At 47.5% G+C, this 71,262-nt stretch overlaps 1 protein-coding gene and 1 pseudogene across 3 annotated transcripts; one reads left to right on the forward strand and one right to left on the reverse strand.

Annotated features, from left to right (window-relative positions):
* Positions 1-8,449: 8,449 nt before the first annotated feature.
* Positions 8,450-36,380, reverse strand: CD276 (CD276 molecule). 3 transcript variants are annotated; one of them, XM_053223747.1, is made up of 10 exons: positions 36,163-36,380; positions 22,660-22,798; positions 19,610-19,948; positions 19,089-19,403; positions 18,136-18,474; positions 17,633-17,929; positions 14,514-14,648; positions 13,568-13,606; positions 12,080-12,115; positions 8,450-9,973 (listed from the first exon to the last, which is right to left on the reverse strand). In XM_053223747.1, exons 2-10 carry the CDS (start codon positions 22,742-22,744, stop codon positions 9,951-9,953), a joined length of 1,608 nt encoding a protein of 535 aa, XP_053079722.1. In that variant the 5' UTR covers positions 22,745-22,798; positions 36,163-36,380; the 3' UTR covers positions 8,450-9,950. The 3 variants fall into 3 exon arrangements, with proteins under 3 accessions (XP_053079722.1, XP_053079721.1, XP_053079720.1); XM_053223746.1 differs by lacking the exon at positions 36,163-36,380 and adding an exon at positions 35,900-36,156; XM_053223745.1 differs by lacking the exon at positions 36,163-36,380 and adding an exon at positions 23,807-24,119.
* A 17,926-nt stretch (positions 36,381-54,306) lies between these two features.
* On the forward strand, positions 54,307-54,935 carry LOC106979403 (zinc finger matrin-type protein 5-like; annotated as a pseudogene).
* The last annotated feature ends 16,327 nt before the right edge of the window (positions 54,936-71,262 follow it).

Here is a 71,262-nt window from a genome sequence, read left to right on the forward strand (position 1 = left end):
AGTTCTTGTTAGAAAGAGACTTTTCCGGGCATGAACAGGATAAGGATAGAACCCTTCTCTTCAAATTTCTCCATCAGGGCCTCCCCTCCATTCCAGACAGATATGGACAGAGGCTTTCCTTTTAGCTTGAGGACAGGTGGGGGCGTGGGGAGGGGCAATCCGTGTCTCCATCTATACTGGAGGAGGTAGGACAAGGTGCCATCCTAGCTGACATGAGGGTGCGGCACAGGGATTTGTGCAAGAAGGTGAGCAGGTGGGGGCTCCTTGGGGTTTCAAAGGCCGGTCAGACAAATCTGGAGGCCAGCTGCCGAATCCCATCCCCAACATGAACACACAAAGTGTTGATATCATATCTTTTCCCCATAGGGCTGCTGGGAAGTCGCTGAGCTCAGCTACTTACTATTCAGGGGCCAAGGCGCCCCTGGCCCCACCCCACCAGCCCATGGCATCCATCATTTCCTTCTAGAGCACAGCCTTCCCCCACTCCTATCAACAAAGTGGGGCATAGAACCAAGAGTGCTAGCTTGTGGGCCAGCAAAGTGGGGCATAGAATCAAGAGTGCTAGCTTGTGGGCTTCTCAGACCCCCACGAGCAGAGGTCAGAGGTGCTGTCCGTGGTTCCAGAGAAACTCAGTTTTCAGGCTCCTCTTGTCAGTTCTCCCAAGAGCCTCTGTCAGTCTCCTCCCTCCCTTGAACCATGCCCCCAGATGCCAGATGCCAGTCCCTGTGCCCTGTGAAACTGTCACAGCTCCACACCTGCCACCAAGTCAGGCCCCCCAAGAGAGGGAAGGGATCCCACTGCTTAGCTCATTGAAGGAGAACCCTTTACCTTGATGGGCCTGCCCTCGGGAGTTTGGGACTTGGAGCTCATGCCAAAGCTACCTATGAGCAAAAGAAAATCATTTTAAAGCAATGTTGTGCTACTTCATTGACGTTGCCTTCATAAATATTTCAAAGGTGTTTATTAGGAAAACTACAGGAGTGGAGAGGAGGCTGCTGAGGCCCGGCTGCTGAGAGATGCCCCGAAAGGTCTCAGCTACCACTGCCACCACCACCAGTGAAACATGTACTCCTTCTGAGGGGCTGGCCTGTGGGGGCTGCAAAGAGAAGGCCACTCTGTTGGGCAGCCGACCCCTTGCAGCAGGCAGCTGCTCAGAAACCATGCTCCTATCCTCAGATTGAACCCCATAGGGCTATATAACAGAGTCCTACGGACACAGCACTGAGCTGGGGGCAGGGGCCTCCTGGGTTTTCCTCTGAGCTTTGCTGCTAGTTGCTGGGCAATTGCTCCCCTCCTCTGAGCTCAACAGTACAATGGACAAAGGCTGAGGGTCCCTTCCTGGGCAGGCTGACATACCCAGATTGTGGATGTTGTCCTTTGCTCTCCTCCCCCAACACCCCCACCCCGCCCTCGCCAGCCAAGGCCGAGTCGGACCAGGAGCGGCGGGGCCAGAGCAGGTGCACAGGGCCAGACTACCCCCCTTCGCCGGAGCAGGTCTCGGCTTGCCTCACCCCCCTCCAGGGGGCAGGGTCTGGGGAGGGGGTAAGAATGGTATCTACCTGCTGCCCCACCATCCCTCTCGTGGGGGTGGACAGGAATGGAGGCACCATGGCTGCCTCCGATGCAACTCTCTCCTCAGAAAGAGCTTCTTTCTCTTCCCCAGGCCAAAGCCAACAAGCCAATTAAACCCCGAGAAAGCAGGATCGATCGGCAGGCCAAAGGATTACATTGATCCACAATACTGGTACCCAGGGGGCCGTGGCTGCTTCTCCCTTGCACCTGAGCAATGAGCAATCCTCCCCGCCCCTGTCTCCATCCTCCCCCACCCCACCCCCACCCTGTCTGACTGTCTGTCCCTTCTCTGGTCTCAAGTCATAACTGTCTCCTTTATCTGCACTGAGCCTAATGCCATCGGCGCCGACTTCTCCTTTCACACTGTGTAAGTGAAGGTGAGGTGGCCCCGTGACGCCCCTGTCCTTTGGGTGATCTGTCCCCATCTCAGTCAACCAGGGAAGGAGGGTGTTCCTCTCCACCCCATTTTACAGATATAGCCTACAAGGACACAGAGCATTTAGTACCCAGCTCCCCAAGGGTTAGCGGGTAGTGTTTTCTACACAGAACATGGGAGTGGGCGAAGGGAGCTTAGGGAACCTTCTCTGGTAAATAAAAAAAAAAAAAAAAGAAGAAGAAAATGACTTGCAATTACCATATCAATTGTTTCTGGGTAAATAGGTACTTCTAAGAGATTTTTAAAATAGATTATTCCCTTGAATAGGTTAAACACCCTTTGGCAGCCTCATTTACATTACTCATTTGCTGGGAAATTCTTTTTTCAGGGACAGTGCAGAAGTAAACTTCAGCCTCAGTCCTTTCCCTTCGGAAACCGGATTAAGGTGGTCTGGGCGCTTCTGGCCTGCAAAGCACAGGGTCTGCTCTGTGCCCAGGGCTGGGTGGGGGAATCCAGACCTGCTCTGGGGAGGAGGTAAACTCCCAGAGAATGGTGAAGGAGCCAGTGAAACACTGAGGTGCCGTCAGAGATGGGGAGGTGGGGGAGATCTGCATAGGAGGGAGGGGAGAGAGGGCAGATCCCCTGGGAATGGGGGCAGGGAGTGGGGATCTTGAGCAAACGCTCGTAAATAGGATTGAATGTGGTGCATGCAACTTCTGGCACTCTATCAATCATCTCTGTCCCCTTCTCCCTCATCACCCATCACCCATTCTGTCTTCCACACAGAGCAGAACGCACTCACTCCTCTCTCAGCACTGCAGAGGCCATTCCACAAATGCCCTGGGTCTGGAATCCCTGGCTGCCAGCATTCTCTTGTGCTGACCCAGATCCTCCCAGCTGCAGCGGGCCGGCGGACACCCAGAAGGGCAGCATGGATAGAGACGCCAAGGAAATCAGCACCCCAGCCATGTCACCCAGGCCCTTAGCATGGTCACCCAAGGAGGCTGAGCCCCATCTTGCAACCGGGGCCCCTTCGGGTTCCTGGAAGGTTCTCTGAAGGTGCCATCAGTGAGCACATGGACTTCAAAGCAATTACGCAAACTATAGGGGAAAAAAAAATCGTGCATTCATTCATTAGCAGCAAATTACACTTGATTATCTTAGCGAATAAGGCAAAATGTCAGGTCAGCGACTGGCAGAGACGCATGTTGGTCCTTCCTCCAGCACCCTAAGAATGGGGGTCACATTCTGCAGGAACCATTTTGGAGAGAATACCTAAAAATGAGAGCAGGAAAGGAGCAGAGTAGGGTGCAGACCAGGCCCCCCGGAGAGCCCAATGGCCCAGGGAATTAGAGGACCAGGTAGGCAAACTCGGGAAGGACTGGAGGCCAGACACCCCACAAGAGGGTGGTGGGGGGCAGTGGTAGAGGAAGGATGTTAGATCTGGCTGGTCTGCAGTATAGCGGAGGCTTGGGATATCCTGGTGCAGAAGCAAGTCTGAGACACGAAGGGAAGGAAGCTGGAAGAGTACAAGGCTGCTTCCTTGAGCCTGGCACAGGCGCGCAGGGAGCGGGACAGATGGTCCTTCCCTCTGTGGAGAACGCGGTGCTCAAGGGAGGGAGGGAGCCAGAACCAGCCACGTGGCTGTGCACATCTGGAGGCCTGGGGGCGACCAGAGATGGGGGGTGGGGGGGAGAAAGGGAGGCAGTGGGAGGAGGAGAGGGGAGGGGCCCTGTTTCCTACACTGAAGGGTCTGAGCCATCATCCATGGTACCCCATCCTCCCTCATCCCCCCTCTCCCCCCAGAGCCTGGGTGCCTGGTCTGAGAGCAAGAACTCAGGATTCCTCCTCTCCCCTGGGCCCCACAACACAGGGCCCCCTTTCTTCATGCACATAGGATCACAGATTCCCTCAACCTTCTTTGCACCTGTATTTTCTGCACTTCCTGTAGTGAGAAAAAATGCCCCATGGTCTGATACAGTGATCACTGAGAACAGTTGGCTTGTGTCAGGTGCCTTGTCTCAAAGGTCTCTGCCCTGGATTGTCCCTCTGAGCCCTGTTTTGCATTAACTTGTACGCTAGGCTAGAGCTTCTGGGTCACACATATCAAATATTTAGCAATGATCTCAACCAGTGGCATCAGAACTTCTAGGAATGGAGCCAAGGCAGCAGTCTCTTAAGTGATTCTAATGGGCAGCCAGGGTGCAGAACTACTGGACTAATGCAATCTGGAGTTGTATCACCAGGAGCATAGTGCTCAGGATCAAGGAGGTGAGAGAACGATCTATATGAGCTGAAACATTATCAGGCCAGGGCCTCACTCTGAAAGGACAATGATGAAACATGGCCAGGGAAGGGCAGTGGGGGTGGAGAAATCATACCCGCCAAGGAAAGTTGAGGAGAAGAGGACGTTTTGCTGCTCAGACACTGGGGAAAGGCTGGGAACAAAGGTCGGAGACCCTCTGTCTCTGAGGGCTGGGATGTATCTACCCCATGAGATCCTGTGTTTTTTGTGTTCTGATGAGCACCATCTCATTAGTGGTGAAATAGTCACCATAACTACCTGGAGGTAAGGGAGCCAAACAGCAGGTTATGAACATCCTCAGACACAAAGTGCAAAAGACTTAACTTGCCCTGAGGCATCCGCATCCGGTGAGGTGTTGATAAATATCCCCCTATCCATTACCCAGGTGTTCTGGGTACAGGATGTAGGAGGCAGCCTAGCCCGAGCACACACTCAGACCTCCACGCTGCTCCCACCCCATTCAGCAAGAGGCAGACACACTCACTTCCAGAACTGGAGTCCCAGAACCATGAAGACAGAGGCAGCGGGCTGCCACAAGGCAGATGCTGAAGGGGAAGGCGGTTGGTCCAAAGTGGGTTGGGGAGGAAGAGATGACCACAGACCTCCCACCTATTCCTGGGCGGGGCTCCATCCCTGAGGTTCCTTTAAGCCCATCTGGGAATTCCCAGCACCCTTCCTGCCCTATCTAGAATCCATTCTGCTAGTGGCCCTGAGTGCTCTTTGCCTGCTCATTCTTGCTTCCACAGGGACTGGTGAAACAGGCTGTCAAAACAATCAGCAACTATACCAACATTTAAAAGGCACAGGCCTGTGTCCCTGAGATCTCACTCCCCAGAAGTGCTCCCATACTACAGAAACCCAAGCACAAGTTTGTAGTATTTGTATCCGAACTACAGGAACGGGCAAAATATATTCTAGAACAGCAGTACTATGAGATACTTACGTACCCATTCAAAAAGAATGAGGGATGTCTTTGCAAGAAGCTAGACACAAAATAGTACGTACTGTAGGATTCTATTCACATGAGGTTCAAGGACAAGCAAAATCAACCCATGGTGAAAGCAGCCCGCATAGCTGCAGTTGGGGCCATTGAGTGGGAAGGGGCACAAGGTAACTTTCTAGATTCTGAAAGTGTTTTATATCTGGATCTGGGTACCTTACCTGGGTAAATGTGGAAAAATCCATGGGGCCATACATTGAGGACCAGCATCTTTTAAACACTAGACGCACGTAACACCTCAATATAGAAAGTAAAGAAAAAGAAGAACTGTGTGGGAAAATGGGAATGAAAACAGAAAACACATAGCAGGACAATCCAGACGCTTTCGGTTGTAGAGAAGTGTTAGCCTAGGGAAAAGTCTAGAAGGATAGCAAGCCCTTAATAATGCTTCCTTCTGAGTGGGGGGACTTGAGGTGAAGACAACTCTACATTTCGTTGTTAAATAAGGAAATTTAACCAAGTAAATCTGAAGATCTCATTGGCTTTCTTAAATGATTTGGGCCCTCTAACCAGTAGAGGGAAGCTCCCCGGAGTTGTACAAAATGGGGGGGGGTTTACAGGAGGGTGGGGCAAGGAAGTTTTTGGGAAAAGGATGTTCCAGGCAAGGCTGCTTTCTCTGGGCGGGGTAGAGCAACGGGAAAAGCAAGGGGTCTTACCATGCAGATGACCTCATCTTCCTTTGGGGGGACGGAGAGGGCCCACGTGGGCAGATTCATTGACGACCATCAAGAAATCCCCACTAAGACTATATTTCTGGGGGAGGTCGAAAGTGCAGTTAGATTGTGTATTCAGTCCTGGTTTAGGGACTTGGCCTAAGTGATGCCATGTCAGGCCTGTGACATTTTGTTTTTGTTTGTTTGCTTATTTGTTTAACACAACATTGTTCGCATTTAAACTGTTTAATCGGCTGCTCCCCCCCTGTCCCCCCGCCCCAGTGCAGCACATTACTTCACGGCTCCTTTGGTTCCTGCTTCCCTGGGAAACCCCTGCCCTTGGAGGCCTGGGATTCTGCTACTTGGGGCAGACTTTGGCTTCATGTCTCAGTTTAAGACTTGGGCTTGGGGCGCCTGGGTGGCGCAGTCGGTTAAGCGTCCGACTTCAGCCAGGTCACGATCTCGCGGTCCGTGAGTTCGAGCCCCGCGTCAGGCTCTGGGCTGATGGCTCGGAGCCTGGAGGCTGTTTCCGATTCTGTGTCTCCCTCTCTCTCTGCCCCTCCCCCGTCCATGCTCTGTCTCTCTCTGTCCCAAAAATAAAAATAAAAACGTTGAAAAAAAAAAATTAAAAAAAAAAAAAAGACTTGGGCTTTGCAGGAGGACCTCTGGACACTGCCCAGTTCGGAAGCTGCCAGGGTCTCTGCTCATTGGCCTGCATACTCAACGACGGCCTCCTGGGACAAGCCACGTCAGGTCCTCCCCGTGAACAGACCCCTGGAAGGCATGGCTCCTGCCTGTGAGCAGAAGCAGAATGCTCTGAAAGGGGAGACAATCAGGTAGAGAAAGGCAGCATGACTCAGGGCCCCCTCAGCCATGCTATTTTCACCGCCTACCCGGTCTCCTCTGAGTGATCAGATCCACTAAGTGGTCTTCACAGCCATGGTTACAAATGCTCCTGGAGGTGAATTCCGGTCACACCTCGAGCCAGGCAAATGAACCCTTGCTCTGTCCCCTCTTTAATATGGATGTGACACCTGCAGGCTACAGCTTGTCGCACTGTGAAAATTATTTCTCCATTAAAACGCAGAAGTTGGAGCTCTGCCCAGGAAGGCAGCTAAAAATACTGCTCTCTGGGGGCGCTTGTCACACGGGACTTGGTGGCCACCTTCCTCACCCCTCAGCCCCCAGGAACGCCCCACCCCTGTTGGCTCCCTCCTGCAAGCACTTGATCCAGTGTCTGAGGCTTATCCTGCCCCTGTCAGAAAGGAAAAGCACTGGTTACCATGCCTATTTCACAGATGGGCAAACTGAGGTCACTGTGCCCCGTCTGCAAAATCGCCTAGGGAGTGAGAGCCTGCAGCCCCAGCCGCGGGGGAAGGAAAATAACCCCTCACATGCACCCAGCGCTTTATAGTGTGCCGTGTCTTCTCACCCGCTGTCTTGTCCAACTCTCAGAGAGATCCCGTGAAACAACTACCATCGTCCCCGCCTTGCAGGTAGCATTTAGCCTAGTGAGGTGAGCAACACGTTTGAGGATGCAGGGGGTAATAAGGGGCAAAGGCAGAGCCCCGGTATGAGTCTTTTGATTCTAAAACATACCCGAGAACCAGCAGTGGGAGGTGCTCACCTCAAACGAGGTGACCGGTCTCAATGCTGGGGCCTCGGACTTTATAATAGGTGCCCTGGTTGGTGAAGAATGCCACATGCATTTCAGGGGAGGGCTCAGCACCCTACTTCATAGATAAGGAAATTGAGGTTCAGAGGTATGAAGGTCTTTGTCACAAGTCAGTAGTAGAGCTGGGAACAGAAGTCAAGTCCTGACCTCCAGCCCAGGTTCCTCCGGCTGCCCCAGGGGCTGTGGAGCTCTAAGAATGACTGGCTGGCCAGGTGCTCAGATCCTGTCACCCAGTGGCAGATGGGCACAGTACACCCTGCAGGGTCCCACATCCCAAAGGAACCCGGTCCTCTGGAAACCTGTTTGCTGCCTCTCTTCTCAGTCTTTGGAGGTGGAAGATGGTGAAATCCTCAGGTCTATTTTTCATACAAGAAAAGTAAGGTCCAGAGAAGGTAAATTTCCTGCTCAGAGTCACAGGGCAGAAGGAGGTCCCGGACCTGGATCTCTGATTCAAGTCTGGTGCCCATTCCACGGGGTCAGCCAACAACAGCAGGCAGAGCTCCTTCCCTGGCATCAGCTTCTTACCACATTTCAGCTTCCACATCTGTAAAATGGGGGCACTAGAAGTGGCCCTTAAGAAGCCCAAGAGCTGAGTCTTTGGAGACAAAGAAATTAGGTGATGCTTCCAGAAGTGGGAGGCGTCCCATACACTGACCGAAAGCTTGGTTTTCTGGACAGCAAATTTCACTTTACCAAGAAGGAAACTGAGGCCAGGGAGGGGCTGCATGGCCACAGAGATCCAGCGGTTTAAGGACGGCGAGAGGGAGGAGATACAGGCATCCCACTCTGGCCTCAAATGTCCGGGAGGGAATCCTTCCTGCCAAGTACTGTGCCCAACCTGCTTCCACACACTTCTCGGAGAAAAAGCTTTCTACAAAGCCATTTATTTTTCCCAAAATACACCCCCAGTTAACAAAATTCCTCAGAGTCCCACATTTAAATTAGACATGCCACCTCTTCCGTTCCTGGGGAAGGAAGAAATGTCAGCGGGAGGACATCAGAAGTTTTCCGGAGGCTGGAGGCCAGCAAAGGACAAGCCAGGAGATGTCTTCCCAGCCCCAGAATAGCACCGTGGTTGGGGCGGGGGGGTGGGGGGGGGAGAGGGGAAGAGCTGTGTCCCTGCGGCTCTCCTGCCCCATCCCCAGGCTTCACTTAGGCTTCTGCTCTTCGGGGTCCAGAGTGCCATGGCCACCTGCCCACCTGCTCACGCCTGGAAAGATTTTGGAAACCATCAGATTCTCAGGTCTAGCAAGAGGCTCTGCCCCTCTCTCCAGGTTTCTGCCCGCAGCCCCTGCTCTGGGTAAGGATTAGGGAGGGGGTGGGAGTGAGGTATCCAGGAAGCTGTGGGCACAGAAAAGGGGCACAGTAGAGAGCAGGGCAGGAGCCCCCGCACGAGCCGCAGGCTGTAGCAGGCGGTTGCAGGTTCCTGACAGTTCCCAGCTGAAGGGCAAGCTCCTTAGAGAAGGGGCCTGTCCTCTCACGCTGGGTCCCAGGTACCTAACACAGTGCTGACACCCCACGGATGCTCAGTGACTGTTACTAGAATGGATGAACAAAAGGAAAGGAGGGGAAAACAGCGGGATAGAAGCTGACCCCCAGGGGGCCCACGCGGACACCCGGAGACCCAGTGTGACCAGCACATGCTTCCCGTGGAGGGGGAGCTCACGGGGCACAGCCCACGGCACCACGGAAGAGACTGGGCTAAGGGAGGTCCGAATGTGTCCCAGCACGTGACCCAGCACATGCGCCTGTGTGCCTCCACAGGCCCGGGGGAAGGGCGCTGTCTTCAGTCAGCGAGGGAGGGAAAGGCCGACGCTGGGGCCAGAGGAGGGGCGGGCAGGAGGGGAGCCGCCTCTGGACTCGAGGAGATGCTGAAGGCTCAGGGTCCCTGTCCGAGCAGACGGGCTTACAGGAGGGTGGAAGAAAAGGCTGAGAAATGATAACTAGTATATCAGGGCCCCTGGAGAACCAAGGCCGGGGGTGACTGTGTATCCTGTCTTTGGAGAAAGAAGGCAGAGCATCAGTCTGAATACTGAGTCCTTTGGAGACATAAAGGCAGCCAGATGGTCCGCGCAGCATATCCGTTGGAGAAATAAGGTGGCGGGGTGGTCTCTGTGTCCTGTCCATAAGAAATAGGACAGTAGGATGATTTACGTATCATGTCACTGGAGAAATAAGGCAGCAGGATGACTTGGGAGTCACGTCCATCGGAGAAATAAGGCTGCAGGGTGGTCTCTCTGTCCTTTGGAGAGTGAGCAGGACCTGCCAGAGTGGGAGGCATCTGTCGGAGGCAGGGCTCACCCCGAGGCCCCAGTGCAGCCAGAGGTGGGAGCCCCCAGGCAGGGGCTGCAGCCCCCTGGTGCTCGCCGTCAGGCTATTTCTTGTCCATCATCTACATTTCACGATGGAAAGAAAAAGCAGGGGAAAAGGCATTAAATGCAGGAGTTCTGCTCTCGGGCCAGGCACATGGTCACACACTTTTGGGTGCGGAATGTGTCTGGCGGTGGCCGCCGCGGTCTGACTAGCAGCTCCCTGTGCTACGCACTGCCCTGGAGGCCCAGACCGACCCCAACACGGGAGCTGAGCACCAGACGGACCATGAAGTGCCTGAAGGAGGCTGCCTAATCTTCCCCAGTCCACCCGCCCCACACCCTTCCCATCCACTGTCCCCTCCCCCTGGCACACGTGTCCCCTCCCACCACCACCTCCCTTTCTCTCCCCCTCCGTCATACCCTCCCCTCCACTAGCAAGAAATCCTTCCCAGCTCCCCCTCCCACACGGAGCTGCCCAAGAGCAGTGCTGTGGGGAACCTCCCTCCCTCTGGCTCTTGTCTCTACATGGGGGGCACCCAGTGGACTCACACCCTTGGCCTCGCCCCACTCCCCGACCTGAATGGGGAGCTTAGAAGGAGGACCAGGGCATGTGTGACCCTTCTGCTCCCACCCTTTGGGCTCCGTGTGTCCCAGGGAAGTAGTCTTCCCTTCCGGATACTGCCTCTGGGTTCACCCAGCGTGATCAGAGACTGGGGGGCCAGGCTGCCACACTCAGAGCAGGACCGGGCCATTCTGCAGCTCTCTTCCGGAACAAGGCTGAGATTTTCATCTCCAACTGCTCGATCCTTCTATGCCTCATTTGGTTCAGAACAACAGAGAGGCAGATCACTTATCTCCATCCTTCTGTACCTCAGCACAGGCCTCCAATACTGCCATGGAACATTCTACAGCATTTAAAAGACTTGCTTGACAGAGCACTTCTGCATTTGTCACCCTGTCTAATCCTATCACAACCATCTGTAAGTGAGGGGCTCATTCTGCAGATGAGGAAACTTCCTGGAAGGTCAGAGGCGGAGACTAGACCCAAGGCCTCCCCTCCCAACCCAGGGGCATCTACCTTCTGCACAAGGCTGCCTTCCTAAACACCTCTTACTGCCTTTCGTGCAAGTCTGAGTCTATGGCCCTCGTGTACATGTATTTTGTGCAGGTTTCGGAGGGCCCCATTGCCCCCTGCCTCTGGAAGTTTCCAGGGCCTATGTCCTTCCCCTCTCCCCTAAATGCAGGGGTGAGCCTCCAGGAGCTCAGTGGAAGTTTATTTCCTGACAGGGACACCAAGGAACCCTTAAGAAGATTTAAGTTTCCTTTAACTGTTAGCAGCCAACTTGGACTTTTAGGCGGAAGCCATTCAGATCTACAGTGATACTGCACCAAGGAACGTTCTGTTGACAAGACACACACACAGATACACGGGTATCTCCACACAAACACACGTACTCAGATGTCGCTGTTGGTTACTTTCAGTAAGGATGAATCTCAAACTTACTTCTAACCAACCCCTTCTCGATGTAACCGCTGATGCCGTATAATATGAATAACGATGATTGTTAACATTGATTAACCACCTACCATGTAACAGGAACATGGCTGCCTGGCTGAAAACCGTATTTCCCAGCCTCTCTTGCGCTAGGTAGGCGTCGTGTGACTAGGCTCTGATCGATGGATGTGAACCGGAGTAACAGGAGCTATTTCTAGTCAAGCCCTAGGGAAAAAACCTTCCTCCCTTTCCTCTTTCCCCTTCCGGAGGGGAGGGGCGTGGGGCCACAGGAGCTGGAGCAGCCTCGGAACCGGGGTGGAAACTCCGCACGGAAGGAGGCAGACACCAATAAATGGAACCTGGCTCCAGGACATCAGTGGCCTTACGGTCACCTAATGCTTAGACTGTTACAGGAGAGAGAAATAAATTCGTGTCGTTGTGATGCCTCTGTCATATCTGCAACCTATTAGAGCAGCCAGGACCTCGGTTACTCTGCCTGCTGCCGTTGCACCAGCGGGGAGTCAAGGCTGCTCCCCCAGGGAGGGAGCCTCAGGTCACCAGGTGGTGAAAAGGTGATCACCACCCCCACCACCAACCCTCCCTCCTGGGGGAGGGAGGACCCTCCCCCAGCCTCCTACACACAGATGTGCAAACACACAGACGCATGTTCTCAAGCACCACGTGTCTTTACCTTCTTTGCTTTCCGAGTGTTTCAGAGGCCGCAGGGCTGCAAAAAAGGAAGGGGCACATGGTGAGGGGGAACCACAGGAAGGGGAGGGGTCCGGGGTCCCGCAGAGGGAAGAGAGCCGGGGAAGAAGGCGGGCCTGGATGACTGGGAGAAGCTGGGAGGATGAGGGCCACATCCCAGCACCAGGGGAGGGTCTTAGGCCACTGTCCCGAGCCCTGGCTCTGCTCTGTAGCCTGTCACTCCTGTCTGGGCCTCCGTTTTCTCCATCTATACAATGGGAACAGCTACCCTGCCCTCCAGTGAGCTGGAGACGTGGAAGGACACCGAGTTTGCCCTGCAAATAAGGGCCAAGTAAGAAGCTACAGGAGGCTGCAGACGATCCCAGGTGGGCCTGGGGTCATGCAGACCTGACACTGAACAAATCTCTAGGCCACCCTCTTCTCCCCACCCTTCCCTCTCTCAATTACATCTGCCTCTGAGCAAGAAAAATGAGGCCTGATCCCAGGGCTGTCTCCGCACCAAAGGCAGAAAATTAATTGGCATAATTTGCGGCAGTCCCCAGGTGTCCGTCTCCTGCTCTTCCTTCCTCGGGAGTGGGGAGGGGACCGGTGTCAACTGGCACCAGCCCAAATGATTCAGCGGGAACCTGCCTCTCCCAGCCAGGAGCCCCAGAAGGGAGGGCGGTGAGGCCTGCGGGGGCCACGAAACACCAGTGCCTGGGCACCGGCCCCAAGCTGGGCTCCAGGTCTGTGTCCCCAAAGCCCCATCCCCTTTGCAGACCACCTATGTATCTGGTCACTTGAAAGAGCTTCAGAACAGCCCTCTGGTGCCATCAAGGCAGCGTCGGGATAACACTTTACAGATGGGAAACTGAAGCCCAGAGCAGCAAAGCACCTTGCCCGAAGTCGCACAGCCTCTAACCAGAATGGGACTGTCTTAAACTGTTTGCCAACTAACATGACTCCAAGATATCAAGAGCACTTACCAGGCAGCAGGTATGGCACTAGGCCCTTTACATACGTTATCTCATTTAATTAACCCACACAACCTATGAAGGGAGGCAGTCATTAGGAGGAAACCAAGACTCAGAGATGGAGAAACGGAGGCCCGGAGAAGCAAAGTGACTCGCTCAAGGCCACTCAGCCTACAGGCTGGAGCTGGAACTTCAACCCAGGATGCCCTTCTCTTGAGTCCTCACTCTGCTGCTAGGAAGCCACCAGACCCCACGGCGCAGGGTCACTCAGAGGGGACCTGGCCCTGGTAGAAAGGCAAGGCAGGCAGGAAAGATGCAGCAGCCCCTGGGAGGGAGTCTAGGGAAATCCAGATCCAGGCCTGACGCTAAGCAAAGACCAGACTCACCTGGGTAGGAGGCCACAGTCCACGAGACACTTCATCAAACCTCAAGTGAATGTGGCTCCTGCAGGTCCTAGAGTCCTCATCCTGTCCCTGTGTCCTCTCAGCCAATAAGGCCAGCTCTAAGCTCAGACTCACCTGTTTTGGATCCTTCATCCCCGTCCTGGTCCTCGGCACCTGGAAGACAAGGACTCAGCGAACAAGAGACCTTCGCCACCCACTGGCACTACTGCACTTCCCCATCTGAGAGCGCGCACCACTCACCCAGCCAAGCACCTTCCTCTCACCCCTCCACCCACCCAGCCACCCACCCCATCACTCTCCCATCTGCTCACTCGCCAAGCCCGTCCACCACCAGCCTCCAACATAAGCACCACCCACCTGTCTGTCCCTCCTCCTCCACATCTGCACCCTCCCTCCCAATGCCCAGCCAGCTCCCACCTCTCGCCGTCTATGTTCACGGTCGCCCCTGGAAGCCTGTGAATACCCACGGGCCACCAGCCGGCACGAAAACCCCACTCACCGGTGTGTGCTCACCTCCCACCATGCACCCGAGTGGTCATACTTACCGGCCAAGCTCAAACCACCTATCTACCAATGCCAACTCACCACCTGCCGGTCACCAAAGTCAACCCACACTGACCCCAGCCTAGCTAACGGCAGCTGCTTCAGACTCTGCCTGCCAGGAGGCGGACACACCCTCGCACAGTGAGACCCGAAGCCATGCAGCATTCACGCACGTGTCACTAAACTTTCACGCTCTACACCCACACCGCCACTCGCAGACACGCTCCTATGACCTCCACCCTCACCATCGCACTTGAGCCCCACAAGTCCCCACCACTCTCTTCCAGTCCCACTCACACCCACGCTCAGCCTGCCGTATTCCCACCCTGAGAGGCAGGCTTGCACCTGTTCACACACACAAGCCATATTCAGCCTCAAGGTCGCACGCGTGCAGTCCAACCCCATGGGCACACTCATGCTCATTCTGCCACTAGGAAGCAACCCGCTTGTTGATGTCACAGACACACCCACATGCCCAAAGACATGTGTGTGCATGCACACACTCTCTCTCGCTCACCTGCATTCTCCTCCTCACAGCTCTGCTTGATCTTTCTCCAGCACACGAAGGCCAGGGCCACCAGCAGGGCAACAAGGCAGACAGAGAGCCCCACGGTCACCCACAGGGCCTCGGGAGGGAATGTCATGGGCTGCCCTGGGAGGGGAAGTGGGGAGAATGGGAAGAGACGGTCATGCCCAGCACCCATGGCCCTGAGCACAGCACACCCGGGGCCACAAGGTATGAAGGGAGCTCCCACCCTTGCTGGGCTCCAGCACTATGAAGAGACCTCATTTCAGTCCCCACGCCCCTTCCCCACACACTGAGACACATCCAAACCCTGACACAGCCATGGCTGGTGTGCAAATGCTTCAACCCCGGCAGGGTTGAAGAGTCTGAAGTTGATGATGCTCTAGAACCTTCTACGGCTCCCCACTGACACTTGAATAATGCTTCAACCTTCTGGAGGACCTCTATCACGTGGCTACCGCTTACCCTCCCCCAGCCTTCCTTTCCCATTCCACTCCAGGAACTCTGCTTCCACTCTGCTCCAGCCGAGCTGGTGTCCTGACCATTCTCTGCACAGACAACTGGTTCCTTCCAGCCTCCACACCACTGCTGTCAGGTTCCCCTACCTTAAAAAGTGCTGCCAAACTCTCACCTAGTTTAAGATTCCCCTCCTCAGGAGGCCCTCCCTGACTGTTCCAACCCCACCTGGTGATACGCCCCATCCTACAGATCAGGAGTCGGCAAATCATGGTCTGCCAGCCAGATCTGGCCTGTGGTCTGTGTTTGTACAGGCTGTGGGCTAATAATAGTTTTTATATTTGCAAAGGGTTACCAAAAAAGAAACAGGAGGCGCAGAAGGGGAAGGAAAAGCAGCAGCAGCAGCAGCAACAGAGATTGTACGTGGCCCACAAAGCCTAAAATATTTACTATCCAGCCCTTTACAGAAAGTGTTGGGGGAGCCCTGCACATAGATGGGGGTGGGAACTGAGGGTGCCCAGTGAGGGTTCTGGGTTTACCCAAGAGGAGGAGACTTTCCAGGGGAATGTTTCTGGGAAGTGTGGGGGCCCTCCTGTGAGCTATCTCGCAGCAGAGGGAAGGGCTTGAGGCGCCCGCACCTGGGTCAGCCCCAGCAGCTGTTCTGAGCATGCCAGCCATCCGCCCAGGCCCTGGGCCCGTGCTGGGTCCTGGGCAGAAGCCTTGGGGACATCAAATCTAACAAAAGACAGAGCTTTTGTTAGAGGCCCAGCGAGCAGAGGCCCTGGCAGGGACACAGGCATGTGCAGATGTTCCCTTCGGCCAGCTTGGCTGGCAGAGCTGACACTCAGGACATTGCAAGCAAAGGGACGCATCACCCAGGAGAGCAGGAGAGGGCAGCAGCTGACATGCAGGGCCAGGAAGGCTACTCCACGAAGCCTGGGAAGGAAACCCCTGGGGATCCTCAGCGGGGCTCCTGTAGCAAAGGAGGGCACAGAGCCACAGAAATACCAAGGAGAGGGGAGGACCCCTTTCTACGTTCACCCCCTGACTGGTGTCAGTGCCTAGAACACAGGTCAGACATGCCCTCACTCAAACCGTAAAGAGCAGGGCTCAGACCTGGGTGTTGAGGTTCCATTTCCAGTGCTTGCTCCATAAAGCCCCCTCTATGCACAGCACATTCGACTTCACTAACCTCCAGCAGGTGTGGGAGAGACCAGGCTGGAGGACTGACAGCCTGAATCCCAGAATGTTTTACAAGGCACAAAGCTGCCTGAAGTGAAATACAGGCCAAGGGCTCCAAAGTAGGCCAGACCTGCTCTTATAAAACCAGGAGGCTGGGTGGTGGGGAGAAGAGAAAATTAGGCTGAGAGGCTAAAGGTTGGATTCTGGTCCTGGCTCATCCAGCACCGAAGGATGCTGGAGTCAAGGGCCACAGACCCCATGGATGAGTTTAGAGGGGCCATGCACCCTCTAAACGTCAATGCAAACTATTGTGTTTATCATGTATCCAATTTTCAAAGAGGTGCCTGACCCCCCCCAAATAGAGCCACTTTGCCGGTTTGTAGACTTGGGAAAGTTCTCTCTCCTCGCTGGGCTTTGGTTTCCTCATCTCTGAAATAAAAGCACTCTCAATGTTACCTACTAAAGTTTAAAATAAAGGTTTTTTCCCCCTCCTAGGTGGGCTAAGCATTCTCCCTACAGTTCCACTTACACCCATAGACTCTTTCTGCACAGCGTGGCAAATATCCAGTTCAACCCAGTGTGCCAATTATCACAAAGCCCACCAATCCTTCAAGACCCTCTCAACTCCTGCCTGTCCCTGGAGACCTCTCCTGACTGCTCCAGCCCGTTCTGACTCCTGACTCCTTTCTCAGAAAGCTTCATTTTCTCCGTTGACCTCACTCTACCCGGTATTTCTTATCCTCTCTGGAAACACACCAGGCAAGGGAAAGTCATGGGAAGGGAAAAGAGGACAACTAGACAGACAGAACCTGCTATCCTGACACCAGAGTATGTGGGGAGGCCCCCCCTTCACACCCCGAGACACAAGGAGCACCCACTGATGTGGACACTACAGGAAGGGAGGGTGTTTGGGCTCGGACCCCAAACAAAACCCCAACCAGATAGAGGGAATCCCCAAGAGGGCGGCATCAATCTGGTGTTTGACCACATGGGGGCAGCAGAGATTTCCGCCCCACCCACAACTGCTGCCTGGGTTGAGAGCTCCCGTGTGCAAGAGCTGCCACGGATGGGGTGTGGGGGACTGACCACCTGGACAGGCCCAGCTGTCCCTCAGGGCCTCAGATCACAGCAACAGCTTCCCATCGCCCTGCCTCACTATGCCTTGTGTCTGCTCTGGGGCTCCCACTCACACCTCCAGATTCCAGGCAGCTACGCCCTCCCCCGTGTAAGAAGCACAAGTACCACCTAAGGCGTTCTTAGAAGGGCGAATATTACAAATGGCTTTTATCAGCTCGTTAAAGAAAGTCCCCTAAGGACTTCTTGGTGAAGAATTTGAGACAGCTGAAATGTACGAGAATGTTTTTAAAAAGGCTTCTGACCACCCAAACCTACCTAAATTGCAGCTCTCAATCTAGAAAACAAGGCAGCGCCTTCCTCCGTCCTCCCCATCTGTTCATCTGCCCACTACCTACCTGTGATGGTGACGGAGCCATGAGCGTCCTGCTGCAGCACAGGGTTGCGCACCAGGCAGCTGTAGGTGCCATTGGCGCCCAGCACCACCCTCAGGACACTCCGCACGTCGAATAAGCCCTGCTCATTGGCCATCTGCGACGTGGTCACGTTGCCGGTCAGGGGCGCACCCTGCCCGTCCTGCCAGAACACCTCGGCCTCCGGATAGCCCCGGTAGCTGGAGCACGTGATGGTCACCATGTCCCCGGGCCGCAGGTCCTTGTTGGGCTCCAGGGTCATGCTGGGCTTCGAGTAAGGAGCTGGAGTGGGGCAGAGGGTAGAGCGCAGAGGTCGAGGTAAGGCAAGGATGGGGGTGGGGGTCCGCGGTGCAGGATAGGGCACCTGGAGGAACAGGGGTCATTAATGGGGCTTGAGTTATGTATGGGGTTCGTGATGGCACAAGAAGTAAGGGGCGGCGGGAAGTGAGGCGTGCATCCAGGGGAGGGCGCCCCCTCCCGGCGCTCACCCGCCACCTGCAGGCTGACTGCAGCGCTGCCGAAGTCCCGGATGCTCACAAAGCAGGTGAAGCTGCCCTCATCAGCTACCCGCACTCGCTGCAGCCTCAGGGACGCGTTGCCCTGCGCCAGCAGGTCGGGGAAGAGCGCGGTGCGGTTGGCATAGGCGCTGCCCTGGTCCCGGCCCTCGGAGAAGCTGTGCACCAGCTGTTTGGTGTCTGTCAGCTGCCAGATGAGGTTGAGCTGCGCCAGGCTGAAGCCGGGCTCGGGTGAGAAGGAGCAGCGCAGGGTAGCATCGGTGCCCACCAGGGCCACCACGGGGTCCTCGGGGACCTGGACCTCCACGGCGCCTGGGGGCGAGGTTGGGTAGGCGGTAAGGAGGGGCGGGGACAAGCCGGGGTACCAGCCCACAGCCTCACAGATCTCCTCCTCTATTAACTCCCAGTTCCTGGTCCATCTTCCCAGTTTCTTTCCAGACCCAAAAGCAGATTGAGTTTCCAGATTCCCAGACGTGGAGTCACCCTAATCTTATGACAAGAATCACAGCAGCTTGGCCTTGGCCTGATAATGCCTGTCCCCGGGGGCCAGTCCTAGGGCAGCATCCAACCCTAGCACAACCCCCCTCCCCTGAGATGGATCCGTTTCCCTCTCCTATCCGTACGCTCTCTGCTGAGATCTGAATGCTTCTCCATCCTTTCCAGAGGTTTCCTGAGCCTTGGAGTCAGGAAACCCGGAGAGCGGTAGAAGGCCTGTGGTCGTTGTCCTCACCCCCCACCACCAACGTGAGTTTCCCCGCCTCCCCATCCTGTTTATCTTTCCTGTTATCATTACAAGAATGCCGCTGTTCTGGGAGACTGAAGACAGGGAGCGAGATTCAAATCCTGCAGCCCCTGCTGATAGGACCCAAACATCCCGCCCTCACTGGAGATTTAAGCAAACGAAACCCAAAACCAAAACCAAAAACCTGTGGGGCTTCTCTGGGGCGTGATGGTGACGAAGCCATGAGCGTCCTGCTGCAGCACAGGGTTGCGCACCAGGCAGCTGTAGGTGCCATTGGCGCCCAGCACCACCCTCAGGACACTCTGCACGTCGAATAAGCCCTGCTCATTGGCCATCTGCGACGTGGTCACGTTGCCGGTCAGGGGCGCACCCTGCCCGTCCTGCCAGAACACCTCGGCCTCCGGATAGCCCCGGTAGCTGGAGCACGTGATGGTCACCATGTCCCCGGGCCGCAGGTCCTTGTTGGGCTCCAGGGTCATGCTGGGCTTCGAGTAAGGAGCTGGAGTGGGGCAGAGGGTAGAGCGCAGAGGTCGAGGTAAGGCAAGGATGGGGGTGGGGGTCCGCGGTGCAGGATAGGGCACCTGGAGGAACAGGGGTCATTAATGGGGCTTGAGTTATGTATGGGGTTCGTGATGGCACAAGAGGTAAGGGGCGGCGGGAAGTGAGGCGTGCATCCAGGGGAGGGCGCCCCCTCCCGGCGCTCACCCGCCACCTGCAGGCTGACTGCAGCGCTGCCGAAGTCCCGGATGCTCACAAAGCAGGTGAAGCTGCCCTCATCAGCTACCCGCACTCGCTGCAGCCTCAGGGACGCGTTGCCCTGCGCCAGCAGGTCGGGGAAGAGCGCGGTGCGGTTGGCATAGGCGCTGCCCTGGTCCCGGCCCTCGGAGAAGCTGTGCACCAGCTGTTTGGTGTCCGTCAGCTGCCAGATGAGGTTGAGCTGCGCCAGGCTGAAGCCGGGCTCGGGTGAGAAGGAGCAGCGCAGGGTGGCATCGGTGCCCACCAGGGCCACCACGGGGTCTTCGGGGACCTGGACCTCCAGTGCGCCTGGGGGCAGTGGGGTGGGGCAGTGAGGAAGGGTGTGGACACTGGGAGCCTCCCTAGCTCTCCTCCAGCTTCCATGTTAACCCCAGGCCGGTCCAACCCTCCTTTAAGGCCTGAGACCCAAAGTAACTTTATTATCTGTGGTCCCCATTCAGTCAGCAAGACTATATAGTAAGCACCTACTATTTGTCAAACATAAGGGTTAGAAATGCAACAGAGAAGAAGACCAAGGTCACACCCTTACAGAGCTTACCTTTTAATGGGAGAGAGGGTCAAACTAAGACAAGTTCTCATTAGCCTGGGATTAGGAGTAGGAAAGCCGCAGGTCCTTGTTGCGCTCCTTGTTGGCTCATCCATACCCCGAAGGATTAGAGGTGGTAGCTTTTCAAAAATTTGACAGGTACTTTATACCTGTCTGAGCTAGCCGCATTTTCTCATAAGTATATATTATCTTTATTAATCAGAAAGGAGAGTGTATATCAAATGTTAATAGTGGTTTTCTCTCGGGCACCTGGGTGGCTCAGTCGGTTGAGTGTCTGACTTCAGCTCAGGTCATGATCTCGCGGTTTGTGGGTTCGAGCCCTGCCTTGGGCTCGGTGCTGACAGCTTGGAGCCTGGAGCCTGCTTCAGATTCTGAGTCTCCTTCTCTCTCCGCCCCTCCCCCACTTGTGCTTTGTCTCTCTCTGTCTCTCAAAAATAAATGTAAAGAAAAATTTTTAAATTTTTTTTTCAACGTTTTATTTATTTGGGACAGAGAGAGACAGAGCATGAACGGGGGAGGGGCAGAGAGAGAGGGAGACACAGAATCGGAAACAGGCTCCAGGCTCTGAGCCATCAGCCCAGAGCCTGACGCGGGGCTCGAACTCACGGACCGTGAGATCGTGACCTGGCTGAAGTCGGACGCTCAACCGACTGCGCCACCCAGGCGCCCCAAGAAAAATTTTTAAATAGTGGTTTTCTCTGGATGAGAAAGGATAACAAGTACTTTTTCATTGTTTTTTTTTTTTTTTCCTAAAAAAACATGATTAGCTTTTATACTGGAAAGAAAGAATGCCCATACCTTTCAAGGTGGTGGTGAGTCACATTCTCACTAAAAAGATATTAAGTTGAGATTTAAAGGGAATGAAAAAGAGCTTGATATACAAAAAGCTAGTGTCAGGGCGCCTGGGTGACTCGGTCAATTGGGCATCCGACCCTTGAAGTCGGCTCAGGTCATGATCTCACGGTTCGTGGGTTCAAGCCCCAAGTCTGGCTCTGGGCTCACAGTGTGGAGCCTGCTTGGGATCTTCTGTTTCCCTCTCTCTCTGTCCTTCCCCTGCGCATGACCTCTCTCTCTCTCCCTCTCTCTCAAAAATAAATACATGAACATTAAAAAAAAAAAAAAAGAGCTATTGTGTGTTCCAGCTAGACAGAACAGTGGGTACGGAGGCTCTGAGGCAAGATTCAGCTCCCTATGTGAAAATATCAGGTAGCTGTCCGGTGTGGCAGGAGAGTCTGGATGGGAGAGCTTTGTAAGACCAGTAAAGAATTTAGGTTTGCTACATGTAATGGGAAGTCACGGGGTGGCAGGGAAGGTGTTAATCAGCATAATCTGGCTATAATAATGCTTACAACTCACTCTGGCTCCTCTGTGGAGAACGGACTATTTCAGTGGTCCTTGTAAGACGGACACCAGCGAAGCAGGCACGCTCAAAAAGTGTGAGGATCAAGGAGTCATGCCCCAAGGCTGACTGGGATATAGCACCCATTAAAGGTTTCTTGCATTTAGAAAAATAACACTTTACGGTTAGTATTTTTATTGCGAATTAGATCTCTTGCTGCAATCCCAGCCCCAGGCCAGCTCTCCAACTGGTGCCCCGTGGAAGGGGCATTTGGGGATGAAACCTGAGGAATCACCCAGATAAAGCTCTTTCTCTAAAGAAATCAGAGCAGCCAGGACCACAGAGTTGTTTCCTCTTTATGACCAGCAGGTGGCACGAGACACTCAGCTTTGTCTTCCCCTATGGCGGAAGGAGGCAGTCTCTCCCTGTGCCAGAGGCTAAGGATTTCAAATCTGAGGATGTGGTTATTAAAAGTAATGCCATTGTTGAATGCTGACTCTGTGCCAAGAGCCGTGTGGGAAGATTTACATCATTTATTCAACGTGGTGACTGAGCACCTACCGTGTGGCTGCACCAATCCCGGCCCTGGGGATAGACCTTGCTCTTTGAGCAGAGCAGGCAATAAGCAGGTAAACCTATAACATGTCAGGTGGAGGAAAAGGCTGGGAAGAAGCATGCCGCAGTTGAGGACAGGGAGAGATGATGTGCTATTTCACACAAGGTAGCCAAGAAAGCTTTGCAGAGGAGGTGACATAGGAGCAAAGACCTGAACAAAATAAAGGATCAAGTTGTGCAAATGTCTGGGGACAGAAAATTCCAGCCAGAGGGAACAGTACATGCAAAGGCCCTCAGGAGGGAACGAACACACACTGCGTGCTCAAGAGACACGTTAGTGCTCACATCACCGGTTTACAGAAAAGGAGACAGGCCAACAAATGCAAAGTAAGTTGCCTGTTGAATCCCAGGGATGGAAAGGCGTGTGGCCAGGGCACAGGGGAGATTGGGAGGATGTTCGCCAAAACCCTCCCCATCCCTGCTAGACAGAGGCTTAGAAGAAGCCCTGGTGGGTGTGGGCGCCCTCCCCCCATCCGGTCCCCACTCTGCTCCCCTCACCTGTGACGCAGACCCACAGCACTGCCAGGGCTGTGGCCAAACGCACACGCACACCCACACCCGCGCTGGCCCAGCGACACAGCATCTTCCTGAGAGGCAGCTGACAGCTGAGCTCTCCGTAGTGGAAGGCTGCCCCTGCCTGCGAGGAAGAGGAAGTGAGGTCTTTGTCTCCAACCAACGGTCCTCCCCAGGCCCTCCCTCACCTCACGCCCCCTGGACCTGGAAGCTCCTGGAAGGCTTCGATTGCCCATTGGCAGGTCCTCCCTCCACACCCTACAAGGCTCCCCACTTGAGGGATTTTTTGAGAGATGCTGGCAAGAGGGCACTCACTGAGTCACTGGGGAGGCTAGACCAGGGTACATGGGGGCAGCTGGGACCCACCGTTTCAGAACTAAGATGTTGGTATGAACTATCAGGAAGACAGGCAAGGTGGCAAGTAGAGGCAAGGCTGGCCGGCCCAGGGCAAGAATGTGCACAAATCAGTTTGGCTCAGTTTGGCTCTAGACAACAGCTGGTGGGGAGAGTAAGGGCTGAGGCTGGAGCCAGACATAGAGATAAGCTGAAAGTTCTGAAATTTATCCTGAAGGCAACTGGGAGCCACTGAAGGTTCTGGAACAGGAGAAAGGATATGGTCAGAGCTGTGCTCCATAAAAATGACGCTGATAGCATGTACAGGATAAATGAGAAGAGATAAAGCAGGTCTGGGTGAAAACAACAGCAGTGGAGGACGTGGGGAGAGAGGAAGGGAGCCGGAAGGGAGCCGTCAGAGCGGCCACAGTTTTGAGCCCGGTGAGCAGGCGAGACAGTCGCTGAGACAGAACATGGAGGCATCCGCTGTATGGTGTGTGAAGTTAGCAATGTTTGTGCAGAAACTTCAGGGGAGAGTTCTAGGAGGCAGCTGGTGTAAGCACAGGGGGCCCAAGAGAGAGCATATTTGCTAGTTTGGGGCTCTTTACTGAGACCAATCGGAAATGGAAGAGGCCAGGCCCGGGGTGGACCCCAGAGGCTGAAGTCAGGACTGAGTGTGAGGTATGTGTGTGGTCACAGGTGAGACCTGAGCCAGAGACGCCCAGACCTCCCTGGGCCCAGCCGTGCTCCCAATCCTGGCTGCCCCCCACGGTGTCTGACTTGGGCAGGCCGTACCCACCTCTACCCTGTCCCATAGCTGCTGCCTGATTGTTCATGCCACGTCCTATGGAGCCACATAACAAGTGTGGGTTCGGTCTATCCAACACTGTTCAACAGGAACACAAACGATTTCACATTCTCACAACCACCCAGGGAGAGGGGGGAGCTGACTGGGTCCCATTTTGCAAGAGAAAAAAATAAATAAATAAAGCCCCTACAAGTGAGGGGACTTTGTTAGTGTGATATAATTTGCCAGTGAGCACAGATGAGGAGGGTCCGGGTGCCCAGCCTCCTGCCACACCTTTCTGCCTCTCCCAAGGAGCAAACCTCACCCACAGCTGTCAGCATCATGCGGTCACAAGGGACCTGGCCTCAGGCCTTCCAGTCCCAGCCAAGCACCTCCCCCCCCCTTCCCCCCAACACACACCAGGCAGCTGGGCTGAGGGAGTCCCTCAGCCAAACCGGGTGCATCCTGCCCCCCCCCACCCCAGCTGTCCACAGCGGGGAAGCCCTGAGCAGCCACTTCCTTCCCAGATACTTCCGGTCCAAACCTGGCAGCCTCAAAGCGTCGCCGCCTGCTGAGTCAGCAGCCTTCTCGCTCATTCATAAAGGCACCCTTGGCGGGCACCACATCCTGCTGACAAGGGCAACCACTGGCCACAGGAAAAGCTAGCAGGCAGCGGCCTCCCGCACTGCTCCCCACCCCCACCCCCAAGGAAGAACCAGGGACTAAGGATTAAGAAGCTTCCAGATGCCAAGGCTCCATTCCTCTCTTTCACCCCCAGACAAAACCAAGGCCCATCTGTTCTTCCCAGGCCAGCTCCCTCTCTGTTTATGCCTGCCACTCCCACCCTGACTCATGGGGTCAGCACTCCTCTGACCCACCTGTGCCCTTCCTCACTGGCCCTGCTATCTCTGCTCTGCCCCCACCAACCTCATTGTCTACGATGTCTGCTCTCAGGACCTAAGACAGGAATCTGCTCACATCCTTGCCCATGCTCAAGAACCTTTCATGGCTCCCCACTTACCACTGAAATAAAGCCACTTTGCTCTGCCTGGCACTCAACACCTTTCTTATGAAGTCTCCAGACATTAAGCCAGGGTCTCTTGGGAATGCCTGCCATTCCTGGGGAGGGGAGGTCAGGGAGCACCTCTCTCCTAATCAGACCTATCAGAGCTCTCCAAGGGCCAAGCTGTCCTTCACTCCAGAGGAAGAATGAGAGGCTTTCCAGGGGTGGGCATTGGGCTTGCCCACCTTGATTACCTTCCTAGATTCTGAACCCAGGGAAGTTCCCACCCTCATGGTTTACCCTCGGGAAAAGCCTGACGACAGTCTAAAACCAAGATGACCTGAGAATTCCACAGCACCAAGAGCCTCCTACCCCAACAGCTGGGCCCCTAGGGGCTGAGGGCCTGAGGGAGAAATGCATCTCTGAGACAAGGTGCCACACAGGGAATGGGGGCTTGGCCTGGGAACAGAAAGCCAATCACCGCCCATTGGGAGAGACGGCTGCCCTGTCTCAGAGCCTCATGGAGACGCACAGATCGCATGCTGCATTTGCACAGCCCTGCCCACCTTCTCTACAAAGGGGAATTCTCATCCCCTGGCAGGACGGGCCCTGGAGTCAGCATGCGCCACCCCTCCCCATGAGTCACCAGCCAGCCCTCCCTCCTCCTCTTCCTTCATCCCAGTCTCAGCCCAGTGTGGGAACTCCAAGGAGCCCTGCCAGGAAAGAACACAGAGTGCCTTGGCTTTCCCGGAGAAGCAGGACTGAGGGGACCAGCCCACCCTTGGCCTGACAGTACAGCAAGTTCATCCAACCCCAGCAGAGGTGTGGCCACAGGGAAGCTCCCAAGAGAGGACCCAAGATATGCCCCCATTAAGCCAAAACCAAAAACAAGATACCCCAAACCTAGGGATGCTCAAGAGGAACTCCTTGCCCCCACTATGACCACCCCATACTCTCTTAACCCCCTGCCTCCTCCCAATCTCTGCAGGGGCCACTTGGACAATGCTTCCCACCAAGAGGGCAAGAAGAGTCAAACCACATAACTAGTGTCAATCTGTGCTAACCAGCATAGCACAGAGGCAGAGCTTCTGAAAACAGCAGTTCAGCACCTGGATCAAGCTATGCCTGAAGCATACCTAGACTGCCCAGATACTTGAGTCATTCTTTTTTTTTTTTTTTTTTTACTCAAGCTACTTTCAGCTAAGTTTTTATTATCTGCAGTTGAAGGACTCCTTGAATATACATTCATTTGTATATTCAGTAGTGCATTTAACCACTCACTGAGTACCTGGTAGGCAGGCCTGCCAGATCTGCGGACAGAGAGATGACTAAGCTGTGTCTGTCCTCAAGGAGCCTGCATTCCAATAGGGAAGTGCATGTAAATCACTGCACTTCAATATAGTATATTAAGACACCGTAAGAACTACTTGGAAGCACCTCAGAGACGTAATAACCCTAAAGGTGAGTCCTGAAAAATGACGAGCAGCTCCCCAGGTAGACAGGCTGGGAAGGGTAGCTCCTCCCCAGCCCCAAGTGACCTGTCCTCCTGGCACTGCCTATGTGCCCAGATCCCTTTGAAATAGTAGGAAATGAGTTCCAAGTTCGGTGTTCTGCTCTCAGCTCTGACACTGCTGTGCAGTTTTTAACAGATGACTTCCCCTGTCTAAATTCAGTATTCCTATGTATAAAAGAGATGCTTTGCTGGCACCGCCCGGGGGGGCTCAGTTGGCAGAGCATCCAATTCTTGATTTCAGCTCAGGTCATGATCTCGCGGTTCGTGGGATTGAGCCCCATGTCGGGCTCTGCGCGGACAGCACAGAGCCTGCTTGGGATTCTCTCTCCCTCTCTCTATGCCCCTTACCACACGCATACCCTCTCTCTCTCTCTCTCTTAAAAGGAATAAATAACCTTAAAAACAAAGTACGACAAATGCTTTGCTGGACCCTCGTGGAACTTGATCAGTACGTTAAACTTGCATGTACCGTACCCTTGAGGTATAGCCAGTTTAGTTAACTACCATGCAGGTCACATTGAAATGTACAAAATGACTGCAGTGGAAACCACCAGTTTCCCCCTATACCTACTCTCCTTCTCTGTAGAATTTTGAATTAGGCACATGGCCACTCAGCTAAAGACTACAGAGCCCAGCCTGCCTTGCAGGGGAAACGTGTGTCCGTGTGACCATCTTCCAGCTAACAGGGTAAGAGAGGAACTGATGTGTGCAACGTCTGGGTCATATCCTTAAACAGAGGGCGCATACCCTCTCTTTTCTCCTCCCCTTTCCCACTAGCTGCAACAGCTGGGGTGGCCATCTGAGGCCACGCTGCCAAAGGCAACGCTCTGGGGACTTCAGAACAGCAAGACGCAAGGCCCCCTGAGGGGCTGCAGTATCAGCCCTGGACATACCCGGACTGTCACATGGGTGAGAATAAGCATCTACTCTAGCGTCACTGTTATTTTGGGTCTTTCTTAACAGCATCTGAAGTGACTAATTTAAGGAGCCATCCCTCCCCTCCTTTCCATCCTTCTCTCCCAGCTCTTCCCACCCCATGAAAATTGCCACTGCTCAGAGCAGCAAAAGGAAACCACATCTAAAATAGGTGTTTCAAAATACGAACTGGACACTGTGTCATTTCAGTCACTTAATGATGCCTGGGCCCAGCTCAGGAGATATTTCAAGGGTAGATGTGACCTGGCTTGGGGATTGTTTGTATGGGAAGGAGGGGCTGAAAGAGGCAAGGACATCCTGAAGGCTTGAACAAATGGGCACATGTGCGCACCCATCGTAAGATGGGGAGACCTGGAAATGAAGCATGTTTAAGAGGAAGCTTCCCACTGGGCTTGAGCTACAGGTCATCCGTGCCAAATGTCACATGGACTCCTGGACACACAGAGCTGGAACTCAGAACAGGACAGGGAGATACCCACGCGCTCATAGGGATGGGAGCCAAAGTTGGGATCGTTGAAGAAGATTTTGGAAAGAGAACAGGTCCCCCAACAAATTCTGGAGAAACTGCAGAAGTTAATGGTCAGGTATCAGAACAGGGAACCTCTCTCTGGCCACCCTCATGACCCATTTGCCCCCTCCAGTGATGGGCACCCACTACCTCCCAAAGAAGTCCGCTGGTTTGGGGGCAGCTGTCACTGGTAGAAAGCTCTGCCCTATCCTGAGCCCAAATCTGTCTCCCATACAGTCCTCCTTTGACCTTGTAGAACAAGTCTGCCTCCTCCCTGCAAGTTTTAGATCTTCTTCTCCCTTGACGAGCTCACACTGGGCAGCCATGCAATATTATTCACCAAGATGACCCAAAATAACAGAGGCCAAGTTGTGGCCAATGACCGGAAGCCATTTAGTCACATTGCTGCTGATTCTCATCTCTGCCATCCTCTTCTGACGGACTTGGGGAAGGGGTGGAACTTTATGGGATGTTTCATTCGGGTTCCCGTTACCTTTCAGCCAGCTAAGCTGAGTCCATCACTCCAACTGCCACGATCTTCTCTTTCAAATTGTGGCAAAATGTAAGGAACGTGAGGTTTACCAGTCTGACCATTTTGAATGTACAGTTCGGTGGTGTGAAATACAGTCACAGTGTTGTGTAACCATCGTAATCTTTTCAAGTACTGTTTTGACAGTTCTTGGTACGCAGAAAGCAATCGATAATTTTTTGGTGGATGAGAACAAGAAAAATGAACGGCACCCCCCCCAAAATTGCTCTCTTCTCCGTGCTTTGTTCCTCGTGTCATCAAGGTCCTCAGGAAGAGGACAGGAACAGGAAGACCCCGCAGCACTAGGTTCTGTCCCTGGATCAACGTCCATCCGCTATTCAGGGCTCTGAGATTAGGAGTCTTCCTACCCAGCTGCCCATCACATGTCCTATCCGCAAGGTGTCACTACTTCTGGCAAAGGACCGGTCAAATGCGGAGAACCAGGAAAAAAAAAAAAAAAGGCTCATTTGAAGAAGATGTACTCCTCTTCAAGTGCTCGATTAATGACTGGTTCCAGGATTTTGTCAGGGGTGAAGGACACGATCACCAATCTGTTGTTCCCATAATTGGCCTTCTCGCCCCTAAAACTGGCCATCTGCTCATCTCAGGCGTCCTGGCATTCACTTCTCCATTCATGCAACAAACATGAAGAAGTACTATGGGGGTGGAGGGTCCAGCAGTTCCCTGGAGGGGTGGGGAGGTTCCGAGGAGGAGACATTTCAGCAGTCTGGCAGCTTGAGCAAAGAGTGGGCCCCCACAGCACCCTCTGAGAAGACAGGGGCTCTGAGGAATGGCTGCCAGGAGATAGGGCAGGGGAGGTGGTTGGGGGGTGGTTAAGGATTGATTCTGTACGCTGTGGGAAACCGTAGAAGGCTATGACCCCCACCCCCTCTGTCTACTCCAGTTGTCCTGAAATCTCCCGGACAGCTACTCAGCTACCTTATCTCCAAGTTCACTCAGCACCAGGTCGGACAATCACAGGGGCCAGAAGATAAATCCATGTGAAGCAGATTATCACCTCCCCACCTGGCCTGAACACCTTCTTCACAGCTTCTGCAACTTCCTTCTTTGACAAAGAAACAAAATAGATACTGAGCAGACCTTCTCTGCCTTCAGTAGTCAGTCTTGATACTCTTTGTCACTTTCCTCCGCATCCTTCATTCTAGAGTGCTTCTCTCTTGTTCTACACTGGCTCCTTCTAATAACAAGGCTCCCCTGTCCTGCAGGGAACCTAGTCCATGTGGTGCTGGTGGGACTGACCCCCAGCGTGGGGCCTCAGCGGGTGTCCAGAACGGACTCATTGGAGAACCCTCAGTGATTGGCTCTGGAACAGGCCTATGAGCCAAACCACACCCCATCAGACTTCCCAGAGCTGTTCTGCTGGAGCTAGTGGAAAAGACTCTTTCTGTAAAGGTCCAGATAGTAAATATTTTAGGCTTTGCAGGCCATCTGATATCTGTCACAACTACTCAACTCTGCCATTGTACAGGGAAACAGTCATAGACAATGTATATATGAATGAGCAGAGCTGTGTTCCAACAGAACTTTATTTATGGACACCCAGATTTGAATTGCATGTAATTTTCATGAATCACATGATTTTTTTTTTTCAACCATGACAAATGTAAAAACCATTCTTAGCTGTGGGCTATACAAAACAAGCAGCAGAAGATTTGGCCCACGGGCTGCAGTTTGTAGGAACTGGATTACAGATCCACTAGCTCCAGTCTCAAAGACGCCCAGCTAGCAGCAAAAATGGGAAACAGTGGGGAACTGGTACATTAATTATGGTGCACCTACGTAAGGGAATGGCACATAGCTTTTGAAAAGAATGTGTACTAATATGGAAATAATTCCACGGCATATATCATGTCAATAAGGTATACTGTCAACTGTGTGATCTCATTTCTATATTAACAAATGGTCCCATGGTCCTCTCTCTCTGTGTCAATATCACCTATGTTTCAGTACAGGTCCTTCCTTCTCCAGCACTGAACCTCCTGGGGTTGGCTCCTAGGCCTTCTCCTCAAATCTCTCTACTATTTTTTCCTAGATGACTTCATCCACTCCTGTGGCTTTAAATATCATTTATATGCTGGCAACTTCCAGATTTTCTTCTCCAAGCCCACACCTCTCTCTCTGAGCTCCAACTGTCCCCTCAACATCTCTGTGCCAGTGACTCACTTTTAACCTGTCCCTCTTCAAACTGTTGATGTACCCCTCAAACCTGTTCCTCCCCAGCTCTTCCCACATGGGAAAGGCACCACTCTCCACTCTTTGCTCAAGCCAGAAACCTGAGTTTCTCTCACCTCGACAATCCATCACCAAGAACAACCATTCCTAACCCCAAAATATATTTTAGGGGTCGGCAAACTATGGCCTGAGCACCGGATCCAGCCCACTGCCTGGTTGGTCAGCTCACCAGTTAAGAAAGGGTTTACTTTCTTACGTGGTTGGAAATCAAAAGAATATCTCATGAGACACGGAAATCACACAAAATTCAAATTTCAGCGTCTGTAAATAAAGTTTCATTGGAACATAGCCACATTTCATTTACGTATTGTCTGTGGCTGCTTTTGCACTACAAACAGCAGAACAGAGTAGTTGCAATAGTCACAAAGCCTAAAATATTTACTTTCTGGCCCTTTGCAGAAAAAAAGTCTGCTGACTTTTCTGATAGTTTCACTCCTGTTTCTCTCCACCTGTGTGGTTCTCTCTGGTCTGCCAAGTCGTCATCATCTCTTGCCTGGATGACCACAAAAGCTTTTTCACTGGTCCCTCTACTTTCTCTCCCGTCTCCCCACCCAGTTGTATATTCCAGTCTTGACTCTACACAGCATACAGAATAACTGCTATAAAAACATAAATTGCATCAGGCCAACACGTTCAATATTTAATCAGCTCCTCCATGGCCCACAGAACCCTACCTGGTCCGGCCTTGCTCACCTCCCCAGCCTCACCTCCTCCCACCTGCCCCTCGCCACAGTGGCCTCTTCTACATCCTATAACATGCATGACATAGGTAACATCTCTATCCTGAGAGTCACCTCGGCAGAAAAGCCAGGCAGAGATCTGCCACTCCAAGGAAATCCCTGTTACTCACTGCACAGCTTTCTTTTCCTCATGTCATACTAGAACCTCCCTGAGAAGAAACAGCATCTGCTCTATTGACTATTGTATCCTTAATTCTAGCAAAGTCCCAGCACATAATGCGTGCTCAGTGCCTTGTTGAATAAATGAAGGAGTGCGTGTGTGTTTAGACAGATAGTAAGAGATGGATGTTTGTATGTGGGAAAAGGGTCTGGAAGTGTGACAGTGAACCCAACTCCGGGGCATGGGAATGAGGGTAAGCGTCTATGTGCACTTCTTGATATACTTCTGTAACTTTGACAATGAGCATGTAATTCCTTTGCAATTAACAAAAAGAAAACAGCAACTTCAAAGACTTGTATAGATTGTAGACCAGGTTCCATCACTCACTTGCTAGGCTCCCTAGGGCAAACCCATGTCTCTCCAGGTCTTTATCTCCTCAGTCCTCAAAGGAAGGTCCCACCACCATCCCGTGCTATAAGCTTGATCACAGGTTGAGCTGCTGTAGTCAGAAGAGACTTCATGGAAGAAGTGAGCCCTGGTGTTTAAGGAGATGCCTCTGGAGTCAGAGATACAGGCTTAAATCCAGACTCCACTTCCTAGTCATGAGACTTTCAGAAGACATCCTCTCTGAGGCTCATTTATAAAATAAAGATTATAAATTACCTTCTAGGATGATTATAGGACAGCCTGCGAATGGCCCCCCTGTTGACCTTCCCTTTTCCTGACAACCTGAGTCAGTTTGGGCCTTTTGTGTTGTTAAATGGAATCGTGAGGCCACCTTGTCTGCCCCAGGATACAGTCTGGGCTTAGGAGCAGGCAGCTCCCGGTTCAAATTCTGACTCAAAAGTTTTGCTAAACACATGATCAAGTATAAATGACTTAACCTCTTTGAGACTTGGTTCCACATCTCTAAAACAGGAGTCACAATCCCTACCCCACAAGGGCTGCTATGAGAATAAAATAAGACAATATACAGAAAGGACTTGGGAAAGCACCCAGCACCTACAAACAGCAGTAATAATTGTTATTCCTGTCACGATTATTGCCATAGGCATAGGGATAAGGCCTCCTGGACCCCCTGCACTGAGCATCACCCCCACTCCCCAGCCAGGAGCTCTCTGTTGGATTATACATCAGGTCCCTGAGACCATTACTCCTTCTATGACCCCCTTTCCACCAAGAATCCCACCTGCACCCCAGCTCCAAAGCAGCAGACTCACAATCTGGTCCCATCTCTGTGGCTCATCCCTAGTGGTTCTCTCCCCCTTCCTCCTCCCAAATACAAGATCGCAGCACCAAGCATCATGGGCTCCAGCCCCTACTGCCCCTGCTGCTACCATATCCCCCAGTACAGGGCACAAACTCCAGTGTCCCCTGAGGGAAGGCCCAGTCCCTGGGAGGCCATGTTGACTTTAGGGCAACCTGGGAGCCCAGAGATAGTATCTCTTCCTACTCCAGGGATCCCAATAAAAAATGCTTCTCGTTCCCCACTCCTAGTGGGTTTCCCTCTGATACTCTCCCTATGCCTCAGGAAGGTCAGATGCCCAAAGGATTTAGGGGTGTGGAGGAGGCATCCATTCTCTGGACCACAAAGAGAATGAGAGGGAGAGTGGGAGCAGCTGGCAGGGAACACGAGTCAGAACTGGAAAGTGGAGGAAGGGCTCTGGAGGCACGAGAGTGCTGAGGACTAGGCCTCTGGAGAAGCAAGCACTCTCAGCAATGGCCCCGGCTAGGATACCCAGGTCAGGCCTGCTCTCTCCCCAGCCTCCCGAATAAGTCCCCTCTGCCTTGCCGTCGGGACCTTTAGCACGTCTTGCCAGACTCCAGAAGCAGGGGTAAAGCCTTTCCCTGCCTCCAGAGTGGCAGAAAGAACCTGTTCTAGGGACAGACAGCATTGCAGCTCCAGCATTTGCTAGCTGTGTGTCCTTGGACATGTGACTTCCCCTCTCTGGGCCTTGGCTTGCCCATGTATACAATACAGCTAATGATACCCTACTCCACAGGACTGATATGATTCAATGAGATGATATCTACTAAACATCCAGAACAAACCTCCCCCCACCCCAAACCTGAAAACTCCATGTTCCTATCTGGAACTTCATACTGCAGGGGTGGCAAAACCAGGATGCGGCAGCCAAGGGTTGCATAAAAGCACATGTGCCCTCTCCCAAATGTTTGATCCGCTTGAGACCAAAGGAAATTTCTCAAGGATCACATCCACCAGTTCCCACCCTCTTATTTCCCCTAAGCCCAGACTATGCTTCCCCATTTGCTAGTGAACCTTCCTGTCACTCCTGGCCTGGGGTGTGGAAAAAAGACAGCAATGAGAAGTGGACACCCCCACCCAGAGGATAAGCTCATGGGCAGTGACATCATCCTGCCTGCCCTTCTTCCCCCTCCCTTGACCCCATGACTCAGGTCCACAGCCTCAGGTCCCATGTGGTCATAATCCTGGAGGCTGCTTGGATTTGGATCATTTTCTTCACATTTAAAACCCCACATGTCCAACCAAGAACCAGCCAGCAGCAGGCCAGAGACTTGTTCTATAACACTGTCTAAGAATCTCCTTGGGTGCTGTGGAATCACAGCTCTATGATCACCCTGACAATCGGACCCCAAACGGTACTGCCCAGCTCACTGTCAAGGCCAAATCCTGCCCCAAAGAATGAAGATTTATAACTCCAGACAAGACAAGACTACAGGTGAAGGGTGGAGGAATTCTCCCAGGAAGGCTTCGCAGTCACCCTCACCAGAGTAAGGACACAGCCTCCTCAGAAGGGACAACATTTCCATAAATGTCCTTTCCACAAACATTCAAGCACCCAACCTGGCTGTCAGGCATCGGAGCATCTCCAACATTCAGCCAACCTGCCTCCATTGGGTACCTGGTCAGACTGCAGAGGGCCAGGAACAGGACAGAAAAACAGGTCCCCAAATCCCAGCACTCATGCCCACCATCAGGCTTGCATCAGGCTTCTTACCTCTAACAAGCCAAGCCCCCCAATGGTCTGAGTTCTTGCAGCACAGGAGTCTGGAGTAAATTGGAAAGCTCACTGCAGGCAAGCAGGAGAAACCACTACTGATGTCACTGAAGAGAGGAAGAACTCCAAACATCAGTCATGGGACCAATAAAAGCATTGCTGAGGCCACTTGGTGCAAAGCTCACTCCTTCAAAAGTCCCCTTGCCCTACAACCCCTTAGCTCAAAAACCCACGTTCACAGCCCTGACCCAAAGTCAAGAAGAAAAATTTCACTGATGCCAGACGTGTCCTAATGTCAGACTATGATGTATGTAATATGAGACAGAAAGGGTTCCGTGCGCTCGATAGTTAAACATAAGTGTTAGTGCTAAAGCTTGAGAACTCCAGATATCAGGGAAATATACTCACCCCAAAATATTCCCATCCCCAAATGAGCTGGAAATATGAGCCATCACTCATAGCCTACAGCCCCAGAGCCCTCCACCCCTCCCTGCCACTCAGATGGGCCCAACCCATCAGACAAGTTTCAACTACAATTTCAAGTTCAGACTTTAATTTCCCTCAGCCCCCAAAACTACAAGGAAGGCTGCACAGCATCAGATTTCCTAGGGATTTCTGGGAGGCCAGAGGGAATGAGAGGAAGTCAAACTAAGTGAATAACTCTCTTAAAGACAGAACAGCTTCATTACTTTCTAATACAGAAGCTAACTTCTAAAGACGTGCGTGTAAAAAAGGACCTGGGGCCTTAATTTAATGATGAAATTGACTCATTACAATTATCCACATCCAATTTGAAGGTAAATAGTTTTTCTCAATTAAGTCAAACAAACCCTTTCCCTCTTCCCCCAATGTTTTCTGCTTTACTATTTTGCCTAACGTTTTCTTTCCCTCAGCGATAGATCCATCCATATCTGAGTCATCTGTCACGCATTTCTCATTAGGGAAGGTCTGGCTTAGAAATAAATCCCCTTTTCTGGCAGTTCACTGCCTTAGGCCACCAAACCTGCCAACTCCCTCCCTAAACAGCAACCGAGGGCCTTGGAATCTCCTTGGGAGATTCAACCCCCTCTCCTCTAGTGTGTCCCCACCCCGGTCCCCACCTTCCCGCCACCGAGTTCCCCAGCTCCTCTCTGCCCCACCTCACCCACCATCTCCTGGACACTTCCCGAGCCCAAATTGCCCGCCCCATCCCTGCTCCCTCGTGTTCGCCTCCCACCCCAACACCTATTCAACCTTTCACCCTGGTCAGCTGTCCCTACCGGTTCTCAGAATCTGTCCCCCTTGCTCCCGCTGCTGCCCGTGAAAGTCCTCTACTCGGTCCTTCAGGGCCAAGCAGAGTGGGGCTCCCTTCTCCACCCCTCCCCTCCCCGGCAGCTCTCCCTCCTCGGGGATGGGACTCGGTGTTTTCTTCTACAGGCCCGGGAGACCCCGCTTCCCTCCTAACTCCGGCTGGCTTCCCTGAGCCTTCCAGAATCAACACAGTGACAGATCTGTCCCCACGCCCCTGCACGCCCAGGGCCTCCGGTAATCACAAGCACCCACCAGCCTCCTCCAGGGCCTCCCGGGTGAGGGCAGGTCCCTCAGTGCCCCAGCCCCCTCGGCGGCGAGGTTGGGGCGGGGTTGGATTCCGGCGGCCCCCGCGCGTCGGGGGCCCAGAGCTGGGCTGCGCCGCGGACCCGAGGAGATGGCCGGGTGCGGGCGCCCGGCGAGGGAGGGCACGGCACGCGGTTCGGCGGCCCCGCACCGCTCGGCCGCAGACAAAGGCCACCCCCGCCCGCACGGGCCCGCGCCACGCAAGCACTCACCGCGCCGCGCCGGCTCTCGGGACGCGGGGACGCGGGGACGCGGGGTTGGGGGGGGGGGACGCGGGAACGCGGCAGAGCGCTGTCGAGTATCCGCCGCCGCGAGGCCGGGCCGGAGTTCGGGGTCGGGGGCGGCCCCGCGAGGCCGAGGGGCGGGGCGGGCTGGAGGAAGCCGCGGGCCCGGAAAGGCAGCCCGGGTGTGCCCCAGAGGCGGGATTGGCCCCGCGGCGGCAGGCCGGCAGAGGCCTGAGCCCTGAGCCCGCCCGCTGGGCAGGGCATCGGCCCGGACCCCGCCCCAGACCCCAGTCCGTACCCTGGAGTCGGGCCAGGAGGCGCTGGTTTGATCGTGCCCATCCCCCGCCCTGTTCCCACACTCCCAAGATCCAACGTGTAGTTTCTGCGAGAGGGGACAGGTGACTGCCCGCTGACTACCCCCACCCTCCAGACTGCTGGCGGCAGAGCCAGAACGCGGATCCCGCTGGCCGACCCCAGCCCCGTGTTCTCCCTATGCCCCGGGTTGGTACTGCGGCCTGGAAAGGGTTAACTCGACTGCGAGGAATTAAGAGCTGCAGGGAGCTCTCTATAAATACAGTGTCGTGGGCGCCTGAGCCAACCGCAGGGTAATTTCCACTGGGCTGGTTTTCCTCTTTTCCTCCCTCCCACCCACAGCCACCCGACCAGCCCTGCCCCCAGCCCCAGGCCAGGCTCCAACAGGGGGAGCAGCTCTGACACCCCCACCCCCAACACTTTGCCTGGGCTCTGTCCTTACAGGACCCAGCTCCAGCGTGGGAGGAGATTGGGGGGGGGGGGGGGTCAGGCCCTTGCCTTGGCGCATCCTGTCCCTGCACCTGTTCTCTGACCTGTTCTTCATCAGTTACAGATGGTAACACCTACAGTGTAGCCAGGTTTCTTTGGGCCAGAGTCTAGTCTACTAGCTTTCCTTGCTGGGCCTCTTTAGATCCTCACAGCAGCCCCACCAGGGGTAGATAATATTATCCCCGTTTTACAGATGAGAAACCTGAGGCTGGATGAAAGGACTCTAAACTTGTGCTTTTGCCAGGCCCACCATCAAGTGGCAGCAGCAAAAGGGGAAAGGGCTCAGGAAATATAAATGAATACATACGTGTCTCTGTGTGTCAGCCACTGTTTTAAGTTCATTTACCATTTTATCTCATTTACTCTTCACGACTCAGTGAGGTGCATACCGCCATTATTATTGTCATTGTTACAAATAAAGAAATTAAGCACAAACAGATTAATAACTTACTAGAGGATAAGACTGTTAAGTGGAAAAACAGGATTTGTCTCCTTAAGTTTAAGTGCTGAATGCAAACTTAATTCTGTGTGTGGGTGTGTCTGTGTGTGTGTGTCAGTGGTGCATGGATATGTGTGTTTGTGAGCAATTCTGTATTGGAGTCTATGTGCACTTGTGTTTCTTAATATAAACTTGATAGCCAGTGTGTCTGTGTAACTGCTTCTAGGGATGCGGGCCGAGAGCAGGCATTCAAGACCTGGCCATCTTGTCCAGGGTCCTTGGAGGTCATCAGCCTCCCCGCCAACCCATGCTGCTCCCCCTGCCCTGTCAGGGCATGTCCAGCCTGGGCCTGGCCTCGTAGATATCAGGATCAGCAGCCCCCACCAAGCCCCACAATTTGGGGAGAAACATCCAAGGAACAGGTGTTGTCCCTAGGCTGAGAGCCAGGATCCCTGCAGCAGGACCCTGGAGGTGGCATTTGAACGAATCTAGAAGGTACTCTCCTTCCCTCTACCAAGATTCAACCCTGTGCCTTGTGCCCTGCAGGGGTGACACAGGTCCTGTCCCAGAGAACTCATAATTTGCAGACATATGACTCAGCCATGATGGACAGTGAAGGAATAGCACAGGGCAATTTATATTGGCATGGAACAGGGGGGAGACTTTTACCTTAATTGTTTGAGAGTTCAGGTCAAATGGGAAGGAAATGAGTATTGCCTCTCATTACTGGAAGCAGTGGCTTGAGAGGATGCTGATCCCCCTGAAAGGGTAAACAGCTAGGGCAGGGAATAGACAGAGTGTCTGCAGGACAGGCTCAGCTGAGACTCAGACACCTGGCCTTGACACAAACAGCCAGAGTGACCATCCCAGTATACAGCAATCTCCTCAGTGCAGAGAGAATGTTTATTCTATGCCTACTCAAAAATACATCCTTTCCCAGACTCCCTTGCAGCTAGGAGTAGCCACGTGACCCATTGCGGCCAATGAGACGGAAGTGAAACTCACTGGTTGGGGCTTGGGGAAAAACTTGTTAAAGGAACAGGCTTCTACTATGGAAAACAGCATGGTGGTTCCTCAAGAAACTAAAAATAGAATCACTGTGGGATCCAACAATCTCACTTCTGGGTATAAACCCAAAAGAATTGAAAGCAAGGTCTCGAAGAGATATTTGTATAACCATAGCAGCATTATTCACAATAACCAGAAAGTAGAAACAACTCAAGTTGTTTGAGTGGATAAATGAATAAATGAGTGGATAAATAAAATGTGGCAATATGTATAATGGAAAATTATTCAGCCTTGGCAAGGAAGGAAATTCTGATACACACCACAATGTGGATGAACCTTGAGGGCATTATACTAAGCCAACTAAGCCAGTCACAAGAAGACAGGGGCACCGGGGTGGCTCAGTCAGCTGAACTTCAGACTTTGGCTCAGGTAAACATCTCACAGTTTGTGGTTCAAGCCCCCCTTTGGGCTCTGTGCTGACAGCTCAGAGCCTGGAACCTGCTTTGGATTCTCTCTCTCTCTCTCTCTCTCTCTCTCTCTCTCTCTCTCTCTCTCCCTCTCTCTCTCTCTCTCTGCCCCTCCACTGTTTGTGTTCTCTCTCTTTCAAAAATAAATAAAAAAGACAAATACTGTATGATTCCACTTACATGAAATACCCACCCAATGTAGTCAAATTCATAGAGACAGAGAGTAGAAGGGTGGCTGCCAAGAGCTGGGGGAGGAGGGGATGGGGAGTTACTGTTTAGTGAATACAGAGTTTCAGTTTTACAAGATGAAAAGAGTTCTGGAGATTAGTTGCACAATAATGTGAATGTACATTACACTACTGAACTGTGCACTTAGAAATGGTTAAGATGATAAGTTTTCTCTCCTGTATATTTTACCACAATTAAATATATATATTTTAAGTTTATTTTGAGAGAGAGAGCACGCATGTGCACAGGGGAGAAGCAGAGAGAGAGAGAGAGAGAGAGAGAGGAGAAAGAGAAGCCCAAGCAAGGCTCTTCACCGTCAACACAGAGCCTGACTCGGGGCTCCCTCTCATGAACCGTGAGGTCATGACCTGAGCCTAAATCAAGAGTTGAACACTTAACTGACTCGACTGAACCACCCAGGTGCCCTACAATTAATTTTTTTAATGTTTATTTATTAGAGAGAGAGTGCGCGCGCCCATGAGTAGGGGAGGGGCAGAGAGAGAGAGGGAGAGACAGAGAATCCCAAGTACACTCTGCACTATCAGCACACAGCCCGACGTAGGGCTCAAACCCATGAACCATGAGATCATGACATGAGCCTAAATCAAGACTGGGATGCCGAACCGACTGAGCCACACAGGCGCCCCCAACAATTAAGTATTTTAAAAACTAATAAAAAGGAGCAGGCTCAGCTGGCATGTGCTTCTGCCTTTTGCCTTGTGTTCTTCTTTTTCTTTGTGCCTAAAGTGCAGACACAAAACCATTTGTAAAGCAGCCATCTTGCAACTATGAGGACAAAAGCTAAGGGTGGCTGAGGAGAAAGCCAGAAAAAGTCTGGTTCCTGAAGGCATTGTGGAGCTGTCACCCCAGGCTGGATTGCCTCCAGCCTTTGGCCTGCCCCCATTGCTCCTTCAGGATTGACGAGCGATGAATGGTGACCCTCAACAGTCCTGTCCTCCCCAGGCTTTCTGTAAGGACCATCATTCTGGCGAAGGGACAGGGTGATCTGACCCTCTTCTTACTTTCCTCAGAACAGAAATTCTGAGCTGCTGGTAAAATTCAGAGACAACTTCCTTTTGCCTCCTTTAACGTACAAAGGGACAAGAATTTTCCTCATCTATTTCAATCCACTTTTAAATCAAGCAAACTGGATTCCTTAACCCAGCATTAATTAAGGTAGGGGCTTTTTGGCTCCTTGGAGCAGCCTAGCAGCCCATCTTTCAGAAAGCAGCTCAGGGACATTGGCATGCCTCACCTAAGAACAATACCCAGAACTATTCATTTCCATAAGAAAGAAAAACCCAGTCTAGGCAATGCTGGGGACTGAAGGCCCCATTGGGGCATTTTTTCAAAGTTCTCTGTGAAGCTTACCAGTATCTTGGCCTTGGCCTCCCCCTGCTCAGGCTGCACATTACCTCCAGAATTGTTTGCATTTTCAGGCCTCACGTCCCTGATGTTTTGGCAAAGGCTACCACCCTACCCAGCCCCACCCACTCATTTAGGGCTGAAAGAGCTGCCATCTGGAGCCAGCCAACCAGCCAGCCAGCCCAGACTGTCTAAGGCAACCAGGTTTCCCCTAAATGACTGGATCCAGTATCGGGTTGAAGATGGTCACAGCTCTCCCGCTTTCTGCTCTCTTATTCCTGGCTCTTGAGTGTTGGAGTAGATTTCAGGTGTCTAGATCCAAATACTTCCAGCTGGAAGCATCTGGCCAGCAAAATAACAGGAGCAGCCTGCAAAAAGCATGGAACTGATCCTCAAGATTATCCGCCCCCACCCCCCCGCCCCCCATCCAACATACACACCGCAAAATAACAGCACATCTTCTAACCAAGCTTGTGTAAGCAGCTTGTGCCCCCGTCTGACCCGCGGTCCCCTCTTCTTTCCTGATCACCATCTCCAGTGTTTGTCCTCCTCCCCTAACCCTGGTGGAGCCATTCAGCCTCCTCCCCCTCTCCTCTTCCTTCTCCATCCCAGGCTTACAGCGCTCCCATTACCAGGAAACCATCTTGGAGCCTGTCCTGCTGCTGGAGGGTCGGGGAGGTTCTCTGAACGGCAGGGCTGGAATGGAGTTAAGAAACAAAGCAACGAGAGTAAAAGGGCACTGTGGTGCCAGGAGACGTTTTCCGTAACATTTGGGAGTTGTGTTTGTTGTGTTTTTTTTTTTTCTTCTGCCAGGTTTTTTGTTTGTTTGTCTTTGTTTTTGAGAGAGAAAGAGAGAGAGAGAGCAGGGGAGGGGCAGAGAGAGAGAGGGAGAGAGAGAGTCCCAAGCAGGTTCTGCGCTGTCAGCACAGAGCCCCCATGTGACGTGCGGCTCAAACTCACGAACTGCGAGGGCATGACCTGAGCCCGAGCCAAGAGTTGGTTGCTCAACCGACTGAGCCACCCAGGCGCCCCCATCTGCCGGCTTTTCATGCCAATCCCTCATTTCTGAGGCAGGACGACAGTCAAACCCAGCCCCTTTCTCTTGCTGGCTTCTCCCTCTCATCTGGAGATACGTGTTATGTGATGGAAGTGGCCCCTCTTGGACCATGCCTTGGCTGTGGCTGGGTGGCCACTCAGGTCACTGATCCTGGGGAAAAGCCCAGTCCGAGGCAAGCAGGCTGTATGAGCTGCAGTGTCCCCAGTCAGCCCTCAGACAGCGTCCCTCCCACCCAGCTTCTGCCACCAGAAGTGGGCTCTCTCCCCCTGGCCCAGTCCCCAAGGACACTCACTTCATCAGATGTGGGGATTATTTCTTATTGGCCTAACTGCTTTTTCCACTTTTGTGGTTAGCAGTTGTTAATGAATAAAATCTTGCGATTGTTTTCTTAAAACAGGATTTTCAGCACAATAACATATTTGGCATCTCTTCTTTCCTCATTTCCCACGATGAGATCATCACAAATATAACTTCTAAAGAAATCCCTACAACCAGACTTTCAGAGGAAACCCGACACCTCCACAGACAAACCCATGCCGGGCCTTGGCTTTCCAAACCGGGCCTTTAGCCGTAGCACTGACTTTATCCACTCAGGAAGATGCGTGGCCACCTCTGAGGAATGACCCCAACCACCCTTGGGGGGGTCTCCACTCACCCTAGAAACTCCCTGGTCAGCCCTTCACCATTCTGTTGGGGGCAGCATTGCTGTCAAAATGTGGTCTCACTTTATCATCCTTCACACCCTCCGTGCCTCCGTAAATACTCGCACAGCTCAGTTCCCTCAGTGTCCCTCAGGGAAAAGGAGTCTATCAGAGGTAGTCCTCTCAAGCTGGACAAATCCACTTAACTTCCCTCTGTCCTTCAAGAAGCACGTGCCCAGCTGCCCCGTGTTCTCTGCATGGCCCACGTAATTTCGATGAGACTTCCTCAAGGCCGGACCCCAGCTCATTCCCCTCCAGGCTCCTCAGCCAGGCTCCCCTCCCCCACCCCCACCCCTTCTCATGTTGTAGTTGAAAGAAAGCTTGAACTCTGGAGCGAATGTCTTAACCCAGGCTAGGAGGAACAGGGTGCAGACGGGACAGTAGGCTGGAAACCAGGACACCAGGGCCCCCCTCCCAGCCCTGCTGAGGACTGTGACCAGGCTAAATGGGTTAGCTGTTCTGGGTCTCTGCCTCGTTTTCCTCTGAAAGGGTCTTGCCAGTCCCCTCCAGGGTGTGCTGAGTCACCTGATCGTTTCTCACTGAGAGCACCTGAAGGATGTCCCCCGGGGACCCTGAAGCCGGCAGGACTGATGAGACAGGCTAGCACTTGTCCAAGTCGTCTGCAAAGTCAGGAAGGGACTCACAGATGGCCTCCAGCTTCACCACGCTTTTGCAAGTTCTCCCCACTGTGGTTGACAACCGCACTTGCTACACTGAGCCCCCTCCTGGTGATACGTCAAAATGCACGCGAAGGGGCATCCATCCTCCCTCCACCCTGGGTCTCCAAGGATGCTCCTCGATGCCAGCTTTGGGGTTGGAGGAGGAAGTGGGAGGGCTGGGGAGGAGGAAGCAGTGTGGGCTGGGGCTGCGAAGGTTAGGCAAGGGTACCAGGAGGAGATGGGCTTCTAGACGACTTTGAAGAATGGGAAGAATTTGACAAGTGAATAACACCAGGGGCTGTCCGGGTCTGGCACTGGTCTCCCACTGCACAGGGTGGGAAGACCCTGATCTGACTACCCCAGGGGTGTGCCTCATGGATCTGAGACCAAGAAAGGGGTCAGGTGGTGGAGGCAGAAGGGGAAAGCCACCCTTGAGGACAGCAGAGCTAGAAGAGGAGAAAGAACAACTGGGCCCACGTGCTCTGCCTGCCCCTGGTGCTGTGGGTGAGACTGGGTGCTCTACGGAGGCCGGCCCCCTCGTGTGTCCTCTCACCTACTTGAGGACATTACTCCAGCCACCCTCCCTCTCTCTTGCATCATCCGTCTTTTCACTCTCTCCCCTGATTTATTCACTCTCTTTCTTGAAGAACTTCTACTTCTAGAACATTCCTGTCCCTTGCTTTTCATCTCCCTTCACTGGTTGCTCCTTCTAATATCCTGGGCTGGGTCGTTCTCTTCCCCTTGACCCCTTCGTGATGGGGAACACCAGGACTTAGTACCCAGAACTCTTTTCTTCGGCTCTATGCCCGCTCCCTTCATCCTCTCATCTTCCAATCGCTTTAAATATTATCTATGCGATGGTAACTCTCAAATTTAAATCCCTAGCTTGGAATGTGCCCTTGAATTCTGTGTATCTGTCTGCCTTCTCAACATCTCCACTTGTCTCCAATCAAGCTTATAAGTTCTACTCACCCCCACCCTTCATTATGGAAATAAAATAAAATACCACCCCCCCCCCAAAAAAAAACACCTTTTCTCCTGCAGCCTTCCCCATCTCAGGTAACGACAACTCTGTTCTTCTAGTAGCTCAGGCCAAAAGTCTTGCAGTCATCCTTGATTTTTCTTCCTTGCAAATCCCATATTGGCAATCCTACTGTATCTACTTTCGAAATACATTCAGAACCAGATGACCCCTTTCCATCTCCACTGCTACCACCCTGGTGCAAGCCATCTTTGTCACGTGCAATAGCATCCTACTCGGTCTCTTTGCTTCCTTTTCTGTCTGTGGTTTACTTTCTACACAACAGCTAGATGGTCCTTTCAAATATGGGTAAATTTTGATTCCTCCCAGATTTCTCCAAGGTACAAGCTGAGTCCTTATGTTGGCTCACAAAGTCCTACATGACCTGACCCTCTGCTCTTCGTATGATCCCATCTGCCACTCTCCTCCTTGCTTCCTCTCCATGCTCCCTTCCTTGTTGTTCTTTGAATACACCAGGCACATTTGCCTCAGGACCTCTGCATTTGCTATTCCCCCTGACTGGGACACTCTTCCTCCAGGTGTCCATACAGCAACTTCCTTTACTTTTTTCCATATCTCTGTTCAGATGTTACCTTAACATGGCAGGCTTCCCTGACCACCCTATATAAAGTAATAGGCACCTAGCCCCCATCCCCAGTCATCTCCAACTCTTTTATTCTGCCTGATTTTCCCCCTTAAAACCTATTAACCTTCTGACTATGTTACTCGCTTATGCATTTATTTTCTGTATCCCTCCATGGAATACAATTTCCGTAAGAATCAGGACTTTCTTTTGTTCATGCTGTGTATTCCACCTAGAATACTGCCTGGCACATAGTAGGTATTCAATCAAAGTTTGCCGAATAAGTGGATGGGTGAATGGAAGGACCAGTAGTTGAAGAGCACACAGATGAAATAAGGTTGCAGTGCTTTTTTTCAAGATATGAGAGACCTGAGCTTATGTGCTCATGGTAAGGTACCAAGAAAGAAAGAAGACAAGTTGCACAGGGAGAAGGGGTATGATATATGGTACATAAAGATTTCTGAAAAAGCAGAAAGGGACAGGATTTAGAGCCTGGGGGGAGGCATCCCTTCCTGGGGCTGGAGGGAAGGAGGCGACAATGGAGTAATAAGGATGAGAGATGGGAAATCAATGTGGCCCTCAGTTTTCTCCCACAGAACATTTGCTGAGTGCTTGAGTGGCACAGGAAGCTGGGGGCATGGTGGTCGGGGCGAGAGGGTGTGGAATAACAAACTGAAATTTCCCACAGGCTCACAGTGCTTAGGACACAAAGTCCTGCTAGAGAAAGGGGGAGGTTGTCAAATATACAGCTCTCTCTTATGATATTTGCCAAATTTTGAAGCTGTGTTGGTTGGAGGCTAAAGAGCTAAGTTCAAACCTCTGAAAGGCATCAAGGAATTTCCCACGGTGTCTTATAGCCAAAGAGGTAGAAACTAACCAAACTATATCGTGATTGTCCCCTTACCTTATCTGCCTAATGAAATAAGGGTAAAACCTATTGGGGGAAAATATCATCTTCTTCAGCTTCAATTCATGTATATACAATCTCCAGTGGACAATAAAGAATTATAAGGCATGTGAAAAGGTAGGAAAATGTGATCACACATCCTCAGGACAAAAGATAATAATAAGAGAAGATCTACAGATGACCCGGATTTTGTGGTTAGCAGACAAGAAACTTTTATTTTATATTATTTTATTTTATTTTATTTTATTTTATTTTATTTCATTTTATTTTATTTTATAGATAAGACATTTTAAATAACCATTACAAATATGTCAAAGAGGAAAATGGAAAGTTTGAAAAAAATTGTTAAAAAAGAATACTTTCAATGGAGAATTGTAACCTATAAAAATATCAAGTGGACTTTCTGAAACTACAAAATATAATATCTGTAATTACAAATTCACTGGTTGGGTTTAACAGCAATAGACAGGTGTAGTGAACTCAAATATCAATATAAATTATCCAAACTGAAGCCCACAGAGAATGAAAAGAACAGAGCACAAGAGACATGTGGGACACAATCAAAAGCTCAAACATATGTGCAATTAGAATCTTAAAGGATAGAGAGAATGAAACAGAAGTAAAATTCAGGGGATGCCTGGGTGGGTCAGTCAGTTGAGCTTCCAACTCCTGATTTTGGCTCAGGTCATGATCCCAGGGTTGTGGGATTGAGCCCATGTCGGGCTCTGCACTGAGTGTGGAGCCTGCTTAAGATTCTCTTTTCCTTTCTCTGCTCCTCTCCTTTGCTCACGCTCTCTCTTTCACTAAACAAAGTTTTAAAAAAAAGAAGTAAATTGGAAGATAGAAAGATCAAGAACTTTCCAAAACTGACAAAGGATATCAATGTACAGATTTAAGACACTTGTTGAAACCCAAGTAGAATAAATACCAAAAAAAAAAAAAAAAGCCACATCTAAGCACTTAATGGTCAAATAGCTGAAAAGCAAAGCAAAGTAGCAAATCTTAAAAGCATCCAGAGAATGAAGCAACAGTAAGATTTGATAATTTTGCACCAAAACTATAGAAACTAGAAGGAAATGGAATGACATGTTTAAGGGGCTAAAAGAAAAAAAAAAAATACAGGAACCACAAAAGACCCCAAACAGCCAAAGCAATCCTAAAAAAGAAAAACAAAACTGGAGGCATCATGATTCCAGACTTCAAGCTATACTACAAAGCTGTAGTCATCAAGACGGTATGGTACTGGCACAAAAACAGACACATAGATCAATGGAGCAGAATAGAAAATCCAGGACCCACAACTATACGGTCAACTAATCTTTGACAAAGCAGGAAAGAATATCCGATGGAGAAAAGATAGTCTCTTCAACAAATGGTGTTGGGAAAACCGGACAGAGACAGGCAGAAGAATGAAAGTGGATCACTTTCTTACACCATACACAAAAATAAATTCAAAATGGATGAAAGACCTAAATGTGAGACAGGAAGCCATCAGAATCATAGAGAACACAGGCAGCAATCTCTTTGACCTTGGCCAGAGCAACTTCTTACTAGACATGTCGCTGAAGGCAAGGGAAATGAAAACAAACATAAACTATTGGGACTTCATCAAAATAAAAAGCTTCTGCACAGCGAAGGAAACAATCAACAAAATGAAAAGGTAGCCTATAGAATGGGAGAGGATATGTGTAAACAACATATCTGATAAAGGGGATATCCAAACTCTATAAAGAACTTATCAAACTTGGGGCTCCTGGGTGGCTCAGCTGGGTAAGCACCCAACTTCAGTTCAGGTCATGATCTTGCAGTCTGTGAGTTCGAGCCCCACATCAGGCTCTGTGCTGATGGCTCAGAGCCTGGAACCTGCTTCCGATTCTGTGTCTTCCTCTCTCTCTGCCCCTCCTCCACTCATGCTCTCTCTCTCTCTCTCTCTCTCTCTCTCAAAAATAAATAAACATTAAAAGAATAAATTAGAAACATAACATTGATTCTGAAATTTATAGGGAAGACTAGTTCACAGATAATTAAGACAACTTTGAAGAAGAGCAAAGATTTTTCCTAATACATATTAACACAGTCTACAAAGCCATAGTACTAAAAATAACGTAGAACCAGAATTGAAACAAACAAGTAGGTCAATGGAACAAAAATAGATGTCATGAATTTGAAATTGGTGAGGATGGAATCATAAGTCAGAGGAGAAATAATGAATTTTATAGTTGATAATATTGAGAATATTGGCTTAATTTAAGGATTCAAATAAATTAGTTTTACATAACTCTTTAAAAAAGGGAACTCTAGATGCATTAAAAATCTAAATGTGGAAAGTATAAGATAGACATAATAGAAGAAAGTATATGATCACATCTTGTGACCTTATTTGTTCCATCAAATATTTCTGGTTTTCCTCCCAGATGCATGGTAGAATTACATTTTCCTGTTTCCTTAAAGTTAGGCGTGGCCATTGTAGCTTGGTCAGTAGATGAAATTTCAGTGGAAGTGACAAGTATTGCTTCCAAGCAGAGGCTTAAGAATCATTGTGCAGTTTACCATATTTTCTTTCCCCTTGGCCTGATGACAAGCAATGTTAGAGATGGTAGTCACTCCATTAGCCTGCGTCTCTGAGTGGCTGTGATAAGTGGAGCCCCTGTTGACTTGCAGTGACCCAGAAATACTCCTTCGTGGTTTCAAGCCATTAAGATTTTGTGGTTGTCCATCACCAAGCTTAATTTAATCTATCCTATCTGATATAGAAAGGGGGTTCCACCATAACAACATAATCTAAAATATGTGGCAATGGCTTAGTACTGGTCACCGGGTGGCAAGGAACCTGTGAGCAGATGTTGGAGAGATAGCATTTTATGTTATGTAGTGGCAGAATATTGGATAAAACTGTCGTCTGCAATAACTTGGAAGGTAGGTCTTATACCGAATAAACTTTTAACCCTAGAGGGAAGGAAGAGAGTAGTGAGCATTAGTTTCTGTTGACTACATTGGAAATAAGCAGAAAGTTATTGGCACATTTCCAAGCAGGAATGGAAGGAGATTGAGAGGGACCAGAAAATTGGGGTCTTGCACAGTTGGAAGAGATAACTGTTTCTCAACTCTCACAAGTAAAAGGAAAAAAGGCTAAGGGCTTGGAAGGACAAGGCTGATTAAAATCTCAGCCTCTTGATGGATCATGTCAAGTCTGTAACTGTTTTACCCATCAATAAAAACCTTTGAGTGGATAAAGATGTCTCAGGGCGAGGGTTCAACTAAAGGTGAGGTATCAGTAATCCCTTTAAATTTGACCAAATGGCTCTAAGAGACTAAACGTACAGTTCTTCCACAACAGCCTGATAAACTCAATACCTTACCAGGCAATTATGTAAAAAGGAAAAGGTGGGGAATAGGGTGAGAAAGGAACCTAGCATATCTAAGAAGTACATCTAGAAAATGGCTGTGGATGAGCTCTGTCACACAGAACCAATTAGAATAAAATAAATAAGAAGGCTACTAAGGTTTTAGGAAGCATTGAATGGCCAAAGAAATTATAAGCATAAATGTTCTGACTCTTTAAGTCTTAAAATGATGCTAGAGCCCCCACCATCAGTGGGCAGGAAATGTGCTAATGTCTGTGTTAGATTAGGCCAAAGAGGATGATGGGAAAAAAAGAAACTTCCACAAGGTACAGCCAAGGGTTATGGAGAACAAAGGACAGAGAAGCTACTCCCAGAGCAGGGAATTGGGGCTGAAGCAAGGAACATATGCATTCCTGGGATACAGAGTGTGGATGACTGGGTGGAATGGGAAAGAAACCAGAATACGCACCCCAAAATATGCCACTTTGGCATAAGGAATGTTTTGAGCTGAAGGCAATTGAGAAAAAGCAAATACAAGAAAATCTCCCTGTCCTTCTCCTATTTGCTTAAAAGTAGGACATAAGTTTTCCCTCTCTACCAGAAAAAATGAAAGTTAATCACCAGAGGTAACTTTAGACCCTATGAGCCTGGAATCTACACATGAACTTTACGAACTAGCCCCCATTAGTTTCCCATATATTTGCCTTCCCCCATTTGTCACCCTTGGAAGCCTAAAAATGTGTGGGATGTTTTTGGTCCCATCATTTGTCTACAAATGTATTGTTCTTTGTTGAAGATGCTACATAAACCTGCATTGTAAGCCACCTCTTTGACTTATTTTCCTGAGTTTCTCCCATGTGTATATGAAATATAAGTGTTAATAACCTTTTCTTTATTTTTCTCTTGTTAATCTGTCTTTTGTTATAGGGGTCCCCCAGAGGGTAGAAAGAAAAAAATTTTCCTTCCCTCCAGATGTTTAGACAACTGCCTTAGGTAGGGAGGGAGTGTAGTTTTTATGAGTGGAAACAAACGAGTTGAATACTTTTTTTGACCAGAAGGACAGACCAGTGTTGTCATTAGGGACGTTCACTAAATATTTCCAGTCCTCCTCCTTCCAGACACATAGTACGCTTGTACTTTACCATACCCTTAAAGTTCAACATGGCCCTGTCACTAGCTACGGCAATGAAATGTGAGTAGAAATAAAGTGTGTCATTGCCAAATGGAAGCTCCAGAGTCAATACACGATTAACCAAGTTTTCTTTTCCTCTGGGATAATGATTGGCAATCTCTAAGATTATGGCTGCTCCACTATCCTGGGTCCCCTAGTGGCTGAGGACTAGAACCTCTCCGACCACTAACAAGAACAAGAAATAAACATTTCTTCTTATAAGCCAACAGTGTTTTGGGTTGTCTGCTAGAACAGCATAATCTAGTACATCTTGGCTAATATAACAGGCAATTTGCAGAAGGGGAAATCCAAATTGTTAACATGTAAATAGGAATAGATGCTCAAGAAATACACATTAAAGCAGCAATGAAATACTACTTCATGTCTATCAGATGGGCAAAAATTAGAAAGTAGAGGAATAGCAAATGTTGTTGAAATATCTGGGGAAATAGAGATCCCTACCAAGTGCTTGTGGGAGTAGAGAGTTGGAGGTAACTGAGGCATCCAACACCAAAGAATAAATAAATGAATGCAGTGGAGGATTATAATGGAATATTAGGATGAGTTCTGAAGCATTAACTTGATGTTTATAGGACATCACAGGTACATATTTAAAACACAACATTGAAGAAAAGAAAACAAATCTCTTAGTACCATTTGTATCAGTTAAAAATGCAAACACGCATCGAGCAAAAATACATGCATCCTGTAAGAAAGGAGTTGAGATGGTGTGTGATGATGAAAAAAACAGTGATAGCAACAATGATGATGGAACAATGTACTAATGATAACTGATCACTATAAATTGAGGATTAATACCACCTAATGCACCAGAGGTCCACAAAAGCAAAGATCAATTAATGAAGATGGGCAGATGTCATTCATCTGATGGAGAAAGCAGAGTAGAGAAATCCACATCCTAAACAAACAAAAGTAGCAGAAATCTGAAACATAAGCTGGAGATGAGTTTTCTCAGAGCTTCAAGGAGTCAGCAAGGGCAGGGAGCACAAGTGGACCGTGGAGTAACTAATTAAAGGTCTGTCCTGGATCATCTGAGCTCCTCTCTCTATTTAGAGCAGCTGGCTGCAGCATTTGGCCCCAGGATAGACCCATGATTACCACTCTCTAATCAAATTGGAGAACCTGCCTAGTCAATTCTTGAGACCAGAGAATCAAATTAGGTCCGAGATAATTCTGTACATTCACAATATACATGGAGGAAAAGAAGAAAGAAAATAAGGGAATGCAGCCCCCACCCATGATTGAAATGAAACACTCACCTCTAGAATAAAGCCTTCCATTTGTTTTAACAACTGTGGTAGCTTATCTGACTGTTCTCAACCTAGAACCTTCTATCAATCCTGCAGTTAAGGAGTGAGCCCAGTTGTGGAAATGGAACTTCAATTGTTAAGATAATAAATATGAGCTATATATCAACATAGCCTTGCATTTTAAAAATGTAAATGGACAATTAAGAATCACTAGACATTAGGAAAACCAACAGCATGGAAGAGAAGAACTAAGAGGAACAAATAGGACATTCAACCCTGGAGGAAACAAAGTTAATTCAGGAAACAGAACATAAAAAAAAGTTTTTTAAGTGAATTCGAGTCCTTGTAGTTAATCAAAAGCAAACTGCATCTATAAGAATATGCTCTTATGGGGGAACCTAGGTGGCTCAATTAGTTAAGCATCTGACTCTTGATTTCAGATCAGGTCATGATCTCATGGTCATGAAATTAAGCCCTGCATTGGGCTCTGCGTGCTGAGCACGGAACCTGCTTAGGATTCTCTCTCTCTCCCCCTCTGCTCCTCCCTTGCTCACACTCTTGCTCTCTCTCAAAATAAATAAATAAACATTTTTTTTAAAAAAGAATATGCTCCTATGAATAGAAGAACAAAAGGAAATATTGACATTTATAAAGCCAATTGCTAAATAAGATTTAAAATTAAATATTAGAGGTCAATAATGTATTTGGGCATGACTGAAGACCAATTCAAGGTGTGAATGATAAAGTCAAGGGCCTCTCTCAGGATGAAGACCATAAAAATAGAGATGCAGAATATTAGGGGAAAAAAAAGATATGGAAGGTAGATCTAGAACAATGTTGTCTAATAGAACTTTTTGTGATGATAAAAGTGTTCATTCTGTGCTGTCCAATATGATAGCCATCAGCCACATGATTATTGATTGACAAGTTGAAATGTGTCTAATTCCACTGAAGAATTGAATTTTTAGTTTATTTAATTTTAATCAATTAAAGTTTAAATTTAAATAGTCACGGGGTGCCTGGGTGCCTCAATCAATTAAGCACGCAACTTTGGCTCAGGTCATGATTTCACGGCTAGCGAGTTTGAGCTCTGCAATGGACTCTGTGCTGACAGCTCAGAGCCTGGAGCCTGTTCAGATTTTGTGTCTCCCTCTCTCTCTCTGCCCCTCCCCTGCTCACACCCTGTCTCTGTCTCTCTCTCTCAAAATTAAATAACATTAAAACAAAAAATAAATTAAAAAAAATTAGTGACTGGGTGACTCAGTCAGTTAAGCCTCCAGCTTCAGCTCAGGTCCTGATCTCACAGTTTGTGAGTTCAAGCCCCACATTGGGCTCTGTGCTGACAGCTCAGAGCCTGGAATCTGCTTTAGGTTCTGCGTCTCCCTCTCTCTCTGCCCTCCCCCTGCTCATACTTTGTCTCTCTTTCTCTCTCTCTCTCTCTCTGTCTCAAAAATAAATAAACATTAAAAAATTAAATTTAAATAGTCCCCTGTGGCTTGTGGCTATCATATTGGACAGCACAAATAGAGAGGATCCACTGTATGCTTCCTAGGAATTTAGGAGAGACCAAAAAATAACTCCAGTCAATAAAAAATAGAAAAACTCATACAACTGAACAAAAACTAACAACCCACTTCAAAAATGGGCAAAAGACTTGAAAAGAACTTTCTGCAAAGATAATAAACAAATGGCCAATAAGCACAGGAAAAGACTTTCAATATCATTAGCCATTAGGGAAATGCAAATAAAAACACAGTGAGATACTTCTTCACAACCATTAGGATGGCTACAGTTAAAAACAAATAAACACACAAGCCCAGAAAATAACTGGTATTAGCAAGGATGTGGAGAAATTGGAACCCTTGTGCATTGCTGATAGGAATTCAAAATGGAACACCTGCTATAGAAAATGGTTTGTCAGTTTCTCAAAAGTTAAACATAAAAATTACCTGATGGTTCAGGAATTCCACTTCTAGGTACATACCCAAAAGAATTGAAAGCAAGGACTGAAATAAATTCTCGCACATTAATCTTCATAGCAGCATTATTGACAATAGCCAAAAGGTAGAAATAATCCAAACACCCATCGACAGATGAATGGAAAACAAAATGTGGTATACACATATAATGGAATATTATTCAGTCTTTAAAAAGAATGAAATTCTGATACAACATGTATGAACCTTGAAAACATTATGCTAAGTGAAAAAAAAAAAAAAACACACGAAAGGACAACAATTGTATGCTCCCACTTATATGCAGTACCCAGAAGAGGCAAATTCATAGAGACAGAAAGTAGCTTAGAGGTTAGCAGAGGCTTGGGAGTAGGAAGGAATGAGAAGTTACTATTTAATGGGCATTATGAAAATTAATAAAGGGAAACCACTAAAATGGAATCGGAAGGCTGGTAGGGGGAGCTCTCATGTCCTACCATTCATCGTCAATTACAAATCCAAGAGGAAGAAATGGACTTTGCATCTCCGTACTCCTTTACTATCCAGGCAGGAGGGAAAAGGCTACCCTCCTCTCCCCCTAGCAACAGCCCAGCCAATGAGAGACAATTACTACTCAGCCAATGAGAAGCCACTATGCTTCCAAATCCTGGTTTACTTCACTGGACTTTTTGTTTATAACACCCCTCCCAACTTCTCCCTTTCCTCTATAAAAGAGCAGTTTCTCGCCTTTGTTCTCCAGACTTACCTATGGTTTTTGCTGTGGCTTGCGGGTCCCAGATTGCAAGTCTCTGCTATTCCCGAATAGACCCATTTTTGCTGGTAAAATGAACTGGCAGTTTTATTTTTAAGGTTAACTAACAGTACAGTTTATGTTCAGGATGGTGAAAAATTCCAGAAATAGATGGTGGTGATGGTTGCACAACATTGAATATTCTTAAATGCCACTGAATTGCATACTTAAAAATGGTTAAAATGGAAAATTTTACATTATGCATATTTTACCACAAGAGAACGCTTTAATAGAAAAACCGCAAATAAGGAAAAGAAAGGGGTTAAAATGAAAGCTAAAGAAGGTGGAAGGCACAGAAGGAGGAGGAGCTTAGAGCCCTTGGGCCCTGCAGAGCCAGGCCCCAGCAGCACTCGGCATAGGTGGCCATGGGGAAGCATTACTTCTGTGACTACGGCAACCACTCCTTCCAGGACAAGCTCCACACCCACAAGAAACACCTGAATGGGCTGCAGCACCTCAAAGCCAAGAACGTCTGGTATGACCTGTTCTAAGATGCGTCTGCCATCTTGTTAGATGAACAGAAGAAGCGGCCCCGCGGGAAGTTTCTACTGACAGGCCAGTGTGACTTTGGCTCCAAATGCAGATTTCCCCACATGTCACAGACAGACCTGCAGGGGCAGAGTATCCAGGTGGAGAAAGAGAGGTGGGCCAGGAAGTGGCCACTAAATGTCCTCAAGCTCCCTGAGGGCCATCTAGAAGACTGGTTGGAAAAGAGCCAATCGGCTGAGCTCAGCCCCAAGCAGCAAGGACGAACCCATGAGAACCACCGTCTTCCACTATCCTGGAGGCTAGCCACCAGTCCAAGAGCTGTCTGCATTCCTGTGGGCAGCCCCACCCAGGGGGTGGTCCCTGAAGCCCAGAGTCCACTGAGACTGAGGGCTCCCTCCCCACCTGCCTCCCTCTTGTCAGCTTCTGGGTTAGTCACAATAAAGAGAAGGGCTTGTTCTGGGGACACCAAGGCCCCCTCCTGCTGCACCCCATGGAGCCTCTGAAACCATCAGCTTGGCTTGGCCTGACTGAGCCCCCACAGTCTCCCTACCAGGTGTAGCCCTGGTCCTAGCTCTGTTCCAGGCAGCTTCCCCCTCCCTCCCTCATGGGACATCTTCAGAAGATGGGTGAGAAAACTTTCTTCTGGATGTTTATAAAGAAAGTTTGTCAAGAAAAAGAAAGGAAAGAAGGAAAGAAAGAAAGAAAGAAAGAAAGAAAGAAAGAAAGAAAGAAAAGAGAGATGAAGGAAGGAAGGAAGGAAGGAAGGAAGGAAGGAAGGAAGGAAGGAAGGAAGGAAGGAAGGAAGGAAAGGAAAGGTGATTGTAGGGGTAATAAGAAATTAATAGATCCAATTTCTCATGAATAAATTTAAAAGAGTGGGTAAGATTCCCTAGTAAATACATATAGTACCAAAACTGGCTCAAGAAGAAAAGAAAAACTGGACAAATAGATAATAGTGAAAAAGAAGTCAAAGAGAGGCGCCTGGGTGGCTCAGTCGGTTGAGTGTCCAACTTCGGCTCAGGTCATCATCTTGCAGTTTATGAGTTCGGGCCCCTCGTTGGGCTCCGTGCTGACAGCTCGGAGCCTGCAGCCTGCTTCGAGTTCTGTGTCTCCCTCTCTCTCTGTCCCTCCCCTGCTCATACTCTCTGTCTCTCAAAAATAAATAAATGTTAAAAAAAAAAAAGAAGTCAAAGAGCTACCTTCCCTTCCGTTGCCCTGCCTTTCCCCTCCAAATCCCAGGCCTGTAGGTTTATGTATGCAAGTACCTTAGAGTTATCTGAGTACATTTTAAAATACATATATAGATTTCCTGGCTTCCCAGACTCAATGAACTAGAGTCTCCAAAGTTTGCCCTGACAATCTATTTTTTCCATTAAGATTTTGTTTTCAAATGTTATGTATGGTGGTTGTGTAAAAAAAAAAAAAAATCCAACAATAAAGACGTGCATAAAATAAAAATGAAGTCCCCCCATTTCTCTCCCACTCCTTCTGAGTTAACAAATGTTATCAATTTATGTATATTATTTCATATTTTTCTTGTATTGGTACAAAAATTAATGGAATCTATAAGGGGCGCCTGGGTGGCTCAGTCAGTTAAGTGTCCAACTTTGGCTTGGGTCATGATCTCACAGTTCATGGGTTTGAGCCCCGTGTTGGGCTCTGTGCTGACAGCTCAGAGCCTGGAGCCTTCTTCAGATTCTGTGTCTCCCTCTTTCTCTACCCCTCCCCGGCTCGCACTCTGTCTCTCTCTCTCTCAAAAATAAATAGTAAACATTAAAAAAGTTTTTTTTTTTTAAAATATAGTCACAGTATATGCAGTAGTCCTTGGACCAATGTTTGGGTGAATTTAAATTAGCCCAAAGCGTGGAAAAACCTGAAATGTCAGCCAACCATTCTTTAAAGCTACTGTAGCCCTGAACCCAAAACCAAGAAAGATCACATGGAGAAAAGAACAACTATCAGAACAACCTCATTTATGAACACAGATGGAAAATTAGAAATAAAATACTAGCAAAGATTGTGGTCAAGCACACACATCTGACTATTCTTTCTCCTAAAACTCCATTAACGTGATAGAGTAAAATAACCTAATACAGCAAAGAGAATGATGATGGACCATCACCAAGCAAGAGACTTCCTAAGCTTTCTGGAAAACAGTAAGTAGAGAGAATTGATGGATGAGACATGGAGTGAGCCCACTGTCCAGAATAAATGAAGAAAGGGGCCTTTAGCTGAGGAGGGAGCTGGAATGCCCAGCAGAGCCCAAGAGTTGGTAGGGGAGGACAGTAGAGATACAAGGAGATCTAAAAGGAAGCTAAGTGGAAGTCTTTCTATAAACAACTTCCCAAGAGGCCATCCTTGGACCATCCCGCCCCTGCTATCAGCACTCAGGCAGAGCTCACCAGAGAGGGTCAACCACAGAGAACAAAGGTTGCTAGGTGGGTAATAATCTCAGAATAGGTCTTCTCCTTTAAAAAAAAAAAAAAAGTTTATTTTGAGAGAGAGAGAGAGAGGGAAAGAGAGAGAGAGAGAATGTGCAGGGGGAAGGGGAAGGGAGAAAATCCCAAGCAGGCTCTGCACTGTCAACACAGAGCCCTACATGGGGCTCAAACTCAAGAACCATGAGATGATGACCTGAGCCAAATTCAAGAGTCCAGATGCTTAACCAACTGAACCACTCAGGTGCCCTAAGATTTTCTCCTTTTGAGGCGTCTCTTCCTTTCCCTCCCTCTAATTCTAAAAGTCAGCTCCAAGCCCTGTCTTGGCATAATAACAAACCTCTGGAGCCTCTGATCAGCTTTTCCCTTCAGAGAGATACTGAATGAGGAAACAGATCTAGACTTATACAGTACACAGGAAACTCATACCAGCTACACAGAAATACCAACATGGTTTTTCTCTCTTAAATATAGAAAAGCAAATATAGATCACCGCACACACAAATAGAAGAAAAAGATCAGGATTTTAAAAATCTGGCCTAAAAGGAATAAGGAATTCAGAGAACAGAAAACCTTTAAAAACTACCTATTCAGAGAGATTTTTAAAAGGTAATATATCCATAAAAGAATTACAGATTGCTCTGATAAAATAACACTCACAGAATAAGAAATTGCTCTTAGAATTTTAAATATAATCGCTGAGGTTAGAAATATAATAGAAGAATTGGCGAATAAAGAAAATATCTTAGGACACAGAACAAAAAGCAAAAGGCCTGGGAAATATGAGAGAAAAAGGTAAGACAAAGAAAATTGATCCAGAAAGTCAAACATTCAGAAACGGAGGAAAAAAACATGGAGGGTCAGAATTTATCCCAAGTAGTGAACAGACAGTAGTTTTCTAATTGAAAGATTCCAGCAAGTATTAAACATAATAAATGGAAAAGACCCACACCTCAACACACCCTTATAAATTTTGGAACACCAAAAATAAGTGCCATTTCCAAAACTTCCAAAGAAAAACCCTTTTATTGAAGTATAGTTATCATACATGTTATGTCAATTTCAAGCACACGATATAATGACTAAATAATTCTACACATTACTCAGTGTTCATCACGATAAGTGTAGTCACCTTCTGTCACCAACGTCATTACCATTGTTATTTGACTATTTTCTCTATGCTGTATTTTCATCTCTGTGACTTATTTATTTTGTAACAGGAAGTTTGTACCTCTTAATCCCCTTTTTGTACTGCACCCAACCTCTCATTCACCTCTTCAACAATTTATTCTCTGTATTTAGGAGTCTGGGGTTTTTTGTCCCTTTGTTCCTTCATTCTGTTTCTTAATTTCATATATGAATGAAACCATATGGTATTTGTTTTTCTCTGCTGACGTATTTCACTTAGCATAATACCCTTTAGGTCCATCCATGTTGCAAATGGCAAGATCTCTTTTTTTATAGCTGAGTAATATTCCATTGTGTATATATACCACATCTGCTTTATCCGTTCATCTGTTGATGGACACTTGGGCTGCTTCCATATCTTGGCTATTGTAAATAATATTGCAATGATGTGAGAGTGCATATATCCTTTTCAAATTACTATTTTAGTTTTCTTTGGGTAAATACTCAGTAGTGGAATTACTGAATCATATGGTATTTTTATTTTTCACTTTTTGAAGAAACTCCATACTGTTTTCCATAGTTGTTGCACCAGTGTTCATTCCCACCAAGAGTGCACAAGGTTTCCTTTTTTCCACATCCACACCAACACTCATTTCTTGCTTTCTTTTGGATTCTAGCCATACTGACAGGTGTAAGGTGATATCTTATTGTGGTTTTGATTCACATTCCCCTGATGATTAGAGACATTGAGTATCTTTGCATTTGTCTGTTGGCCACCTGTATGTCTTCTTTGGAAAAATGCCCATTTTTAATCAGATTATTATTATTATTATTATTATAATTTGTTGTTGAGTTGTGTAAGTTCTTTATATATTTTGGATACTAACCCCTTTCAGATACATCATTTGCAAATATCTTCTCCCATTCAGTAGGCTGCTTTTTTGTTTTGTTGATCATTTCCTTTGCTGTGCAAAAGCTTTTTATTTTAGTGTAGTCCTAATAGTTTAATTTTGCTTTTTTTCCCTTGCCTGAGGAGACATATCTAGCAAAATGTTTCTATGGCCGATGTCAAAGAAATTACTGCCTGTGTTTTCTTCTGGGAATTTTACAGTTTCAGGTCTCACATGTAGGTGCTTAATCTATTTTGAGTTTATTTTGTATATGGTGTAAAAAAGTGGTCCGGTTTCATTCTTTTCTTTTTTTTTAAATTTTTTTAATGTTTATTTTTATTTTTGAGACAGGGAGAGACAGCATGAACAGGGGAGGGTCAGAGAGAGAGGGAGACACAGAATCTGAAACAGGCTCCAGGCTCTGAGCTGTCAGCACAGAGCCTGACGCGGGGCTTGAACTCGCGGACCACGAGATCATGACCTGAGCCAAAGTCGGATGCTTAACTGACTGAGGCGCCCAGGCGCCCCAAGTTTTTTTTTAAATTTTTTTTTAATGTTTATTTTTATTTTTGAGACAGGGAGAGACAGCACAGTTTCATTCTTTTCATGTAGCTGTCCAGTTTCCCAACACCATTTATCAAAGAGACTATCTTTTTCCCATTGCATATTCTTGTCTCCTTTGTCGTAGATGAATTGACTATAAAAGAGTGGGTGTATTTCTGGGTTCTCCATTCTGTTCCATTAATACCTATGTGTTTATTTTTGTGCCAGCACCATACTGTTTTGATTATGATATCTTTGTAGTATATCTTTAAAATCTGGGAGTGTGATACTTTCAGCTTTGTTCTTCATTCTCAAGATTACTTTGGGGTCTTTTAATTGTTTTATTTCTGTGAAAAATGCTGTTGGTATTTTGTTAGGGATCACATTAAATCTGTAGATTGCTTTGTGTAATATGGACATATTTGACAATATTAAAATTTTGACAATATTAATTCTTCTAATCCATGAGCATGGAATATCTTCTATTTGTGTCATCTTTGATTTCTTTCATCAGTGTTTTATAGTTTTCAGGTTTTTCACCCCTTTGGTTAAATTTATTCCTAGGTATTTTATTCTCCTTGATGCACTCATAAATTAGATTTTTTAAATTATTTATTTATCTAATTTAATTTATTTATTTGAGAGCGAGAGAGAGAGAGAGAGAGAGCGCAAGCAGGGGAGAGGAAATAGGCTCCACACTCAGCATGGATCCCACAACGCTGGGATCATGACCCAAGCCAAAATCAAGAGTCAGATGCTCAACCAACTGAGCTACCCAGGTACCCCAGGATTTTTTTCTTAGTTTCTCTTTCTGCTACTTTATTATTAGTATATAGAGGTATATTAATTTTTTATGCTGTGACTTTTTTTTAATCAGTTCTAACAGTTTTTTGATGGAGTCTTTAGGGTTTTGTCTACATAGTATCTATATTTAGTATATTATCTATGTATAGTATCATGTCATCTGCAATAGTGGGAGTTTTACCTCTTCCTTATCAATTTGAATGTCTTTTATTTCTTTTTCTTATCTGATTGCTGTGGTTAGGGCTTCCAGTACTATGTTGAATAAAAGTGATGAGAATGGACATCCTTGTCTTTTTCCTGATCTTAGAGAAAAAGCTCAGTTTTTTATTACTGGGTATGATGTTAGCTGTGGGCTTTTCATATTTCGCCTTTAATAAGTTGCAGTATATCCCTTCAAAACCCAATTTGTTGAGAGTTTTTATCATGAATGGACATTGTACTTTGTCAAATGCTTTTTCTGCATCTATTGAAATGATCTTTGTCCTTTCTCTTGTTAATATGATGTATCACATGGATTGATTTGTGAATGTTGAATCACCCTTGTATCTCTGGAATAAATCCACTTGATGGTGGCAAATGACTTTTTTAAAACTGTATTGTTGAATTCAGTTTGCTAATATTTTGTTGAGGAATTTTGTATCTATGTTCATCAGAGATATTGGTCTGTAGTTATCTTTTTCTGTAGTGTCTTTGTTTGATTTTGGTATCAGAGTAATGCTGGTAAGTAAGGTTTTGTTCTATGAGAGAACAAATTTGGACCACAATTTTCCACCTGCCTACAAGATGTTCACTTCAGACCTAAAGGCAATTTAGGACCACTGCTTTCCTTCCTTTTCTATTTTTTTTTTTTTTTTTTGGAATAGTTTGAGAAGAATAGGTATTATCCCTCTTTAAATGTTTGGTAGAATTCACTTGTGAATCCATCTGGTCCTGGACTTTTGTTGGGAGTTTTTTAAAAATCACTGATTCAATTTCATTATTAAGAATTAATCTGCTCAAATTTTCTATTTCTATTTTCTATTTCTTCCTGATTCACTTTTTGTAGTTTATATGTTTCTGGGTATTTATCCATTTCTTCTAAGTTGTCCAACTTGTTGGTATGTAATTTTTCATAATATTCTCATAATCTTTTGTATTTCCATGGTATCAGTTGTTATTTACCCTCCTTCATTTATGATTTTATTTATTTGCATCCTCTAATTTTTATTGATTGATTGATTGATTGATTGATGTGTTTATTTTTGAAGGAGAGAGAGACAGAGCATGAGCAGGGAATGGGCAGAGAAAGAAGGAGACAGAATCTGAAGCAGGCTTCAGGCTCTGAGCTGTCAGCACAGAGCCCGACACAGGGCTCAAACCCATGAGCTGTGAGATTCTGACCTGAACCAAAGTCGGATGCTTAACTGATTGAGCCACTCAGGCACCCCTCGAATCCTCTATTTTTTTTCCTTGATGAGTCTGTCTAAAGATTTATCAATTTTGGTGATCTCTTCAAAGAACCAGCTCCTGGTTTTAGTAGTCTTTTCTTGTTTTAGCTTCTGTTGCATTTATTTTTCTCTCATCTTTATTATTTCCTTTCTTCTATGGGCTTTGAATTTTATTTTTTCTTCATTTTCTTTTTCCTTAAGGAGTAAGGTCAGGTTGTTTGTTTGAGATTTTTCTTTTTTCTTGAAGCACACTTGTGTTGCTATAAACTTCCCTCTTAGAACTGCTTTTACTGCATCCCAAAGATTTTGGACCATTGTGTTTTTTTGTTTTTGTTTTTGTTTTTAATGTTTTTAAATGTTTTTTTATTTATTTTTGAGACAGAGAGAGACAGAGCATGAACAGGGGAGGGTCAGAGAGAGAGGGAGACACAGAATCTGAAGCAGGCTCCAGGCTCTGAGCTGTCAGCACAGAGACCGACGCAGGGCTCAAACTCACGACCGTGAGATCATGACCTGAGCCGAAGTCAGACGCTCAATCGACTGAGCCACCCAGGTGCCCCATGGACCATTGTGTTTTTAATTTTCATTTGTCTCATGTATTTTTTAATTTCCTCTGTGATTTTTTTGGATAACCCATTCATTGTTTAGTAACCTGTTATTTAGCCTCAATGTATTTGTATTCTTTCTAGATTTTTTATTGTGATTGATTTCTAATTCTGTACATTGTGATTAGAAAAGATGCATGATATGACTTCAATCTTCTTGAATTTATTGATATTTATTTATTTTATTTGTGTGTGTGTGTGTGTGTGTGTGTGTGTGGCCTAACATGTGATCTACTCTGGAGAATGTTCCATGTGCATTTGAAAAGAATATGTACTCCTCTGGTTATTGGAAGGAATGTTCTATATATATCTGTTAGGCCCATCTTGTCTCTATCCATTGTTGCAAGTAGGGTGTTAAATTTCCTATTATTACTGTATTACTTATTGTGTTGTTGACTTCTTCTTTTAAGTCTTTTAATAGTTGCTTTATGTATTTAAGTACTCCCATGTTGAGTGCATAGATATTTACAATTGTTATATCCTTTGGATTATTACCTTAGCGTTATAGAGTGTCCTTGTTTCTTGCTATAATTTTTGCTTAAAGTGTACCTTATCTGATACAGTATTTCTTTTTTTTTTAATGTTTATTTATTTTTGAGACAGAGAGAGACAAAGCATGAACGGGGGAGGGTCAGAGAGAGAGGGAGACACAGAATCCGAAACAGGCTCCAGGCTCTGAGCTGTCAGCACAGAGCCCGTCGCGGGGCTCGAACTCAGGGACCGCGAGATCATGACCTGAGCCGAAGTCGGATGCTCAACCGACTGAGCCACCCAGGCGCCCCTCTGATATAGTATTTCTATTCCAGCTTTCTTTTTCTTCTATTTGTATGTTAAATGTTTTTCCATCCCTTCACTTTCAATATGCATGCCTTTAGGTCTGAAGTGAGCCTCTTCTAGGCAGTATATGGATGGGTCTTGCTTTTTTATCCATTCAGTCACCCTATGGTTTTTTGATTGAAACATTTAGTCCATTTGCATTTAAGAAATTATTGATAGGCATATACTTATTGCCATTTTGTTATTTGTTTTACAGTTCTTTCTTCTTCTGTTGTTCTCTTCCATTGTGGTTTGATGGCTTTCTATATTGTTATGCTTGTATTCCTTTCTTTGTGTGTGTGTATATCTATTACAGGTTTTTGATTCATACATTAAGTTCATATATAACAGCTTATGCTTATAGCCATCTAGTTGATGGTCACTTAAGGTTGAACATATTCTAAAGGCACTAGATTTTACTCCCCCCCCCACCACGTTTTATCTGTCTGATGTCATATTTTACATCCTTTTATTTTGTGAATCACTTGACTGATTTTTGTCAATGCAATTGATTTTACTGCTTCTGTGTTTTAACCTCCATACTGTTTTTTGTTTGTTTGTTTGTTTGTTTGTTCGTTTGTATTTAAAATTTTTTATTTTAAAGAAAGAGAGAGAAAGAGAGTGTGTTAGCAGAAGAGAGGGGCAGAGAGAGAGAACGAACCTCAAGCAGGCTCCATTCTCAGTACAGAGCCCAACATGGGACTCGATCCCATGACCCAGGGATCATAACCTGAGCTGAAATCAAGAGTTGGACTCTCAATTGACTGAGCCACCCAGGTGCTGCTCCGTACTGGTTTTATTATATGTTTGCATTTACCTGTGACATTTTTTCCTTTCATAATTTCCTTATTTCTAGTTATGGCCTTCCCCCCCCCCACTCAAAGAATTCTTTTTAATGTTTCTTACAAGACTAGTTTACTAGTGGGGCACCTGGGTGGCTCAGTTGGTCGGGGGTCTGACTTTGGCTCAGGTCATAATTTCTCAGTTCAGAAGTTCAAGCCCCACGTCGGGCTCTGTGCCGACAGCTCAGAGCCTGGAGACTGCTTTGGATTCTGTGTCTCCCTCTCTCTGTTCTTCCCTCCCTGACTTGAGCTGTCTCTTTGTCTCAGAAATAAACATTAAAAAAAAAAAAACTAGTTTGGTAGTGATAAACTCCTCTAACTTTTGTTTGTCTGGGAAACTCTTTATCTCTCCTATTCTAAATGATAACCTTGCCAGATAGAGTATTCTGCTTTTCTTTCTATCTTTTTTTTTTTTTTTTTTTTTTTTTTTTGCTGGTTTTCCCTTTCAGCACTTTGAATATATCATGCCATTCCCTTCTGGCCTGCAAAATTTCTGCTGAAAAAAACAGCGGATAGCCTCTTATGGGGTTTTCCTTGTATGTAACTCTTTTCCTGCTTTTAAAATTCTCTTTTTTTTTTCACTACTTTTTGCCATTTCAATTATTGTATGACTTAATGTGGACCTCTTTGGGTTAATTTTGGTGGGAGCTCGCTGTACTTCCTGGATCTGGATGTCTGTTTCTTTTCCCAGATTAGAGAATTTTTTCAGTTGTTATTTCTTCAAACAAATTTTATGCCCCCTTTTCTCTCTGTTCTTCCTCTGGTATCCCTATAATGTGAATGCTATTGTGCTTGATAATGTTGCTGAGTTCTCTCTCTCTCTTTTTTTTTTTTTTAACGTTTACTTATTTTTGAGACAGAGACAGAGCATGAACAGGGGAGGGTCAGAGAGAGAGAGGGAGACACAGAATCTGAAACAGGCTCCAGGCTCTGAGCGGTCAGCACAGAGCCCGATGCAGGGTTTAAACTCATGAACCGCGAGATCATGACCTGAGCCGAAGTCGGACACTCAACCGACTGAGCCACCCAGGCGCCCCATGTTGCTGAGTTCTTTTAACCTATTCTTACTTTTTATTATTATTTTCCAAAGATTTTTTTTTTTTAAAAAAAAGCCACTTACATTGGTGGAAAGTCAAGTTAATAGTGGACTTTGCATCAGTAACATTACACTCTAAAAGAAAATGAAGCGACGTTTCAATAGTTCTGAGGGAAAATTATTTTCAAGTTAGAACTGTATACTCACTCATACTGTGGAACTATCAGTCAAGTATGAAAACAAAATAAAGACATTTTAGATATGCAAAGACTAAGAACATTAACCTCGTATATACTTTTTAGGAGGTAGAATCTTGAGGATGTAATGAAATAAAATGCAGGTAAAAACCATGGAAGAGGAAGATGTTGGATTCTTGATGTATTTTCTAAAAAATACAACTAATGGCAGCTTAAATAAATATGGGGTTTTTTTCCACATAAAAAGCCTGGTGGGGGCATTTAATGGCTGCTTTAGGAGCTCCTGGGTGTCATTAGGTTCTACACTCCTTCTTTTTCAGTTCTACCAACTCTGACATTTGATCTTCATCTTCCCTGTAACAAGATGGCTGCAGTAACTCCAAACATCACATCTCCATTCCCATGGAGAAGAAGGAAGAAGCAAATGTAAAAGCCAAATCTATTCCCATCAAAAATATTTTCCTGAGGACCCACTCAGAAATTTTCATTTATATCTCATTAGCTAGAATTAAATGGATCATATGGCCAGCCACCCCTAGCTGAAAAAGAACCTAAAGAGAAAAAGCATTTTTTTTTTTTTAGGCTGGCTTAGAAAAGCATTTTTAAGGTATATTCCCCTTCCTTTCCTAAAGAAAAAAAAAAGTGAGGTTCTCATAGTAATAAAAAAAAAAGGAGAAACATTATTGGGCAGTCAGCCAACAATGCTTACCACATAAAACATAATTTTGGCTCTACAAAGCAAGAAGGGCTTAAGCAGTAAGGAAAAAGAAAATCCAGATGTAGGGATTCCAGAATTAGTTGATTCATTAACTCTGTGACACCACCTGGAGGCTAGATTCTTTTCGTATCTCTGCTCTGCCATTTCTTAGTGTTGGCTTCAGCTTCAAGCTGATAGCAAGATGGCTGTCACAATTTCAGTGTGAAATCTACATATGGCACGTCCAGAGGAAGAAAAAAGACTTTCTGTATTTTTTCCCCTCAAAGAAACAAGAAAATCTTTCCCAGAAGCCCCTTCGCTAATTTATCCTCGTGTCTTATTAGCCACAATTGAGTCACATTTCTGAGCCAATCACTAGCAAAGTGAATGGGATCATCATTGTTGACCTAGACTAATCATCTCAGTGGAATGTGAATTGAGGAATCAAGCAGTGTTCACTACAATGCTTCCTATTGTGCTCACCAGGGGAAAGAAGTCTCACTAAGACCACATTGTTACAGATCTAGAAGCCAATCATTTCATATTAGGATAACATACCAGAAGGATCCAACAAGAATGTCTTTCAGAGGAAGCATAGAATAGATTTCAAGCAAAAGTAGTAGGAAAGAATCTGGAAGAGCTTAGTGGTATGTTCATATGAGTTTTCTCAACAACAGAGGAAGATAATTAGAAATTCTAGGGAAGAACGTGTACAAAAAAGTCATCATTCAAATGGGAAGCAAAAGAGAACCCATTTGACCTGGGTCTCTTTCAAGTATCACAGGTTCATATCAGTGATCTTGTAAAGAAGGAAATGTAAGTTGATCACACAGCACAGGACTGCAATCACTGAAAGAAGGGAAACAAACGTGTGAGTCCTAAACTTGCCCCAGCTCGGGGCACCTGGATGGCTCTGTGGGTTAACTGTCTGACTTTAGCTCAGGTCATGATCTCAGGGTTTATGAGTTCAAGCCCCACATCAGGCTTCACAGAGACTGCTTGAGATTCTTTTTCTTTTTCAAAATTTCTCAAACAGAATCAGTCTATCTAAGTTGAGGAGACAGAGATTGGAATTTGGAGAGACAGGTGGCTAGAATTTGTGAGGCACCATCTTGGAAGGGAGGCAGCTACACACACAGAAAGCTCTGGAGATCTGCAGAAGGATCCTAGAGACGAATCTTTGGCTGAATGATGATCTGAACATGTTTGTGGTGAAACTCCAGGAGGCTGGGGAAGGAACCACTAGAAAGCAGTAGGTCAAACAATTCCTGGAACTCATACTCAGTTGGGACTGGTTTTTGTTCCCAACAGCCAGAGTGAAGAGACTTTGTAATATATGGGACATCCTAAGAAGGGGGAACCCCAATACAGGGCCTAATTAAACCAAGAGATGTTGCTCTCATGTCATAACAACATGGAAAAGCAAGCCTCAAAATGATCAAGCTGATCCACAATAACTTAACTGGATGCCAAAACAAAGCCCCACACTCTTTAAAGAAATACAGCAAGATGCGACATCAAACGAGGTAAATTTTACCATGTAGAACATGCATAAAAAACCACCAGGCATGTATATAAGCAAGGAAAATATGGCACATAGCTAAGTGAAAAACTGATCAACAGAAACCCAGAAGCAACAGAGTAGCTATTTTATATACACTCAAAATTGAAAGGAAAACATAAAAATAATGAGGAGACAAATTAAAGATATAAAAAGGCCCAAATGGAATTTTTAAAGATAAAAAACAATGATCTGAGGTGAAATTTATATAGGATTGGATTAAGAGCAGATTAAACCCTGCAGTGAAAAAGAGACCAGTGAATGTAAAGACATGGCAAACAAAAACTCCAAAATGAAGCACACAGAGGAAAAAAAAAAAAAAAAGACTAAAAAAATTAGCAGAACTTAGTGATCCTATGAGATACTTAAAAAAAAAATTTTTTTTAATGTTTATTTTTGAGACAGAGAGAGACAGAGCATGAACGGGGGAGGGTCAGAGAGAGGGAGACACAGAATCTGAAACAAGCTCCAGGCTCTGAGCCATCAGCACAGAGCCCGACGTGGGGCTTGAACTCATGGACCGCGAGATCATGACCTGAGCCGAAGTTGGCCGCTTAACCGACTGAGCCACCCAGGCGCCCCCCAAAAAATTTTTTTTAACGTGTATTCATTTTTGAGAGACAGAATAGAGCGTGAGTGGGGGAGGGTCAGAGAGAGAGAGGGAGACACAGAATCCCAAGCAGGCTCCAGGCTCTGAGCTATCAGCACAGAGCCTGACTGGGGGCTCCAACCCACCGACCCCAGATGATGACCTGAGCCTAAGTCAGACACTCAACTGACTGAGCCACCCAGGCACTGAGCCCACCCATGAGACACTTTTACGTGATTTAAAATAAGTATTATCTGAGTTGCAGAAGAGGAGGAGGACAGAAACATATTAGAAGAAATAATAGCTAAAAGTTTTCCAAATCCAATGAAATTCAATGAAAGCTATAAATCTACAGATCCAAGAAGCTCAATGAAGTCCAAGTAGATGAAACAGAAAGCAAAAAACTTCAAAATATATTATAATCAAATTTCTGGAAACACAGTGATAAAGAGAAAAATTTAATAGCTGCCAGAAAAAAAAAAAAAAGACACATGTGTTCAAAGGAACAAAGGCAAGAACTACAGTAGACCTCTGACCAGAAACTATGCAAACCAGAAGATATGCAATGGGATCTTTGAAGAATTGGGGAAAAAAATCATCTGTCAACTTGGAATTCTTTTTTTTTTTTTTTAATGTTTATTTATTTTTGAGAGAGAGCTCGAGAGAGAGCTCGTGTAAGCGGAGGAGGATCAGAGAGAGAGGGAGACACAGAATCCTAAGGAGACTCCAGGCTCTGAGCTGTCAGCACAGAGCCTGACGTGGGGCTCAAACTCCTGAACTGTGAGATCATGACCTGAGCTGAAGTCAGATACTTAACTGACTGAGCCACTCAGATGCCCCTGGCTGGGTTTTAATCTATTTTATTACTATTTGTTTTCTATTTGACCCATTTTTTCCTTGTTAATTTTTTATCTTTCTTGCCTTCTTTTGGACTAATTGAATATATTTTAAGATTCCATTTTATTTTCACCATTTCTTATTAATTCTATCTCTTTTAGTTTTTACAAGTTGCTCTACTAAATCTTTAATGGATCACAGTTTTCCTCCAAACAATATTATATCACTTCATACAAAGTGTAAGAACCTTAAAACAGTATACTCTCCTTTCCCCACTCATGCCTTTTTTTTATTGTCATACATTTTACATTCTACATAATAAACCTCATAATACATTGCTATTATTTTTGTTTTAAACAGTCAATTATCTTTCAAAATATTTTAAAATGAGGGGCACCTTGGTGCCTCAGTTGGTTAAGCCTCCAACTTCAGCTCAGGTCATGTTCTCGCCATTTGTGAGTTCAAGCCACATGTCGGGCTCTGTGCTGACAGCTCAGAGCCTGGAGCCTGCTTTAGATTCTGTGTCTCCCTCTCTCTCCGCCCCTCCCTTGCTTGCACTCTGTCTCTCTCAAAAATAAACATTAAAAAATAATTTTAATATTTTTAAATGAGGAAAAGTCTTTTATATTTACTTACATATTTATTCTTTCCAAATAACTTTCTCTATCTTATTTTTTTTTCTATCTTAAGTCTTAGAATAAATTTAAAGTAGTTGAGGCATTGTGATTTGGGGAAGGCTAGACATACAGATCAATGAAACAAAAGAAAGTCCAAAGATAGACCATACATATATGGACAACTGATTCATAACAAAGGTGCCAAGGGAATTCAATGGGGTAGGACAGTATTTTCAACAAATGGTACTAAAAAAAAAAAAAAAGATCTTGATCTTTACTTCATACTATATGGAAAAATTAACTCTGAATGGATCATAGACATAAATGTGAAAGCTGAAATTTAAGGCTTCCAGAATAAAATATAGGAGAAAATCTCTGTGACTTGGGGTAGGCAAAGATTTCTTAGATAGGGCACACGAATGTAAATGTTAAAAGAAAGCATTGATAAATAGATTTGATCATAATCAAAACTTCTTCTTTTCAAAAGACACTACTTTGGAAATGAAAAAGCAGGGCACAGAATGGAAGAAAATATTTGTAAAACATATTTGGTATTTATATTTAGAATATATAAAAAATCTTACAACTCAATAGTGAGACAAACAGCCCAAATAAAATTGGGCAAAAGATGTTCATAGACATTTCACCAAAGAAGATACATGGATTGCCAATAAGTTCATAAAAAGATACCACTAATCATTAGAGAAATCCAAATTAAAATCACAATGGTATGCCACATACCTATTAGAATGACTAAAATTTAAAAAACTGACCTTGCCAAGGGTTGGTGTGGGAGAACTCAAAGCCTCAAACACTGCCAGGAATGTAATGGCATAACCCCCTTTGGAAAACAGTTTGGCAGTTTCTTAAAAGTTAATCGTACGCTACCATTTGATTCAGTCATTCCACACCTAGGTATTTACCCGAGAGAAATGAAAGCATGTGTCCGCACAAAGTCTTGTACAAGATTGCTCATGCAGCTTTATTTGTGACAGGCATTACCTAGAAACAACCCAAAGATCCATCAACAGGTGAATGGATAAAACAATTGTGACATATCCATGCAATGAAACACTCCTCACAGTAAAACAGATTAAACTATTGACACACACAGCATGAACGAACCTGAAAGAAGCTGTCAAAGATAATACATATTATGATTCCATTTATATAAAACTCTAGAAGAAGCAAACTTATAGTGACAGAGAGCAGATCGGTGGTTGCCCAGGGGTAGCTGGAGAGAAGTGGGGGGAGGGACTATAAAGGAAAAAGTGGAAACTTCTGGGAGTGAAATGAATGGTGATGATTTCACAGGCATATAAATATGTCGAAACTTATCAGACTGCACCCTTTAAATATGTGCAGTTCATTGTCTATTAATTATACCTCAATAAAACTGTTGATGACACTTATTGATTCTCTCCTTTGTGCTATTAACTGTGCCAGAACCCAAAGTAATGTCCCTCCTTGAGGAGCTCATAGTGAAGAGGGAACATTGCCCTTTCTTCCTTTCCTTTCTTTCTCTCTTTCTTTCTCTTTCTTTCTTTTTTTCTTCCTTCCTTCCTTCCTTCCTTCCTCCCTCCCTCCCTCCCTCCCTCTTTCTTTCTTTCTTTCTTTCTTTCTTTCTTTCTTTCTTTCTTTCTTTCTTTCTTTCTTTCTTTCTTTCTTTCTTTCTTTCTTTCTTTCTTTCTTTCTTTCTTTCTTTCATCAGCTTCATCCTCCCTCTGCAGATTGGCTTCCTGAAAATGGCAGGACTCCTGGCCACTGACACCTCAGTTCTCACATCTCATAGCTTATATCCCTGA

Source organism: Acinonyx jubatus, chromosome B3, assembly GCF_027475565.1.
Source record: "Acinonyx jubatus isolate Ajub_Pintada_27869175 chromosome B3, VMU_Ajub_asm_v1.0, whole genome shotgun sequence".
Lineage (NCBI taxonomy): Eukaryota > Metazoa > Chordata > Mammalia > Carnivora > Felidae > Acinonyx > Acinonyx jubatus.

Bases quoted from the DNA above. Each gene is read 5' to 3' on its own strand.
- CD276 (XM_053223747.1), bottom strand. From the start codon at position 22,744: ATGCTGTGTCGCTGGGCCAGCGCGGGTGTGGGTGTGCGTGTGCGTTTG. The intron at 19,404-19,609 runs GTGAGCGCCGGG...GCCCCACTCCAG, and splicing joins AGTCAGCCTGCAGGTGGCGG to CTCCTTACTCGAAGCCCAGC. The intron at 9,974-12,079 runs GTAAAGACACGT...CGTGAAATGTAG, and splicing joins ACACTCGGAAAGCAAAGAAG to ATGATGGACAAGAAATAGCC.